Source organism: Meles meles, chromosome 6 (assembly GCF_922984935.1).
Source record: "Meles meles chromosome 6, mMelMel3.1 paternal haplotype, whole genome shotgun sequence".
Classification (NCBI taxonomy): Eukaryota; Metazoa; Chordata; class Mammalia; order Carnivora; family Mustelidae; genus Meles; species Meles meles.
In genome coordinates this window covers 53,339,583-53,411,290 of record NC_060071.1, presented here as the reverse complement: position 1 = coordinate 53,411,290, position 71,708 = coordinate 53,339,583, and the positions used below count along the sequence as shown (strand labels likewise).

The 71,708-nt window shown below is 43.1% G+C and overlaps 3 protein-coding genes and 1 pseudogene across 3 annotated transcripts; all 4 read right to left on the bottom strand.

The window, feature by feature from the left end:
• Positions 1 to 24,047: 24,047 nt before the first annotated feature.
• LOC123943535 (olfactory receptor 10G3) lies at positions 24,048 to 24,989 on the bottom strand. Its single transcript, XM_046007821.1, has one exon. It carries the CDS (start codon positions 24,987 to 24,989, stop codon positions 24,048 to 24,050), a length of 942 nt encoding a protein of 313 aa, XP_045863777.1.
• A 10,381-nt stretch (positions 24,990 to 35,370) lies between these two features.
• LOC123945264 lies at positions 35,371 to 35,493 on the bottom strand (annotated as a pseudogene).
• A 3,100-nt stretch (positions 35,494 to 38,593) lies between these two features.
• Positions 38,594 to 39,550, bottom strand: LOC123944609 (olfactory receptor 10G2-like). The gene has a single exon (XM_046009867.1). The coding sequence runs from the start codon at positions 39,548 to 39,550 to the stop codon at positions 38,594 to 38,596; it is 957 nt and encodes a 318-aa protein (XP_045865823.1).
• A 21,997-nt stretch (positions 39,551 to 61,547) lies between these two features.
• Positions 61,548 to 62,504, bottom strand: LOC123943534 (olfactory receptor 10G2). The gene has a single exon (XM_046007820.1). It carries the CDS (start codon positions 62,502 to 62,504, stop codon positions 61,548 to 61,550), a length of 957 nt encoding a protein of 318 aa, XP_045863776.1.
• Positions 62,505 to 71,708: the final 9,204 nt, after the last annotated feature.

The window sequence follows — 71,708 nt, the reverse complement described above, 5'->3', positions numbered from 1 at the left end:
GAACCCAGGTGCCCCTATTTTTTTTATTTTTTAGGGCTTGAACTCATTACCCTGAGATCAAGACCTGAGCTAAGAGTCGGACACTTAACTGACTGAGCCTCCCAGGCGCTCCAAAAGGCACATAACATTTCTCTTAATAACAATAATCATAATTTAAGTGCATTCTGTGTGCCGCACCCTTTACAGTCAAATGCTCTTCCCCTGAGCTATACCCCCTGTGTGCCACACCCTTTGAATACATAATCTTATTTAACCCTAAAAATAACTTTAAAAATTATTTATTTTAGAGAGAGAGACAGAGAAAGAGAGAATGTGTGTGTGAGAGCATGTGAAGAGGGGTAGAGGGAGAGGTAGAGAGAAGCCCCAGCAGACTCCCACTGAGCACGGAGCCAGAGGGGAGGATGGGCAGTTGATCCTATGACCCCAAGATAAAAACCTGAGCTGAAAGCAAGAGTCTGCCGCTTGCCTGACTTCGCCACCCAGGCACCCCAACCCTTAAAATAACTTTGTAAAAAAACGCATTATATAATTATCATCTCAGACATGCACACCATGCCATTTTACAAATGAAGAAACGGAGGCTTAGTTCATAATGTAGCTGATAAATGGGAGGTTGAAGTTTCCCCCAGCAATGCCTCATTGGCATTGCCTGTGTTTTGGTCACAATGACACTGATTTCTGCCTCTGTTAGAGATCTCACTTTTTCTTTTCTTTTTTTTTAAGATTTTATTTATTTGACAGAGAGATCACAAGTAGGCAGAGAGGCAGGCAGAGAGGGGGAAGCAGGCTCCTTGCTGAGCAGAGAGCTTGATGTGGGGCTTGATCCCAGGACCCTGAGATAATAACCTGGGCCAAAGGTATAGGCTCAACCCACTGAGCCACCCAGGCACCCCGAGATCTCACTTTCTGGCTGCAAACCTGGGGGATAACTTAAACGTCTTAATTTCTTTTTCTTCTTCTTCTTCTTTTTTTAAGATTTTATTTATTTATTTGACAGAGAGAGATCACACAAGTAGGCAGAGAGGCAGGCAGAGAGAGAGAGAAGGAAGCAGGCTCCCTGCTGAGCAGAGAACCCCATACAGGGCTCGATCCCAGGACCCTGAGACCATGTCCTGAGCCAAAGGCAGAGGCTTTACCCACTGAGCCACCCAGGTGCCCTTTCAATGTCTAACTTCTAAACAAAATTTCAAGACCTATAAGTAAATATCTACAACAAATTATGGTTCCCTTAACTCCATATACTACCACGTGTTCCTTGCCTTGCTAGCATTCAGGGAGTAAGGCAATAAAGAGTAAGAGAAAAGCACCCTTTGCAAAAACTGACTACATAAGAACACATCAGTAAACAATCTCTGGTCTTATTAGAAGATTTCCGCCAGGCCTCTTTCAGGTGGCAGTTGCCATCGTGTTTTAGGGGTGAAGGGAGGGAGTGAAGATCAAGGAGTGTTGTTCAGACTGAGGCTTGTCTGCTGTTCCTTTTCAGAGTTCATTCTGCAATGGATGCCAGGAATTTAAACATTCATAAGAGGAAGGATAGAATTTGTTCTTTTTACTCTCCTTCATTTCTCCATATTACCCATGTGAAATAGAGGAGAAATGGAGTTTGTGAAGAGGACAAGGTAGAGGAACATGAAAGGGAGGTTAGGGGGGAAGGGCCCTGAGACTAACAGTGGAAGGAGGCTAGGGCGGGGCTGGGGAAGACAGTGTGAGTGTCTGTGTTTTCCAGGGAGAAATTATAGGCACAATTTTCTAAAGTTCTGGAGATCCTGAGGTTGGTCATTTGAAAGAAAACCAACAAAGGGTGGAGGTCAGGTAAAAACAGTATGGCATGAGGGGAGCATGATGAGGAAAGCCAAATAACTATATAATCCCAGGCCATGAAGAAGGTAAACAAATCAGAGTGATGGGAAAGAAAGAGTTAAGTTGTAGAGGCAAGTGTTTAGAGAAATAAGCAGTAGGGATTGAAGTACATCAGACAAAGAGGTAATTGACAACCTATGATAGAAACATGGTGGTCAGAACCCTCAGGAAGAACCTTGAAGAAGAGCAACAAGTACACTCTCAAGGACTTTGGGGCCAAAGGGATCATCTCCAAATCTCTCATTTTTTAGATAAGGAAACTAAGACCAAGGGAGGTTAAATAGCTTTTCAAGAGGTTCTCCAGGCCAAGTCTTAGCTCAAAGAAGTCCACTTTCTGGGGCGCCTGGGTGGCTCAGTGGGTTAAAGCCTCTGCCTTCAGCTCAGGTCATGATCCCAGGGTCGTGGGATCCAGCCCCGCATGGGGCTCTCTGCTCCACGTGGAGCCTGCTTCCTCCTCTCTTTCTGCCTGCCTCTCTGCCTAGTTGTGATTTCTCTCTGTCAAATAAATAAATATAATCCTTAAAAACAAAACAAAACCAAAGTAGTGCACTTTCCACAGTGCCAGGGAGCCAGAGAAGAAAAGCGGCAAGAATGTGTGGGAAGCCAAACACAAGTGAAATGTTTAAGAGGTAGCTCTTGGGACACCTGGGTGCCTGGGTGGCTCCGTTCTTAGGCGGCTGCTTTTGGTTCAGATTCATAATCCCAAGATCTGAGTTGGAGTCCCGCATTGGGCTCCTTGCTCAGCGGGAAGCCTGCTTCTCTCTCTCCCTCTGCCTGCCACTCTGCCTGCTTGTGCGCTCTCTCTCTCTCTCTCTCTCTCTCTGTCAAATAAATAAATAAATAAATAAATAAATAAAATTTTAAAAATGATTTTATTTATTTATTTGACAGAGAGGTCACAAACAGGCAGAGAGGCAGGCAGAGGGGGGGGGGGGGAAGCAGGCTCCCTGCTGAGCCGAGAGCCCAATGCTGGGCTGAATCCCAGGACCCTGGGATCATGACCTGAGCTGAAGGCAGAGGCTTAATCCACTGAGCCACCCAGGTGCCCCATGGATCTTAAATTTAAAAGGGATTTCATGGTACCATAATGGTAATGACACTTTCTTGTTTGTTTTCCAAGAGTTTTACGTATGTAATGTGAGTCTGAGTTTGTTTCTTGAGGTTATTTTTAAGTATCTTGATGGGGGAGAGGGGTGTGTTCCTTCTTGCATTTCAAGACAAAAAGTCAGTACGGGAATTTCAAGCTGGCTGAATAAAGATAGAAAGCTTGGGTGGGGGCGCCTGGGTGGCTCAGTGGGTTGAGCCTCTGCCTTCAGCTCAGGTCATGATCTCAGGGTCCTGGGATTGAGCCCCGCATCAGGCTCTCTGCTCAGCAGGGAGCCCGCTTCCCTTCCTCTCTCTCTCTCTCTCTGCCTGCCTCTCTGCCTACGTGTGATCTCTGTATGTCAAATAAATAAATAAAATCTTAAAAAAAAAACAGCTGCATAACGATAAACTGGATAGTATTTGTTTTATTTACTAGGTACTTAGAACATAGTAGGTGCTTAAAAAGTATTTGTTGAATGTGAATAAATAAAGTCTACCAAGGGTAGATTTAAAGGATTTGTACTTAAGACATAATTACAAATCAATCAGACGCCATCAAAAATTTTCTCTGTACTTAAATTAGTCACTGAAGGATCCCTTCTCTGAGAATAGCCTACAAAGTGTGGAAGGATTATTATCTGACTTAAATAACTTAAAGTATGAAGTTATTGGAATGGAATTAGGTCCTAAAACTACCCAAGTTCCCACAAGAAATTTCTAAAGAAGAGGGAGAAATTAAAATCTATTTTTTAAAAGATTTAATTTATTTGACAGAGAGAGACAGTGAGAGAAGAAATACAGTAAGCGGGTGTTAGAGGGAGAAGCGGGCCTCCTGCTAGGCAGGGAACCAGACATGAGGCTGGGTCCCAGGACCCTGGGACCACAACCCAAGCCTAAGGCAGATGCTCAACGACTGAGCCACCCAGGCACCCCAAGATCTATCTTTTTTTAAAAGATTTTATTTGGGAATTAAATAAAAAAATAAATTAAAAAATTTATTTTTAAAAAATAAATTACAAAAAATAAATTTAAGATCCATTTAAAATAAGCGCAGTTAGGGAAGCTGGGTGGCTCAGCTGGTTAAGCGTCTACATTCTGCTGGGGTCATCAACTCAGGGAGGTCCTGGGACTGAGTCCCACACTGGGCTGTTTGCTCAGCTGGAAGCCTGCTTCTCCCTCTGGCTGCCACTCCCCCTGCTTGTGTGCTCTTGAGCATATGCTTACTCTCTCTCTGTCAAATAAATAAATTAAATCTTTAAAAATAAAATAAAAGCAGTTAGGGGTGCCTAAGTGGCTCAGTTGGTTAAGCGGCTGCCTTCAGGTCAGGCAGGTCATGATCCTGGACCCCAGGACTGAGCCCTTTGTGGGGCTCCCTGCTCAGTGGGGAATCTGCTTCTCCTCTCCCTTTGTTCTTCCCCCTACTTATGCTCACACACCCTGTGTCTCTTTCTCAAATAAATAAATAAAATCTTGGGGCCTCTGAGTGGCTTAGTGGGTTAAGCCTCTGCCTTCAGCTCAGGTCATGGTCTCAGAGTCCTGGGATCAAGCCCCACATCTGGCTCTCCTCGGCGGGGAGCCTGATTCCTCCTCTCTCTGCCTGCCTCTCTGCCTATTATGATCTCTCTCTGTCAAATAAATAAATAAAATCTTTAAAAATAAATAAATAAACAAAATCTTTTTAAAAAAGCACTTAAAATATATAATATAATTTTCACAACGAGAAGCACATATGAATTTTTTTAAGATTTAATTTTTAAGTAATCTCTATACCCAAAGTGGAACTCGAACATACAGCCCTGAAATCAAGAATCTTATGCTCTACTGTCTGATCAGGTCCCCCTCCATGAATTTAGTTTTAGCATTCTCTGATGCCCACTGGTTATCCACTCTCTGCTACCAGGGCATAATGTATGTAAACATACCTTCATGTCCTTTCTATCCTCCAGGAACTTATATTGAAAGCCTACTTCACACACACACAAAAAACCCTCAAAACCTAACACGACACACATTTCCAGTTTTATTGGAGAAATCGTTGCCATGGGTCCTAGTCAGTTTCTTCACTTCCTAGTTAAATCACCTTGCAAAATTGTCTTTACCTTCCTAGACCTCAGTTTCCTCATCTGCAATGATGACGTTAGACAAGACCATTTTGTCACCTAGCTATAACCTCTGTGCTTTATATGTGAATATCTACATCAATCAACAAACTGTGTCTATGGCAACAATTTCTACATACAGTTTTGCAATTAAAAAAAAAATCAGTGGGAGTTAGTTTCTAAAGCCATCACTTAGGATAAGCTCACATAGAGTCAAAGCTTAAAAATCCCCAAGGAAGACTGGTTTGAAAGATGATTTCTCTGGCTGAGTATCAAATGATGTAGGAGGCCTGCATTTAAGGGTTGGATAGAATAAAAAATATGCCCTTAAAAATATTTTTATTTATCTCTTTATTTCTCTATCTGTCTAAGTAATTTCTATGCCCAAACTGACGCTCGAACTCAACCCTGAGATCAAGGGTTGCATACTCTACTGACTGAGCCAGCTGGGTGTCCCTGCATTTTTTTTTTTTTAAGATTTATTTATTTATTTGAGGGAGAGAGAGAGCGTGTGAGAGTTGGCGCACCTGCACAAGCTTGCATGGTGTGGAGGGAAGGAGGAGTGGGGAGGGGCACAGCAGAGGAGGAAAGGGAGAGAGTGAATCTTTAGCTGACTCTCCATGGAGTGCAGAGCCCAACTCAGAGCTGGATCCCAGGACCCTGAGATCATGATTGAGCCGAAATCAAAAGTTGGACACCCAGCTGACTGAGCCACCCAGGTGCCCCCACTGTTATTGCCGCCTTTTTCTTCTTCCTCTTCTTCTTCTCCTCCTTCCCCTCTTTCTCCTCCTCCTCCTTCTCCTTCTCTTTCTTCTTCTTCTTCTTCTCCCTATCCCTCTCCTTCTCCTTTTCCTTCTCCTCCTTCTCCTTCTTCCTTCTTCTTTCTTCTCCTTCTTCTCCTTCCTCCTCTTCTTTTTTCCTCTAAGATTTATTTATTTGACACACAGAGAGAGAACATGAGCCAGGGGGAGAGGCAGAGGAAGAAGCAGACTCCTCACTGAGCAGGGAGCCTGACATGGGGCTCAATCCTGGAACCCTGTGATCATGAACTGAGCCAAAGGCAGCAGCCCAGGACTGAGCCACCCAGGTGCCCCATGTTTCTTTTTTTTAAATATGCACTTAAAAAAAAAAGATTTTATTTAGTTACTTTGAGAGGCAGAGAGCACTAGAGAGAGAGACAGAGAGCAAGCCTGAATGGTGGGCAGAGGCAGAGGGAGAAGCAGACTCCCCACTGAGCAGGTATCCCGATGTGGGGCTCGATCCCAGGATCCTGGGATCATGACCTGAGCCTAAGGCTTAACCAACTGAGCCACCCAGGTGCTCAGGTGCCCCTAATAAGCACTTTTAATATAGAATCATATTCATGATTATATTAAAAAGGGACAAGACACCTGAGGCTCACTCGGGCTCACTGAATGAAATGTCAGAGTTTTGACTGACTGCATTCTTTACATTGTTGTTTCTCCCTTTCTTTTGTAGACTTTGATGTAGTTATAATTGAATTTACATATTGAAATTTAATTTGGATTAAATTAGTTTAAAATATTAAAGTCCATCAACAGCCCTCAGACCTGCTGATCTCTGACCTCCAGGAGTAAGTCCAGTCAAAAACCAAAGCAGCTTACAGGTTTATGATTCTGCATCGCCAGATGGCAGAATCACCTCAGGATTTAAATCCAAGTCCAGACCAGAAAAATCCTCTCCTTCTTTTGGGATATAGGACCAAGCTAGGTCTTTAAATTAATCATACTCTCTACAAACATTTATCAAATGCATTTCACATTTCACTCACTGGGCATGCATTTAAGGGGCAAGTAGAATAAAAAAATACACTCTCTCAACACAGAATCATCCTCACGATGATATTAAAAGAGGTACAAGAGAACTAAGGTGCTGGGGTTACAAAGGTACCTAAGAAATGGACCCTACCTCTCCTTGAGAAAAGGGGCAATGTTAAACAAAAAAATGTTATAAAAAACATATGAAAAAAAACATATGAAAAAAAAAAAAAAGAAATATGTGAGAAGATCTTGTAGAAGCCTGCATAAAGTTCCATGGGAAGAAGAAGAGAGACTTGATTTGGACTGATTGTCCACAGGTGACAAATAACCCAACCTTCCATTCCTCCCTCCCTCTGTCTGTTCATCCACCCACCCATTAAACAAATGTCTGTGGTTAGTTACTACATCTAAGGCACTCTGCTAGAGATTCTAAATACAAAGAAAATAAAAACATATCCTTCTGGAAGGAGTGTAAACTTTGCATAGGAGATGAAACAGATACGCATGGAATGTTAAGTGTGTTTAGGGCCACTTCTTTGTGACAAGGCTACGTGGGGTCTCCACCTTGGATTCTCTCTAACAGTAATCTTGTGAGGCAGACGTAGTTATCCCCATTTTACCAGTTAGGAAATTGAAGTTTAGAGAGGTTCGTCATTTCCTAAGGGTCATGCAGTTGTGCACTATGGAACCGAGGCTCTAACACATTTATTTTATAACAAAGTCTGTCCTCTAAAGACTGGGGATTCTGTGTGACTTTTTGGGTTTAAATCATCTTCACCACCTATCAACTGCATGACTTTGGGCAGGTTAGTTAACTTCTCTGAGCCTCAGCATCCGAATATAAAAATGAGGTTAGGGGCGCCTGGGTGGCTCAATGGGTTAAAGCCTCTGCCTTCGGCTCAGGTCATGATCCCAGGGTCTTAGGATCGAGCCCCACATCGGGTTCTGCAGGGAGCCTGCTTCCTCCTCTCTCTCTGCCTGCCTCTCTGCCTAGTTGTGATTTCTCTCTGTCAAATAAATAAAATATTTTTAAAAATGAGGTTAATTGTATCTACTTAATAAGATTGGAGTGGAGAGCTAACAAAACTCAAGTGAAAGCATCTGTCCCACTGTCTGGCCAATCTTTCAAGCTCAGTACATCTGGTGGCTAATATTACGCTGTCCTATGTAGGCAGCAAGTGGTCAGTGCTATGGAGTTGGGGATCAAACGTGTACACACTCAGAAGAAGGAAAGGTCACTTGCAGTCGGAGAGTGCGAGGGTGAGTAGATTAAAACAGGATCAGGAAGAATTCAGTTGGAGTTTTCACAAAGAGATAAGACTTGAACACACTTAGACTCTAAAATTTCAAGTAGAAGTCTCTGTGAGGAAGGCAGTAAGGAGCTTCTTGGTACCTTTGGGAGGTGACAAGCAATAGAAATAAAAGCAAATAAATTAGATAATTACAGAAAGTGGTAATTAAACAGGGTAATGGGAGAGAAAGTGAGGAGGGAAGGTGGGGCTGGCAGGTCCCAGAAGAGCAGGGAAGACTTGATTAAATCTTTAGGTGGAAGGCTGTTCATATGTAGATTGGCTGCTACCTGTGAATGGCTACTGAATGTTGGCTCAAACTGACGGAAATGCAAATACTCTTAGAAAGGACTATTAGTAATGCAAATGTGAAACACCGGTGATGTAAGCAGAAAAACAACAAAACACCCTCATCGATCTTTGAATGAGTGGATCCTTGAAGGAAGACATTTACATCCTCACGATTTTGATGAGAGAAAAGACAATTTATTTTTCTTGTCCTTAATTTTTCTTCTTTCCAGCCAGAACTAAGATAGATTAGTTAAGGTTGTCTTATTTTTATTGCTCATTTATTTAGTCACCCCTTCAACATGTATATTCCCGAGAGCTTACTCTGCACCAGGCGCTATGCCCCATCTGGGGCATACTGCGTACAGTCTTTTCCAGAGTTCTCTTCTCTTGTTCCAGAGCTCCAGAACTTTGGGAACCAGACTCAAGAGAAGAAACCCAAGCAGGTTCTGACACATGACTGCAGACATGTTGTTGGGTCGAGGCGGGAGAGGACCTGGTAACATCCAGGGCTGGGAGTGTGCCCTGAGATAATCTGTTGGTGAGAAGACAAAGGACACTTGACTGAATTGGTTTTGAAAAGATATTAATGTCCCGAAATTTTATTTGAACTGAAACAGTTGTCTGCCTTTCCCATTCCTCTGAGCACCTCAATCTATGGCCTACCTCATCACTCCTCCTCTACCTGTCCTCAGCTTTTGCTGTCCAAATTTACCAAACAAATCTTCTCCTTCTTTCCATCCGTTCCAACTCCTGCTGTTTCTTCACAGCGCGTCTTTGGGCGCAGCCCCAAGCCTTGAGGGGCAGTCGACGGGTTCTGAGTTGCTGCTCAAACACAGATCCCCATGGAAACCAAAGGACTAAGAAAACAAAAAGAGAGGAAGAGGCAGCCACTGCCTGACCTTTTTGCTCACCCTCCAAATTCTTTTCGCTCTTGGGCATGAAGGCAGGTGCTTATTTGTATAAGTACTGGAACGAAAGAACCTGACCCCTCCCCCACACCCCAATTTCTTTAGAGCCGCTCTTCGCAGGGGTAATAACTGAAAAGCGGTAGTACATCTCCACCTGGTGGTAGAAGTGCCAAATTACCACCAAGAAGAGCGTCATGAGGGACAGCCTGCAATGCAGGCTAGTAAGCAGCTGCAACAGGAAGAGGCTGCAAAGATCTAACGCGCAGGCGCCACTCCTGGGACGCTGTTTGGCTGTGATGCATTTTGTACTTGCTTCTTTTCATATATATATAAAATATATAATATATATTACGTATAATATATATTTTAAATATTTTATTTATTTATTTGACAGAGAGAGATCACAAGTAGGCAGAGAGGCAGGGGCGGGGGGGGGGGGGGAGGCAGGCTCCCTGCTGATCAGAGAGCCGGATGCGGGTCTGGATTCCAGGACCCTGAGATCATGACCCAAACTGAAAGCAGAGGCTTAACCCACTGAGCCACCCAGGTGCCCCATCACATAGATTTTTAAAATAATTAAATATCATTTTCATGGTGATGACTCAGGGTGTTTTTGTTTTTGTTTTTGCATCCAGTCCAAATACGTATGTGAGGTCTAGTCTCCTGTCTCTGGACTCCATAGTAGATACTTCCTATTCGAATGTCTTGCCCCCACAAATTCACCATAATCATGGAGTGGGAAGGTGCTCTTCTTTTTCTTTCCTTCGCCTTCTAGAGGGTAGCCTTTGGCAGCTTACACCAGAGAAACCAGGTTTCTTCAACTGTCTCTTTCTTATATCCTCTCTAGTCCTTCCAGAGCAGTGATTCTTTCTGCGGTCGCTAGTGATAGCTCGCACCCTCCTTTCCCTGTAGGCGGTCACCTTCTCTTCCGGAGTTTCAAGGACATAGGGAAGGGCAGATCCATTGCTTTCCTCCTGCCTCTTGATTCCTTCAGCCTTTCCGAGACAATTATGCTGGAAGAACTGTGATGATCTTTTTTTTTTTCTTTTAAATATTTTTTTTTTAAAGATTTTATTTATTTATTTGACAGATAGAGATCACAAGTAGAGAGGCAGGCAGAGAGAGAGAGAGGAGGAAGCAGGCTCCCCGCCAAGGAGCCCGATGCGGGGCTCGATCCCGGACCCCTGGATCATGACCTGAGCGAAAGGCAGAGGTTTTAACCCACTGAGCCACCCAGGCGCCCCGAACTGTGATGATCTTAACTGGAAAATTAGGACAATTTCAGAAATAAATTATGTCGGAGAGATAAAAGTTGAACTCCTAGGTAGCCTGCGTTTTTCCTTTCACGGTGCAGAGAAAAGTACCTCAAGACTTGGATCTTCAAGGGTCTCCCCTCCATTCTTGACTTGCCAGTGGACTGAGCGAGGCTCCAGTTTCTGGAGTTTAAATTTTTCATTTTGGGGGGGGCACCTCGGTGGCTCAGTGGGTTAAAGCCTCTGCCTTCTGCTCAGGTCATGATCCCAGGGTCCTGATATGGAGCCCTACATCGGGCTCTGTTCAGCAGGGAGCCTGCTTCCTCCTCTCTCTCTCTGCCTGACTCTCTGCCTACTTGTGATCTCTGTCAAATAAATAAAATCTTAAAAAAAAATTTCTTTAAAATTATTTTTTATTTTTAAAGATTTTAAGTAATCTCTACACCCAAAGTTACAAACCCAAGATTGGGGCGCCTGGGTGGCTCAGTGGGTTAAAGCCTCTGCCTTCGGCTCAGGTCATGGTTCCAGGGTCCTGGGATGGAGCCTCACAGTTAGCCTCACAGCGAACCTCACATCGGACCTCACATCAGACCTCACATCGGACTTTCTGCTCAGCAGGGAGCCTGCTTCCCCCTCTCTCTCTTTGCCTCCCTCTGTCTACTTGTGATCTCTGTCTGTGAAATAAATAAAAATCTAGAAAAAAAAAAAGAAGAATGTTTACAACCCCAAGATCAAGAGTCACATGCTCCACCAATGGAGCCCACCAGGTGCCCCAACCTTCTGAGTTCTTTAAATCTAATTTTTCACCAGTGAGAGCTGTGGGCTTGCTGGTTCCTCCACCTTGACCTATTAAGTAAGCACATCTCTCAGGGTTTCTTATTTATTATTATTAAGTCAACATAGTCTGAATCCATACTGAATTCCACGGTTCCATACCAAACCCCGGTGAGTTTGCTCCTTGGTGAGTCATAGATACACCAGGTGGAGTTGTCACACAGAGTAAACCATTTGCAGCAAATAAGGAGATGACCAGGAATTACTTCCAAAGCAGTGAGACCCCGAGCAAGAGTGAACGGGATCCTTTTATTTAGGGTTGGAATGAATATTTAGATAAGGAAGCCCTGACATCATATGTAGAGGAGGGCACAAGGCCAGGCATGTGCCTTAAGGAAGGAAACATTCCTGTACATATACCGCATATTATGTAAATGAGGCTTATGCTCCTCTTGGGTGGAGATTTTAGTATTATAATGAGTTAAAGGTAGTTGTGGGTCATTCTAGGGGTCATTCCATTGTCTATCTGCATAGGCACAAATTTTGGGAGTTACACTCAAACTCGTCTAGGCAGTCTGGACTGGTTGGAGATCTTGCCGGTGTAGCTGTTATCACTTGGGTGGTTCCTCTTTCCTTCTGCCTGAGTTAAGAGATAAGCTGGAAAAGAAGAGCTTAAGGAAAAATGGGGGATACAGGCCCTGAGTACAGGCAAGTGGGCAATAAAGGTCAGGTCTTCGGGACCAGCTGGTGACCCTGCTTCCCTTTTAGCAAAGCTCTGGGTCTTATCTTGATTCAAGGAATATATGACGCCTTCTTACTCTTCTGGGAGGGCCTGGTGGCATTATAGAAATACCTTGTACCTTTAGTATCTGACTCTTAGTCACAGTGGGTGCCAGTCTGGACAAAAGTCTTGATTCAGAGTCTCTCTGATGGGAAGGGTGGGGATTGGTCTGAAAGAGTGGTTTGCCACCCACATATCAGCATAGCTAAGCCGCACCTGATTATTTTCTTCCATAAAATAGCTCTGGCCTCCAACCTTACCTCCCCTGTAGAAGGTGCTCTGGTTCTATTAATCAGGCTTTCCTTTCACATTTTCTTCATCTTCTTTTTCTTCTTCCTTCTTCAAGATTTTATTTGACAGAGAGAGAGAGAGAGACCACAAGAGAGGGAACATAAGCACAGGGAGTGGGAGAGGGAGAAGCAGGCTTCCCGCCAAGCAGGGACTCGATCCCAGGACCCTACGATCATGACCTGAGCCTCCCAGGCACCCCTACAAACTGTATCTTAAATGTCACTTGCATCATGTCAGTCCCTTGTCTGTCCCACATCTCTTAGTGGTTCTCAAATTGCTACTACAATAGTAGCATTCACTCATTCCTGAGCCCTCACGCTTACTAAATAGCCTTACTTCCCCCTGCCCATTCCTTCCTCTGCACAATTTGGCCAGGCTCCTCCTGGTCCCACATTCCCTCCCAACTCTCTCTCCTCATGTCCCTCCTGACTCCTCCAGACTCTATGAAAAGCTGCAATATCTTTAGTATTCTGGCCACAATATAACATGGAACATCTTCTGCTGTTCTTTGCAATGTATATAGTTTTTTAAAATTATTTTTTAAAGATTTTATTTATTTATTTGATAGAGATCACAGGTAGGCAAAGAGGCAGGCAGAGAGAGGTGGGTGGGAAGCAGGCTCCCTGTGAGCAGAGAGCCCAACGTGGGGCTCGATCCCAAAACCCTGAGATCATGACCTGAGCCGAAGGCAGAGGCTACCCACTGAGCCACCCAGGTGCCCCTGTAATGTATATAGTTTTGGCTCTCTAACTAGTCGTTCAAGTCAGAGGGGAGGTCAAGGCTTCTCTGCACCTTCTATGGTGCCAAGACACTGTAAGTTCTCAATTAACACTTTGCCCATTAGACTTTCTATGTGTAGGCAAGTCCCCCCTGACCTTGTCTTTTACCGTATCAGCACAACACATTGCTATATGAAGGATTATACCACTTACTATAGTTTCCTTCTTTTATTTTTAAAAGATTTTATTTATTTACTTATTTGGCAGAGAGAGAGAGAGAGAGCTCACAAGCAGGCAGAGAGGCAGGCAGAGAGAGAGGGGGGGAAGCAGGCTCCCCACTGAGCAGAGAGCCTGATGCGGGGCTTGATCCCAGGACCCTGAGACCATGACTTGAGCCAAAGGCAGAGGCTTAACCCACTGAGGCACTTAGGCCCCCCCCTTTTTTTTTTCTCAAAGATTTTATGTATTTGATAGAGACAGACTGAGAGAGGGGAGTGCCAGCAGGGGGCAGAGGGAGAGGGAGAATAGTCCCATGGGCTTCCATCCTAGGACCCTGAGCTGAAGGCAAAACTTAACTGACTGAGCCACCCAGGTGCCCCTATAGTTTACCTTTTATCAAGGTGGACCCCATACCTGTTTCTTGGGCTGCATTGGGAGATCCTTGGGCATAGAAACCACCCTGCATTTGTTTTGCACTGTTCATAGCATTTTGCAGAGGGCTATAGTAAGAAGCTGCAGCTTAACACCTGTCCTCCCCCCAGCATGAGTATTTTATATGATGGAGGGAAAACAAGCCACCTATTTTTTAAGTAGTCTCCGCACTCAAGGTGGCTTAAATTCACTACCCCGAGATCAAGAAGAGTGCATGCTCTACTGACTGAGCCAATCAGGCACCTCTGAAGTCTTGGAGATCTTGTCTTTTCAAAAACTGAGGCAATGAGAGATTAAGTAACTTGCCTAAAGTCACACAGGTGACCAGTGGCAGAACTGAGATTTGAATCCTAGCAGTCCTAGAATCCTCCCAATCTGCTCTTAACTAGTTCCCTACACTTGTCTTTTAAAAAGGTAGGTTGGGGTGCCCAGCTTGCTCAGTTGGTGGAGCATGTGACTCTTGATTTTGGGACTGTAAATTCGAGTCCCATGTTGGTTGTAGAGATTATTTAAGAATGAAATCTTTTTTTTTTTAAAGATTTTATTTATTTATTTGACAGACAGAGATCACAGGTAGGCAGAGAAGCAGGCAGAGAGAGAGAGGGAGGAGCAGTCTCCCTGCTGAGCAGAGAGCCCGATGCGGGGCTCCATCCCAGGAATCTGAGATCATGACCTGAGCCGAAGGCAGAGGCTTAACCCACTGAGCCACCCAGGCGCCCCAAGAATGAAATCTTTAGGGGCACTAGGTGGCTGAGTCAGTTAAGTGTCTGCCTTCAGCTCAGGATGTGATCCCCCGGTCCTGGGGTCAAGCCCCGAGTCGGGGGCAGGGGGGAGGGGTCCCTGCTCAGTGGGGAGCCAGCTTTTCCCTCTCTCTCTCTCTATGCTCTCCCTGTCTCACTCTCAAATAAATAAACTCTTCAGAAAAAAATAAATAAAAAGTACATTTGTTTAAAAAAATTCAAACGTCTAAACTAATTTTTTTTAGAAAGTACTAATATCTGAAGATATATGCTTTTGGATATTTATTTCAGCTTTGTTCTTAGTGGCAAAAACTCAAAACAATCTAAATATCCACCAAACAATGAATGATTAAATAAATTATGGAAACCCATTCTGAAGAATATTGTGCAGCTATTCAGAAAAAATGAGTTGGATCCATATGTATTGACCAGAAGGAGTGTAGATCATATATTGTAATGTGGAGAAAGGGAAAGAAATTGTAGAATAATGTATATAGTCTGATTCCAAACTTGAAAAGGAGAAAAATCTATACGTGCTTATTGGTATTTCTATATATTTCTGTAAACATAAAGGCTACAAGCCTTTAACATAGTTATCTCAGGCGATGAGATTAGAGGGGATTTAATTTACTTAAAAAAAAAAACACCCTCTTGTATTTTTAAACATGTTACAAAAAGCACGTACTACTTTTTTTTTAAAAGATTTTTAAAAAAATTTATTTAACAGAGAGCGATCACAAGTAGGCAGAGAGGCAGGCAGAGAGAGAGAGATGGAAGCAGGTTCCCCGCCGAGCAGAGAGCCCGATGTGGGGCTCGATCCCAGGACGCTGAGATCATGACCTGAGCTGAAGGTAGAGGCTTAACCCTCTGAGCCACCCAGGCACCCCTAAAGATTTTAATTTTAAGTAAGCTCTATGCCTAATGTGGGGATTGAACCCTTAGCCCCGAGATCATAAGTCACATGCTCTACAGACTGAGACAGTCAGGCACCAAGCATGTTCTATTTTTGTAATTTAATATGCACAAATGTGAGAGATATTGAGAAAAGAAAAATAAAAGTAAAATTAGAAGGTGAATATTTTCATGAGTGTGAAACAAAGGATGCTTGGCAGGGGTAAAGAAGGGCAAATAAGTTATACAGAGAAAGAATAATCTGGTTGCTTGGGTGGCTTGGTTGGCTAAGTGTCTGACTTCGGCTTGGGTCATGATCCCAGGGTTCTGGAATTGAGCCCTGCATCTGCCGGCTTTTCCCCCTGCTTGTGCTTTCTCTCTCTCTGATAAATAAGTAATAAAATCTTTTTTTAAAAAAGATTTTATTTATTTATTTGATAGACAGAGATTGCAACTAGTCAGAGAGGCAGGCAGGGAGAGAGAGGAGGAAGCAGGCTCCCCGCTGAGCAGAGAGCCCAATGTGGGGCTTGATCCCAGAATCCTGGGATCATGACCTGAGCTGAAGGCAGAGGCTTTAACCCACTGAGCCACCCAGGCGCCCCTAAGTAATAAAATCTTAAAAAAAAAAAAAAAAAACAGAGAGAAAGAATAATCAAATAAAAACAAATGATCCTGGGTGGCTCAGTCAGTTAAACGTCTGCCTCTGGCTCAGGTCATGATCCCTGGGTCCTGGGATTTAGTCCCACGTTGGGCTCCCCCCTCAGCAGGGAGTCTGCTTCTCCCTTTCCCTCTAACTTCCGCACCTCTTGTACTCTTTTTCTCTCAAATAAATAAATAAAATCTTTATTTAAAAAAATTCTTTTTAAATATTTAATTTATTTATTTGAGAGGGAGACAGTGAGAGAAAGCATGAGAGGGGAGAAGGTCAGAGGGAGAAGCAGACTCCCTGTGGAGCTGAGAGTCCCCTGTGGGACTCGATCCCAGGACTCCAGGATCATGACCTGAGCCGAAGGCAGGTGCTCAACCAACTGAGCCACCCAGGTGCCCCATTTAAAAAAAAAATTTTAAAGACTTATTTATTTATTTGAGAGAGAGAGTGCAAAGGGAGCAAGCGAGAGAGAGAAAGAGAGAGCACAAGCCAGGGAGAGGGGCAGAGGAAGAGGGAGAAGCAGGCCCCCTACTGAGCCAGAAGCCAGGTGCAGGGCTCCATTCCAGGACATTGGATCATGACCTGGGCCAAAGGCAGATGCTTAATGGACCAAGTCACCTAGACACTCCAAGAAAGTTTTATTTTATTTTTTATTTTTTAAAATATTTTTAAAATTTATTTGTCAGAGAGAGAGAGAGATTGAGAGAGTGAGCACAAGCAGAGGGAGCCACAGGCAGAGGGAGAAGCAGACTCCCCACCAAGCAGGGAGCCTAATGTGAGACTTGATGCCAGACCCTGGGGTCATGACCTGAGCCAAAGGCAGACACTCAACTGACTGAGCCACCCAAGAGCCCCTATTTATTTTTTTATTTTTTAAGTAATCGCCATACCCAATGTGGGGCTTGAACTTACAACCCTAAGACCAGGGTCACAGGTTCTACAGACTGAGCCAGCCAGGCACTCCTGGCATCAGAGTTTTAGTTTAGCAACACTGGATGCCAGATGGCAACTGAAACCAGGTCTTCAAAGACAGACAGCAGTGATTTTCAGCTTAGAATTCCATACTCATCCAAATATTTACTTAAATGCAAGGATAGAATAAAGACACCTCTTCTTCTTCTTCTTTTTTTTTTTCCCCGAAGTAAGCTCAATACCCAATGTGGGGCTTGAACTCACCATCCTAAGATCAAGAGTTCCTGGCTCTACCAATAGAGCCAGCCAGGTGCTCCATGGACAATTTTACATAGAGGCCCCTTTTAAGCAACCAGGCTTGCATACTGGAATGTAGAAAGGGCCACTGAGACCCCCCTGGCTGAATACAGACAGGCCCAACAGGCACCCGCCTCAAAATCTCCAGACCCCCTTACTGACCAATGGGCTACTTACAACCAGGCACAGTTACCAAACAAGGGAAAATTCCATACATCAAATCCTCCTCACCTTCCCCTCTTTAAAAACAGCCCCACCCACTACCCCTCCTCTGCTGTCCTCCCTGCAGTTCCCTTGAAATGTATGCAATAAACCACCTTTTTGGTCTGCCTCAGGTGAATTCTTTCATCTCCCAGGCCATTGGCTTCCATCTGATCATGGCCCCACATTTGGGGGTCCCCATCCTATCAGGAGAGACACCACATTAAGACACCACATTTTAGATGTTAGGATTCAGGAATTTTACAATATATATACTGTTTCTTGGAAAGTTATTGTAAGACCCATTCTGTAAAAATGAAACATGAAAAACAAAAAAGATTAAGACACAGAATTCAGGTAACAGGGGATCCAATCCATAAGAAAGATGCAGGAGGAGAGCTGTGACAGACCATGAGAGCAACCAGCATAGCCTGAGATGCAGGACAGGGACTCAAAGGGAGTTCTCTAGGGGAAAAAGAGAATTCCTTAGGATAGATGGAATGATTAAGAGTTTGTCAAAACTTGAGGATAAAGGAATGGAGAGCATTCCTCCCAGCAGCTCAAAGTCTCTGCTTCTGGGTCAAAAACGTCAAAATGAAAGCGCACCACGGGCTGCTTGCTAACCATGCTCAGAAAACAAGAAAGATAACCAACTAAAATGTGTAGTCATACATTCTTAACTGGCTATATGAACAATATTTACACAGTCATAATGTAATACTCTTTAGGTAAATGCTTTTTAATGGTTTTCTATATTTGGAATCACCATAGACAGAGTAACAGAGGTCTACGGAAGGTTAGGGAATAGACTATAAATATTATCAATTTGACAAGTTAAGAAGTACAGATGGCAGAATTTGGGATGCATAAGGTAAAGAGAAGTGGAGGGAAGGGCAGGGTTTCTGTCTCCTTTTATAAAGTGAAGGGGCAAAAGATCTAACTATATTCATTGACTAATTCAACAAGTACTTATTGAATGTCTGCTATGTTCCATACACTTTTTAGTTTTTTAAATCTCAAAGCCCAACGTGGGGCTTGAACTCAAGACTGAGATCAAGAGTGGCTCTACTGATGGAGCCAGCCAGGGGCCCCTCTGGGCACTCTTCTTAGTGCTAGTGATTCAGTGGTGAACAAAACAGACACGTATCTTTGCCTATTTACAAGGCAATGATGGAAGAGTTACACTGACAGCTCTAGTCTCCTGTGGACAATGGATGGTAGATTGGTAAACCGGGCATCCCCAAATTGCAGAATGGAGTACATCCCACACAGGGCAGTCATGGAGGTGCCACAGGGATCTCCCTTCTAGAAAGAATAAGCTAGGCTCCTGAATTCAGCTTAGGTCATGACCTCAGGGTCACAAGATTGAGCCCCCTGTTGGGTTCTGTGCTCAGCGAGGAGCTGCTTGGGATTCTCTCCTTCTGCCCCTACCCCTTTTTCTCTCATTCTTCCTCTCTCTAAAAATAAATAATATATTTTTGAAAGATTTTATTTATTTATTTGACAGGGAGAGAGATCACAAGTAGGCAGAGAGGCAGGCAGAGAGAGAGGGAGAAGCAGGCTTCCCACTGGGCAGAGAGCCCGATGCAGGACTTGATTCCAGCACCCTGAGATCATGACTTGAGCCAAAGGCAGAGATTTAACACAGTGAGCCACCCTGGCGCCCCCTAAAAATAAATAATATTTAAAAATATGCTAATATATACCCCTCCCAGTGAGAAAATAAACCTTCCCTCCTCAGAAAAGGAAAGAGGACATTGAGGTTTCTATATGGCCAGGTATTTTAATTCAGATTCTGCAGGAAGTAGACTCTAAGATAGAATCAGAACAGCGGCCCATGGGGCGCCTGGGTGGCTCAGAGGTTAAGCCTCTGTCTTCAGCTCAGGTCATGGTCTCAGGGTCCTGGGATTGAGCCTGACATCAGGCTCTCTTCTCAGCGGGGAGCCTGCTTCCCCCTTTTTCTCTCTGCCTGCCTCTCTGCGTACTTGTGATCTCTGTCCTTCAAATAAATAAATAAAATCTTAAAAAAAAAGAAAGAAAGAGAGATTTGAAGCATGAGAAGGATTCCAGGTGAGAGAGAGTCTGCTTTTGGCATTAACCATGGCAGGGGCCCCTTGACAAGGTATTTGGGTAGCCTCTTGAAGCTGAGGGTGCCCACTAGCTAACAGCCCACAAGGGAACCGAGACCCAAGTCCCGTCATGGCAAGCAACTGAATTCTGCCACAGCCCTGTGAGCCTGGAAGGGAACCCTGACCTCCAGATGAGAATGCAGCGCAAGGACACCTGGGTTTCAGCCTGGTGAGATCCTGAACGGAGAACAAAGTCAGGCAGTACTTGAGCTGTGGACCTCCCAAACTGTGAGCTAATAAATGGGCTTCCTTTGAAGTTGTTGAGTTTGTGATCCCTTGCTCTGCAGCGATCAAAAACTAACATGTTGGGGCGCCTGGGTGGCTCAGTGGATTAAGCCGCTGCCTTCGGCTCAGGTCATGATCTCAGGGTCCTGGGATCGAGCCCTACATCGGGCTCTCTGCTCCGTGGGGAGCCTGCTTCCTCCTCTCTCTCTGCCTACTTGTGATCTCTCTCTGTCAAATAAATAAATAAAATCTTAAAAAAAAAAAAAAAAACTAACATGTTGCCTATCATAGCAGATTAAGTGCAAACTTACGTAGTTTCCAAGGTTTTCCATGGTCTGACCCTTGCCTGTTCCAGGGCTGTGACCGTGTACTCTCTTCCCAAGCACTACTCTTCAGTGACATCCCCTTTCCTTTCAAACATGCCAAACTCCTTTCCACCCCAGAGCCTTGAATTGTACTAGCCTTTCCCTCTACTTGGAAAACTTTTCCCTGAGATTTTCAAAGCTATGGTTTTCAAATATCTTTTTTTTTTCAAATAATCTTTTATTAGGAACATTTCCAAGCATACATGAGTAATGGGAGTAGCAGAATGAAACCCTATGTTCAGCCAGCTTCGATGAACATATGGCCTATCTTTTTCATCTATAGTCCTCCTCACTATTCTCCCAATCTGGGCATTATTATCTTTTTATTTTTCACATACACCATTTCCCAGCTTAACCATTTTTAAGCGTACAGTTCAGTAGTGTTAGGTATATTCACACTATTGGGCAATCATCTCCAAAACTCCTTTCATCCTGCAATGCTGAAACTCTACACCTATTAAATAACTCCCCACTCTCCCTTCTCCCCAGCCTCTGGCAACCACCATTCTTCCTTCTGCCTCTATGACTTTGACAGGTCTAGGTATTCATACAAGTGGACTCATACAGTATTTGTCTTTTGGGGACTGGCTTATTTCACCTAGCAGAATATCTTAAAGATTCATCCATGTTGTAACATAGGTCGGAATTCTCCTATTTATTTATTTATTTTAAGATTTTATTTATTTGTTTGAGAGAGAGAGAGCACAAGCAGGCAGAGGGGCAGTGGGAGAGGGAGAAATAGATTCACTGTTGAGTAGGAACCTGATGCAGGACTTGGATCCCAGGACCCTGGGATCATGACCAGAGCTGAAGGCAGACGTTTAGCTCACTGAGCCACCCAGGCATCCCATAATTCCCTTCTTTTTAAAGGCAGTATAATATTCTACTATATGTTTATATCACGTTTTGCTTATCCATTCATCCATCAGTGGACATTTAGAAAGAAAAATGGACCCTTGGGTTGCTTTCATCTTTTGGCTATTGAAAACACTGCTGCAAATGAGACCCTGCTTTCAGTTCTTTGGGGTGTGTACTCAGAAATGGCATTGCTGAATCAGTTGGTAATTCCACTTTTAATTTTTTTTAGGAACCACCATACTGTTCTCCATAGCACTTGCACCATTGTTCATTCTTTTTTTTTTTTTTAAAGATTTAATTTATTTACTTGACAGGGAGATAGAAAAAGCACAAGTAGGCAGAGTGGCAGGCAGAGGGAGAGGGAGAGGGAGAGAGAGAAGCAGGCTCTCCACCTGGCAGGAAGCCCAATGCAGGGCTCAGTCCCAGGGACCTGGGATCATGACCTGAGCTGAAGGCAGTTGCTTAACTGACTGAGCCCAGGCACCCTTCGTTTTTACTGATTTTTTTAAAAAATCTTTTATTTATTTATTTGTGTGAGAGAGAGAGAGCACAAGCAGGGGGAGGAGCAGGCAGAGGGAGAGGCAAGCAGAGGAAGAAGCAGGCTCTCCACTGAACAAGAAGCCCAATGTGGGGCTGGATCCCAGGACCCTGAAATCATGACCTGAGCCAAAGACAGAGGCTTAACCCACTGAGCCACCCAGGTGCCCCCTACAGTGATTTTTTAAAAAATATTTTATTTATTTGAGAGAGAGAGAGAGCGCACTTGCAGAAATGGTGGGTAGGGGCAGAGGGAAAGGGAGAAGCAGGCTCCCTCCTTAAGGAGCCGTACTTGGGACTTGATCCTAGACCCTGGGATCATGACCTGAGCCGAAGGCAGACACTTAACCTACTGCGCCCAGGCTGTAGAGACTTGAAACTGACACTAGCCTTTTCTGCAAGCTCCTGCCCTGGGTACAAGCCTCAGAGTCATAGGCAAATGTAAATTCCTGATATGTCTTCCCCAATAGCCCTTGTGATCAACAGTCTCCCCTGCCTCCTAGAACCTTACCCTCCTATAAGCTTTAGATAAATAAGACTCTTCTGAGATTTACTAAAATCCTGCTCTTTAGGTTTGCAAATATTTGTCTTGGAATCATTCCATTTTGATGTGTATTTTTATTATATCCTTACAGATCATTAAAAAAAATTATTTATTTGGGAGAGAGAAACAGATAGTGAGAGCAAACATAAGCAAGGAAGACAGGGAGAAGCAGGCTCCCCACCAAGCAGGGAACCTGACATGGGGCTTGATCCCAGGTTCTTGGGATCATGACCTGAGCTGAAGGCAGATGCTCAACCGACTGAGCCACCCAGGAATCCCACTTACAGATCATTTTAATATTGTTTGGTTATTGCTAAGACAACAGGTATGATAGCACTGTGTTAAGCACCTGGGAAAATAGAAATGAGATGTACAGTAGCCCTTGGAAATAGTTTTGGTTTATGAGATATAGATTTAAGTTTATTTTTGTAATTCATGGTTTAACCATTTTATTTATTAAATATTTTGAAAGATTAAGATATTTCATAAGTAATGTTCCAGTTTAAGGGAGTTCGTATCCAATACATTGTTTTCTGAACAAAATGTTGAGAAATTTTGTCAGTCAGCTTCATTCAAGGGTAAATGGTTAGTTTTTTATCTCTAATTAGGTGACCTTGAGTCCTTTGGAAATGAACATTTACAGGACCAAACTACTGACTCTCTGCTGTGCCCAAGAGACTTTGCTTTCTAGACATGATTTCATCACATAGGTAAAGCAACCATCCAACATGAAAAGCTGGAGAATGAGGCAGAATCTTAACAGGATAAGATTGGAGGTGCTAAGGGGTTGAAACAAGAGATAATGCACAAAATTTGCCCACATTGATTAGGCCCTGGCTGACTTAATGAAAGCTTGTAAAACTCACAAATTTAAATTGATATGAAATACTAATTAGGACACATTATTCTGGTGCCCTGATTTATTGCCTTATGTTTTTTCTTTTTTTAAAGATTTATTCATTTTATTTTATTTATTTATTTTTAAAAATTTTATTTATTTATTTGACAGATGGAGATCACAAGTAGGCAGGGAGGTAGGCAGAGAGAGAGGGAGAAGCAGGCTCCCTGCTGAGCAGATAGTGCGATGCATGTGCACGAGTCAGGGGAGGAGCAGAGGGAGAGAACCTTCAAGCAGGCTCAACGCTGAGCACAGAGCCATGCGGGTCTCCATCTCAGGACACATGAGACCATGAGAAACCAACAGGCAGACGCCCACAGACTGAGCCTCTCCCAGGCCTCCCACCTTATTTTCTTCTACTGGGAAATTCTATATTGAACTTTACTTTTAGGCTTGGGGGAATTTATTACTGAGACATTTGAAAAGACTTTATTGCCTTTTTGGGGGGAAGGATTGTTTAATTTGGTTAGCTTGTGAAAGCACCAGTTTAAGAGAAGTGTTATTTTTTCAGCAGGCAAGGTAGAGTATGCACTTGAGTTCCCCTTCACATCCCATAATGACTTCAGGAAGTCCCCAGAGCAAGGCCTGTCAACATGTACACAGCAGGGCAGCTGTAATTTCTCATCAAACACTAGCTCCTGACGTATATATCCAGCTGGAACAGAACAGAGCAATGTTCTCCCATCAAAAGCTCTACAGTCCATCTTATGCTTGTCCAATGTAAACCTGGAAGCTGAAAAGCCCATGAGGTGCTTTTGTCCTAGTAATCCTCTGGGTGCCTAAGTGTGCCACCTCCTGCTATCTTCTGGGTGACTGTGGTCTCCCTTTCTGTTGTTGGAGCAGCTGAGAGTTGTTTATCTGAAGGAGACACCAAGGAATTGCTAGAAAGCAGTATTTCACTTAAAACTGTGTTTGATCTTATTTTATGGCTATTATGTGGCTACATAAAAGAGAAAAACAGGAAGAAAAAATAAAAACCTCGCTGAAATCTAAGCATTAGAATAAACGGTAGACACTTTCAAACGTTGCTCTTCATCCCAGGGGCTCCTATCATTCTCTTCAGGGCCAGCTTTACGTCTTGGTTCCGCAGTGTGTAGATGAGGGGGTTGAGGAAAGGGGTGATGGCTGTGGGAAATAAGGCAGCTGCCCCATCCAGGGGGCTATTGGTTTCAGGCCGCAGGTAGATGAAGGCACAGGGCACATAGTAGATGGTGACCACGGTTACATGGGCTCCACAGGTCGAAAAGGCCCGGCGCCGCCCATCAGTTGTACGGATTCTCAGGATGGCCTGAGCGATCTGTACATAGGAGAGGAGGATCAGGAAGAAGCAAGTAGCAACCACCACACCAATGTCCACAAAGGTCACCTGCTTGTTGACTGTTGTGTCAGCACAGGCTAGCCTCAAAACCGCAGGGATGTCACAGAAGAAATAATCCACCTGGTTGGGCCCACAGTAGGGCAGGCGGAAGGTCAAGGTGGCCTGGATAGCCCCATGGATGGAGCCAGCCACCCAAGCTCCAGCCACGAGGATGGTGCCTAACCTCCCATTCATGAGCACGGGGTAGCGCAGGGGCTGGCATATTGCCAGGTACCTGTCGTAGGCCATCAAGGTGTAGAGGAAGCACTGGGTGCTGCCCAGGAAGTGATAGAAATACAGCTGAGCCACACAGCAACCAAATGGGATGGGTTTAATCCCTAAAGTGAAGTTCATCATGAGGCGAGGGACAATGATGGTAGAGATGCCCATGTCAATGATGGAGAGAACACCCAGAAAGATGTACATGGGACGGGCATGGAGCTGCGGGTCCACTGAGACAACGACTAGAATAAGCAGGTTTCCCAGCTGAGTCAGGATGTAGGTTAGCAAAAAGAACACAAACAGCAATGTCCTTAGCCTGAGAGGGTAGGGAATTCCTGTGAGAATGAACTCAGTCAACAAAGTGCTGTTGACTCTTTCCATCCTCTGTAGAGATCTTACCTAGAGAATAGACAAAACAAGAGTTAGCACAGAAGTGAGAGGGAAGTGAGGAAGGACTGGGGAAATAGATTGTAAAACCAGGGACAATGGCAGAGTTTTTCTCTTTTTTAAAAAAAGAGTTTATTTATTTATTTGACAGAGAGAGAGATCACAAGTAGGCAGAGAGGCAGGCAGAGAGAGAGGGGGGAAGCAGGCTCCCTGCTGAGCAGGCAGCCCGATGCGGGGCTGGATCCCTGAGATCATGACCTGAGCTGAAGGGAGAGGCTCAACCCACTGAGCCACCCAGGCACCCCTAGAGTTTTTTTTCTTATGTGGAGAGAAGACAAATAAGCAGAAGTATGCTCTATGGCGGGAGTTGGCCTGTTTAGTAAATAAAGTTTTATTGGAACACAGCCATGCTCATTTACTTATGTATTGTCTGTAGCTGCTTTGACGCTAGGACGGCAGAGTTGAGTGTGGGGTTTGGCCTGCAAAGCCTAAAATATTTACTCTCTGGGACTTTACAGAAAAAAGTTTGCTCCTAGGAGTTTGCACCAGGAACACTTTTGATAAAGACTAAGGGTTTACTGGAAAGGAGTTGTGTGGAAAATATTAGATGCTCCACCAGTTCAGAAACCTCCAGAAACCACTGGCTTGTTCTTATCTCTGCCAGGACATAAACTTACACAGAATGGGGAGTATGCAAAAAGGAAATGACAAAATTCTTGGTCTCCTTTTGTAGTGGAGGGAATGGAATAGAATTTTGCTTAAATGGCTGGCTGTATGTGACAGGTCTTGATGCTACGCAAGTCCACTGTCTAAGTTCCTTGCAATTAAAAGAAGGGGGCGGCGGTGGCTCAGTCAATTGAGCATCTGACTCTTTGTTTCAGCTCAGGTCATGATCTCACGGTCATGAGATCAAGCCCCATATCAGGCTCTGCCCTCTGTGTGGAGCCTGCTTGAGGTTCTCTCTCTCCCTCCTTCTCCCTCTGTCCTTCCCCTTGCTCGTGTGTGCTTTCCCTCTCCCTAAAATAAATACACTTTTAAAAATAAATAATTAAGGGAAAAGAATGCTCATGAGGCTGTAAGCATATAGGTAAAGTTATTGTTGGTACTTGCTGCTATGTATTCCAGTATCTTTGCATGTAATAATGTAGCCTTGGGACATGGTAAAGGAAGAGAGGAGAAAAGGAAGCAAAGAGGGATGCCTGTAGTGAGATGTCAGAGATGAGAGAAAAAGCAAGGATAATGGAAAGGAGCAGAAATGGCTAAAGTAGGGCTCTCAGTGTGGAGGAGTTATTTTAAGTTTTTGGTCCAACCTCTTTTTTTTTTTAAGATTTTATTTATTTGACAGAGAGAGATCACAAGTAAGGCAGAGAAGCAGGCAGAGAGAGAGGAGGAAGCAGGCTCCCTGCTGAGCAGACGGCCCGATGTGGGGCTGGATCCCAGGACCCTGAGATCATGACCTGAGCCGAAGGCAGAGGCTTAACCCACTGAACCACCCAGGTGCCCCTTGGTCCAACCTCTTGATTGGCATTTCACCACCTGCAGACAAAGTTTGATTAATGAGCTTTTAAAACTCCCCTTAGTTTTTTGATCCCCCAATATCTAAGCTCATGGCTTAAGGTACAATGTCAAAGACACTGAGATGGATAGATTGATTTTGCTCTGGAATGATTCCTGTCCACTCAGAAGGAAGAGAGTGAGATTAATAGAGAAGTCAAGAGTTCTCTGCTCAATGATTCCTTCCAGCTTCACTCCTGTGCTCTTGCTCAAATGAATGTGAAGAGTAGGGAAGCAGCAACCTTGAGTAAGATATCATGGATAGATGGTCCTGCTGCTGGCTGGAAACCCTAAATGTGAATATTGTAATGGAACTGGGTCATCAGCTTGCCTCTTGGTTCTGAGAATGTTTCACAGCTCCAACGGGTTTTCATTTCCTTATTGAGGTTGTGAGGATGGGGAATGAAACTCTGGACCCAATTCGGGAAAATTTACCAATGGGTAGTTCTACTCAATCCTTAAACACTTAACTTTAAAACTGCCGTATCCATGCCAAGAGCTTAGCTCTTATTATTTAACTATCTCTTATAGCACTTTAAGCTATAGCACTTTAAGAAGCAGCTTAAATAGCTTTATAGCACTTTAAGAAGGCAGCAGTAAATCCTTTCACCTATGTTGTGGTTTTGTTTTTTCCCCCAAGTGAATGGAATAGCAGTTTTGATTTTAAAAAAAAAATTTTTTTTTTTAGTTGCAGGAAATCAGTGATGGTTGACCTTCAGAAAGTTGACCACGGAGCTCTTCTGGATGCCAGGGCTACAGACACAACGTCTTCACCTCCCAGCTTCAGAAACTAGCACGTTTAAGCTGCCATACAAGTTCCTTGAGACATTCGTAACTCCTCAATAGCAGTCCTGGCCTGAGTGAGCTTAGGTGGTTTCTCCGGCGGTTCTCATGGGATGCTATAGTTTTCTGGGGTCACAGAGGTCTGATGTTAAACTCTAAGGATTTAGAAGCCTGATTTGATCAGGTCTCCCTAGAGGAATCAGGCTCTGGGAAACCAATTCACATTATTCAATACCTGAGAGAATGACATGTAAACCAAACAACCAATTTGTTAATTTACAGTGGGAGATCTCATTCCCATGACTGAAATAGTGTGTTTACTACCCAGGGCAATCACTTACTAATATTAAGGTCTCTGGAAATCAAATTAAGAATCAGATGCATATTTCTAAATTTTGAATCAGAGCAAAGGAAATGTGATAGGACACAATTGATTTAGGTTGTGATATGTATCAATGAATTATGCCTGATAAGTTACACAGCACATTCACCTAGGGAGATTCTTTTTTTTTTCCTTTTTCTTTTTTTAGAACTTTTTTTAAAAAGATTTAATTATTGGGCGCCTGGGTGGCTCAGTGGGTTAAAGCCTCTGCCTTCGGCTCAGGTCATGATCCCAGGGTCCTGGGATCGAGCCCCACATCAGGCTCTCTGCTCCGCAGGGAGCCTGCTTCCTCCTCTCTCTCTGCCTGCCTCTCTGCCTAGTTGTGATTTCTCTCTGTCAAATAAATAAAAAATATTTAAAAAAAAAAAAAAAGATTTAATTATTTATTTGACAGGCAGAGATCACAAGTAGGCAGAGAGGCAGGCAGAGAGGGAGGTGGGGGAAGCAGGCTCCCTGCTGAGCAGAGAGCCCAATGCCGGGCTCGATCCCAGGATCCTGGAATCATGACCTGAACCGAAGGCAGAGGCTTTAACCCACTGAACCATCCAGGTGCCCCCATCTAGGAGGATTCTTTAATCTTTTCTTCAGATACAATATTTTTTTTCTTCTGGCAAGTAGTGGAGCTATATTGACCATGTTTTACTCTTTTTCTTGCTGAGTTTAATTTCCCTAATCATTTTTCCTTATTTGTTTTCCCTACTGTTTCCCTGTTTGTAATAGGGAATGTTCTCTGAATCAGTCTCTAGGAACTATTATTTTCTTTGGGGGAAATTTGCTGTAGATAGGGAATTCCAGTCCACATGGAATGTGCTGATTCTTGTTGCATTCAATTAGAGAGAATAGTATTTCCTAATCTTGCCCTTAGATTTTAGATCCATCTTTTTTGTTCCTCCATTTTTTTTTTTTAAAGTAAGCTCTACATCCAATGTGGGGCTTAAACTCCTGACCCTGAGATCAAGAATTGCATGCCCTACTGACTGAGCAAGCCAGGTGCCTTGGTCCATTTTAATGGGAGCAATGAGCGATGGGATGCAGTTTTATTTGTATTACTGTCCTTATTAGGTGTGATTCCAGTTGCAGTTAAGTTTTCCTCTGTTTTTTAAATAAGTTTTTCCACATTTAATAAGTTTTTCCTCATTTAGCTATAAAGGTTAATAGGATGACTTCCTTTTTGCCTCTGATGTGTTATGACCATCTTCCTTGTGGTACTGCCATTATCCTAGGTCTCCAAGTGTGAAGCTTGGTATTCACTGGATGAACTTCTACTTACTTGGAGTCATTAATAACCCAGATATAGCTCTGACATACAGTAAATCCTCTTAATAAAAAAAGTGCAGAGAAAAAGAAGAATGTGGCACAAAGAGAAAGGAACAGGACACTGATGAAAACTTCATGGACTAGGGTGATAGGAACTCACAGAACGATGACATGTTACATTTATGTATATTCTCATGATCGTTAGAAGAGTTAAATGACAGAGGAGTCCCACAGCTGTATAGTGCTAAAGTAAGGACCCCAGGTCCTTTGGTTTTATGGTTTCCAGTTCAGTAGTATTCACATTTTACTTAACAAATAAGCCAAAATGATTGAGTAAATCATGTTATTTCAGGACGCTAAATCATTAGATGTTTTCAGAACTCATTGGCATTATTAATCCCCAGTGTCCTGAGGCCATAGCTTTGTCTGTGATCTGAAAAACAATTTTAAGAGTTTGATGGTTCATTCTATCAAAGATTCCAAATTGGTGTTGCTGCTGCATTTTTAAACCTAGATGTAAAATTAAGTGCAAGTTCTAAAATCAAACAAGAGTCAATATTTGTTACTATGAACTGTGAAGTAGACCATCTCCTTTCCTTGTCAGGCATTCTAGCACACTGAGCCTTTCTTTGGGAAGTAGACCATTGCCTGGGGGCATAGTATTTTTATTTTACAGAGATTTAGAGTGTGAAGGTGTTTATGCAATATGTTTTTGAATTGTGATAGGACAGTAAATATAAAAAGTCTACTAGTATAAGCATGTTTAAAAAAGATGTGGGAATCATTCGTGGATCACAAAAGGTTTATATACACCTATAAAGCTGATCTTTAAAAATTATTTTAGTGACTGATTTGAGCAGGGGATCAGGTACTTTTCTAATGAGGCCAAGGGCACATTGACACTTTGACCCCATTTTGGAAGATGATTTTTGCTTAATTCTGGTCCCAAATACATATTTAACTCCAGTCACCTATCTCTCAAATAGCCATGAAGTAAATATAAACATACAAACAAAAAAAGGTTTTGTTTTTGTTTTTGTTTTTTTAAATACAATTAACTCAGTAGACTCTCTTTTAATTTATAAAAAGCATCTCAGAGGCACCTGGGTGGCTCAGCTGGTTAAATGTCTGACTTCAGCTCAGGTCATAATCTCAGGGTCCTGGGATCGAGCCCTGTGTTGGGCTCCCTGTTCAGCAGGGAATCTGTTTCTGCCCTCTGCCCATGGCACTGCCCCCCACTCAAGTTCTCTCTCTCTCAAATAAATAAATAAAATCTTTTTTTTAAAAAAGCATCTCAAATACTTAGAAAACTTAGATGATCTATTGCCATTTTCTGAATTTTCTAATAAGAAATGTAAATTGGAAAATGATCTAGAGGAATAATATTAGAATGAATATATACATATGCAATGAGATGAGAAAAATTTGAATTACTAAGTCTGAGAAATGAGATAAAACATTTCTATTAACATGTAAAACCCTTGTTAGAGCAATGAATTTGACATGTCTAACATATTCACTAACATAGAAAGGAGATTACAATTTTACTCCTATCCATTCGGTCTTATTGGGGGGAAGGGAGCTGATAAGGAACAAATAGCAAGGAGCAGGTATGAAACCACCACAGAACTCCAGATAGTCTTACCTTTTCTGGTTGGTATGCAATCTAGACAGTGAATGAACCTCTGAAGAAAGGTGGCTTTGGATAAATATGTAACCAATAAAAGTCTTGTGGAAATAAGGTTATCTTGATATAAAGTAGCTAAATGGTAGCTGCATAGTCTTAACAGAGTAGTAAAGAAAATTTCTGTAAGAGCAGGAAAAAAATCTATTGAATAGACAAGGAAAGACATTGAGAGCTGAAGTGACTGAGAGGGAAGAAACCCTTTGCACAGTGTAGGATCCAACATTTATCTGTATCTGAAACTTACTCTGTGTTCATCAATATTTGGAAGTATCTTCCTCTTATCTTCCTCTCTCTTCGGCTCTTCTTCACATCAGTGATCAAATCCTGTGGGTGATGATTGATTCTGGAAAATGGGACAGGACAATGGCAAGTGTTACTTGGGGGAGAGAGAATCCCCTTTATCTGCAGGTGTCAGTATCCACAGAAAACCCTCTTTCAGTCTGAGAGAAGGATATAAGTCTGTTCCTAGAGAGATTTCAATGGTTTTGGATTCCACAGGGCCAGCAGTAGTTGTTGTGAAGTGCTCATGGCAGGAGACCTAATTAGGCAGTTCTGGCTGGGTCAAAATGGAGGACCAAATTACTGAAAGTTGATTTATTTGTTTGTTTATTTGTTAACATCCTCCTCCAATTGTCTTATGCTGGGGGAAGAGTTGTGACCCCCTGGTGAGGGTAACTGCTAAAGTTGGTCTCTCTTGTGCTCTGTTACTTCTTTTATTTTCCCCAGAGTTGATTAGGGTATGTGAGACCTGTAGCTGGGGGAATATTGTAATGGGACCCCTGTGAGGAGACAAGACCAAAATCTTGGTTTGTTTCCTGGGATACTTAATTTTTAGCTTTTTCCGATTTTGTAACATCAGCTGGGACAAAATCTGTGGGGCTCATAATGCTTGTGGATGATTTCATGTCTGTGATTTCTTTTCTCTTCCAAAAGAGAAATTTTAGGAAAAAACCAAACCAAAACAAAACAAAAACCCCAAAAAACTATGTGGTTGTTGCTAGTTACGGATGTCTTCTTATTGGCACATTCACGTGTTCTGAAGCTTATCTTGCTTTGGAACAATAAAAAATAAGGAAATAGAGGACTTAAACAACAATAAACCAATTAGACCTAATAGACTATACAGAATATTCTACCCCAAAGCAGAATACACATTCTTCTCAAGTGCACATGGGACAGTTTTCAGGATAGACCATATATTAGGCCACAGATTAAGTCTCAATGTATTTGAAAAAGATAGACACTGCACAAAATATGTTTTCTGATCATAATGAGATAGTTGGAAGTTAGTAAAAGGAAAACTGTAAACTAGAAAATTCACAAAATTGTTGAAATTAAACAACACACTTTTTTTTTCTTTAAGCAAACTCTATGCCTAATGTGGGGTTTGAACTTAGGACTCTGAGATCAAGAGTCGTATGCTCTACCAACTGACCCAGCCAGGTACCCCCAAAAAATACACTTAAAAAAGAAGATTTTATTTATTTATTTATTGTAGAGAGAAAAAGAGAGAGATCCCGGGAGGGACAAAGGGAGAGGAAGAGAAATGCAAGCAGACTTCCTGCTGAGCATGGAGTCAGATGCTGGGAGATCATGATCTGATCCAAAAATCAAGATTTGGACCCTTAACTGACTCAGTCACCCAGGTGCCCCAAACAATAATTTTTTTTTTAGATTTTATTCATTTATTTGACAGAGAGAGACAGCAAGAGAGGGAACACCAGCAGGGGGAGAGGGAGAAGCAGGCTCCCTGCAGAGCAGGGAGCCCAACGCAGGGCTCAAAAAAATCCCAGGACCCTGGCATCATGACCTGAGCCGAAGGCAGAGGCTTTAACCCACTGAGCCACCCAGGTGCCCCTACACAATACACTTTTAAACAGCGAATGGACCAAAGAAGAAATCTCAAAGGAAATTAGAAAATAAAGATGAATGAAAATATGACATACTCAAACTTATGGGATACAGTGAATGTAGTGCTAAGGGGAAACTTAGAACTATAAATGTCTACATTAAAAACCAAGAAATACAGGTGCCTGGGTGGTTTAGTCATTAAGCATCTGCATTCCGCTCAGGTCATGCTCCCAGGGTCTTGGGATCGAGCCCCTCATCCTGCTCACTGCTCCGCGGGAAGCCTGCCTCTCTCTCTGCTGCTCCCTCTGCTTGTGTTCCCCCTCTCGCTGTGTCTCTGTCAAATAAATAAATACAATCTTAAAGAAAAAACCCCCCAAACCAAACCAAACAACAAAAAACCCCAAGAAACATCTTAGAGTGCCTAGCTGGCACAGTTGATAGACCATGTGACTCTGGATCTCAGGGTTGTGAGTTGGAGCCTTGTGTTGGGTGCAGAGATTACTTAAAAAAGAAACACACACACACATACACACATCACAAATCAAATCAAACCAAAAATGAGAAAAATCTCAATTAACAATTTACTGGGACATCTAGCTGGCTCAATAGGTAGAGCATGCAACTTTTTTTAAAAAAGATTTTTTTATTTATTTGTCAGAGAGAGAAAGAGAGAGCACAAGCAGAGGGAACAGCTGGTAGAGAGAGGAGGAAGCAGGCTCCCTACTGAGCAAGGAGCCAGATGTGAGACTCGATCCCAGGACCCTGGGATCATGACCTGAGCCAAAAGCAGACGTTTAACCAGCTGAGCCACCCAGGCCTCCCAAGCATGCAACTCTTGATCTTGTGAACTCCTGAGTTCAAGGCCCATGTTTGGTTTAGAGAGCACTTAAAGAAAACTTTAAAAAAATTCTTAAAAAATTATGAAAACAACTTACCTTTATAAAAAAATCTAGAAAAAGAAAACTAAATACAAAATTAGCAGATGGGAATAATAAAAAATTAGAATGCAAATAAATGAAATAGAGAATAGAAAAACAATAGAGAATATCAATGAAAAGAAAAGGATCAAAGAAATTGATAAAGCTTTACATAAATGCACTAAGAAACAAAGATGGACTTAAAGCACTAAAAATCAGTGAAGAAAGTGGGGATATTACTATCACTTTTATAGAAATAAAAAGGATAAGAGAGTACTATGAACAACTGTATACCAAAAAATTGGATAACCTAGATAAAGTGAACAAATTCCTAGCAATACGAAACCTCCCAAGACTAAATTGTGAAGAAACAGAGTCTGAAAAGACCTATAAAAAATTAAATAAGCAATAAAAAACCTCCCAACAAAGAAAAGCCTTGGTCCTGATGCTTCACTGGTAAATTCTACCAAACAGTTAGAGAAGTACTAATACCAATCCTCAAACCTTTCCAAAAATTGAAGAGGAGTGAACAGTAACTCATTCTATGAGGCCAGCATTACCTTGATCTCAAAGCCATAAAAACACTACAAGAAAACTACAAACCAATGTCCTTTATGAACACTGATGCAAAAATCTTCAATAAAATATTAGCAGCAGAATTCAGCAGCGTATTAAAAGGATTGTATACCAAGACCAAATATAATTTATTCTTAGAATGTAAGAATGGTTCAACATATGAAAATTAATGTATGTTACATCAAGAAAATGAAGGGAAAAAACACATGATCATCTCAATAGATGCAGAAAAAGCATTTGATGAAATTCAATACTTTTTCTTGATTAAAAACACTTAAACTGGAAATAGAAAAACAACCACCTCATCATAATAAAAGCCATATATGAAAAACCTATAGCAAATATCCTATTCAATGGTGAAAAGTTGAAAACATATCCTCGAGGATCAGTAACAAAGCAAGGACCAGGAACAAGGCTTGTTTTCACCACTCTTATTCAACAAAGTACTCGAAGTTCTAGCCAGGGCAATTAGTCAAAAAAAGAGAAATAAATGGCATCAAAATTGGAAAGGAATAAGTAAAATGATCTGTTTGCTGATATGATTTTTAATATTTAAAACCCTTAAGATTATACACACACAAACACAAATGAATTCAGCAAAGTAGCAGGATACAGAGTCAACACATAAAAATCAGCTGTATTTCTATACATAATGCACAATCTGAAAAAGAAATTACAAAAATGATTTCATTTATAATAACATCAAAAAGAATACATATTGGGGCACCTGGGTGGCTGAGTCATTCAGCGTCTGCCTTCGGCTCAGGTCATGATCCAGGGGTGCTGGGATCGAGCCCCGTATAGGGCTTCCTGCTTAGTGGGAAGCCTGCTTCTCCCTCTCCTGCTTCGCCTGCTTGTGGTACCTCTCTCGCTGTCTCTCTCTGCTAAATAAATAAATAAATAAATAAGATATTAAAAAAAAAAGAATACATATTTAGGAATTAAAACTTAACCAAGGAGGTGAGAGGTTTGAGAACTGCAAAACATTGTCTAAAAAACTGAAGAATTTTAAAGAAATTTAATTAAATTTCACAAATAAATGGATACACACCTGATATTCATAGATTGACAGATTTATTTATTTACTTATTTTAAAAGATTTTATTCATTTATTTGACAGATAGAGATCACAAGTAGGCAGAGAGGCAGGCAGAGAGAGAGGAAGAAGCAGGCTCCCTGCTGAGCAGAGAGCCCGATGTGGGTATTGATTCCATGACCCTGGGATCATGACCTGAGCCAAAGGCAGAGACTTTAACTCACTGAGCCACCCAGGTGCCCCAGATTGGCATATTTAATATCATTAAAATGTCAATACTTAAAAAAAGTCAATACTGCTCAAAGTGACCTACAGACTCAATGTAATCCCTCTCAAAATCCTAAACGACAATTTTTTTTTTTGCAGAACTAGAAAAACTCATCTTAAAATTCAATTAGCAATAATCGCGCCTCGGATAAACCTCATTGGCTACGATACTGCCACTGCGCAAAGCTTCATCTTAAAATTCATATGGAATCTCCAGGATCCCTGAAGAGTCAAAGCAATCTTGAAAAATGTTAGAAGGTGAAGGATGGTCGGTAAAATATCCTCCAGCTGAGAAGTCACTTTAAGACTGAAAAATGGGGGCGCCTGGGTGGCTCAGCGGGTTAAAGCCTCTGCCTTCAGCTCAGGTCATGATCCCGGGGTCCTGGGATCGAGCCCCGCATCGGGCTCTCTGCTTGGCTGGGAGCCTGCTTCCTCCTCTCTCTCTGCCTGCCTCTCTGCCTACTTGTAATTTCTACCTGTCAAATAAATAAATCTTTAAAAAAAAAAAGACTGAAAAATGAAGTAAGTCACTTCTTTCCATTTACAAAGGATTTTATTCAGAGTAACTTACTGACAGGACGTGGAGGGGAGGGAATCCATAGGGTTGGACGAACCAGGTAGTACATGGTCATTCTCCACTTTCATCTTCCACTGCTATTCTCTACCCAAGCCAGAACTTAATCCCATTTTTTAAAGAGATTTTATTTATTTATTTGACAGACAGTGACATAAGTAGGCAGAGAGGCAGGCAGAGAGAGAGGAAGGGAAGCAGGCTCCCTGCTTCACAGAAAGCCCAATGCTGGGCTCGATCCCAGGACCCTGGGATCATGACCCGAGCCGAAGACAGAGACTTTAACCCACTGAGCCACCCAGGGACCTCCTTAATCCCATTTTTATGGAGAGGGGCATGGGAGTAAGGTCACAGGGTAGTTATCCAAAGTGGAACCATCTGTGTGCTTGAGGATCTCTATTACTTATCTAAAGTGGGGTCTTCTGTGCATCAGTTGTCTCCACTAATTACCTAAAGTGGAGCCTTCTCTGTGCCACTTTAGGAATGCTCAGAGCAAACCTTCCGGGATTCTGGTGAGGGCATATATTAACCTCCATGGGGCTTGGAATCTGTAGCCTGGAGAGAGGTCATTGAGCAAGCATGAAAAATATAGAATCACTGTTGTCAGCATTCCTACAAAAAAGAATGAAGCTGGAAGATTCACATATTCTGATTTTAAAACTTACGACAATGCTACAGTAATCAGAAGTGTGTTTTTAGCGGGCACCTGGGTGGCTCAGTGGGTTATAAGCCTCTGCCTTCCGCTCAGGTCATGATCCCAGGATCCTGGGATCGAGCCCCACATCGGGCTCTCTGATCCGCAGGGAGCCTGCTTCCTCCTCTCTCTCTGCCTGCCTCTCTGCCTAGTTGTGATTTCTCTCTGTCAAATAAATAAAATATTAAAAAAAAAAGAAGTGTGTTTTTGGCATAGAGATACACAGACCAATGAAACAGAATAAAGATCCCAGAAATAAACCCTTGAAGATGTAGTCACATGAATTTTTTAAAAAAATTATTTATTTATTTGACAGAGAGAGACACAGTGTGAGAGGGAACACAAGCCGGGGGAGTGGGAAAGGGAGAAGCAGGCTTCCACTAAGCAGGGAGCCCGATGTGGGGCTTGATCCCAGGATCCTGGGATCATGATCTGAGCTGAGGGCTGATGTCTAAAAACTGAGCCACTCAGGTGCCCCTAGTCTCAGGATTTTTTGACAAGGGTACTGAGACCATTCACTGGCGGAAATGACAGTCTTTTCAACAAGTGGTGCTGGGAAAACTGGATTTTTATGGACACATAAAAAAATGAAGTTGTACCCTTACCTAACACCATATGCATGAATTAACTCATCAAAGATCTAACTGTAGTGACCTAAACCAATTCAAGTCTTGGGAGAAAACTTAGAACAAAAACTTCACAATATTGGCTTTGGCAATGATTTTTTGGTTATGACACAGGTAGCAAAAGAAACATAGACAAGTTCGACTTCATGGAAATTAAAAACGTGCATTAAAAAACACTATTAACAGAATAAAAAGGCAATCCATAGAATGAGAGAAAATATCTGCAAATTATATATCTGATAAACAATCAATATCCAGAACTCCTAAATCTCATCAACAACAAAAAATGAAAAATCTTATTCAAATATGGGCAATAGACCCAAATGGACATTTCTCTAAAGAAGACCTACAAGCACATGAAAGGATGCTCAACATTACTTGTCATTCAGAAATGCAAACCAAAGGTACAATGAGGTGCCAATTCAGACCCATTGGGATGGCTGTTATTAAAAACAAAACAAAACAGGAAACAAGTCTTGGTGATGCTGTGGAGAAAAGGGAAGCCTTATCCATTCTTGCTGGGAATGTAAGATGCTGCAGCCATTGTCCTTCATTTTCCTGAAAGAGCTTTTCACACTTGCTCTTATATTTTAAGTGAGTCCTGTCTTCCCAGCTTTTTTCAAGTATTTTCTTGTTCTTCCTATAAGACGACAACAGGTCACAGTGGGTAAGTCGAGGTCATTTCATATCACACTGGCCTGGTCAGAGGGACATTGTGTGAGTAACTGTCCCACTGAATGACTGACCAGGTGGCTTCCAGGTCTTTGACTATTTGACATTATGATAACTGGCCAAACGTTTTACTGGATACTTCGGACAATTTAGATGTAGTTCAGAAGTCTTTTCTGGTGCTGTTTTAGCTTAAAAAAATCACTGATTGAGTGAATTATTAATAAGGATGAGGTAAAGATGCTGTAATAAAGTAATCCAATTACAAATCAGTGCTTTAAAGAATTAGAGGTTTGTTTTCCTCTCACTTAAAATTCTGAAGTGAATGTTCCCGATTGGAAGGTTACTCATCTCCTTGATAGGAGCAAAGCAATCCCAAATGCCTAGAGGCTTTGGGAAAACATGAGTGAGGCCATGGATGAAGGGTGATGGGGCAGCATTATCCTGGTTTCCCCCAAATTTTCCTGGAATAATCCCCCTCCTCCTCAGTAGAGTATTTATTTCTCATATTCATTGTTTGTGTAGAATGTGCTTTATCCTGAGAGGTGGGTCAGAAAATTAAAAAACAATTCTGGCCAAGTTATTGAGGTTAAATATAGCACTAGAAGCTTCTTCGTAGAATTACATTCAGTCCAGCTTAAGCCAACATCTATTTTGGAACGTTTGTCACAAACAACAGCTGAAAGGTGTGGTAGCAGCCGTGAAGCAGGTAGTCCCTGAGCCTGTAGTTACTTCTTTTCACTGGCGGCCCCTCGACCTGCTGTTATTCTCTTCAGAGCAGACTTCACCTCCTGGTTCCTCAGGGTATAGATGAGGGGGTTCAGAAACGGAGTGACAACAGTGTAAAACACGGCCACTGCTCCATCCAGTGGACTCTTGGAGCCTGGCCTAAGGTAGATGAAGATACAGGGCACATAGTAGACAGTGACCACGGTTAGGTGGGAGCCACAGGTGGAAAAGGCTCGGCGCCGCCCATCGGCAGTGCGAATCTTCAGGATGGCATGGACTATGTTGGCATAGGAGAGCAGAATTAACATGAAGCAACTGGCTGCCACCACCCCAATGTCCACAAAGGTCACGAGCTCATTGATGGTTGTGTCAGCACAGGCTAGTCTCAAAACCACAGGGATGTCACAGAAAAAATAATCCACCTGGTTGGGCCCACAGTAGGGCAGGCGGAAGGTCAAGGTGGCCTGGATAGATCCATGGATGGAGCCAGCCACCCAAGCTCCAGCCACGAGGATGGTGCATAACCTCCCATTCATGAGCACGGGGTAGCGCAGGGGCTGGCATATTGCCAGGTACCTGTCGTAGGCCATCAAGGTGTAGAGGAAGCACTGGGTGCTGCCCAGGAAGTGAAAAAAATACAGCTGAGCCACACAGCCCCCAAAGGGGATTGCCTTGCTGGCGGGAGTAAAGCTTAGAAAAACTCGGGGGACGATGACCGAGGAGAGCCACATGTCCAGGAATGAGAGCACGGCTAGAAGAATGTACATGGGCCGAGCATGGAGCTTTGGGTCAGTCCACACGGTGAGCAGAATGAGCAGGTTCCCCAGCTGAGTCAGGACGTAAATGATGAAGAAGACCAGGAAGAGGAGGGTCCTCAGACTCGGGGGATGAGGTAAGCCCAGGAGGATGAAGTCTGTCACCACTGTGTCCAGGGATGTATTTTTGGTCTCTCCCATGTTTTTCTGTAGTCTGCTAAGATGAATGGTGAAGTCAGACAAAGGAAATACACATAGGAGGTGGTGAGAGAATGCTTCCCTTTAGGAGGGAAACAGAGAACAGAGAGCTTCTCTATTTAATTTAAATTTTTTTATTTTTTGAAAGATCTTAATTATTTGAGAGAGAGAGAGAGAGAGAGAGAGAGCACAAGCAGGCAAGGGAGAAGCAGGTTCCCTGCTGAGCAGGGAGGCGGATGCAGGGCTTCATTCCAGGACTCTAAGATTGTGACCTGAGCCAAAGGCAGACACTTAACTGACTGAGCCATCCAAGCACCCCAAGAAATTCTATATTTTAAAGTGGAAAGCATTTGCCATCAGTCGTCTGGGTTTGCTCTGCAAGACTAGCGCTCAGAGGCTGGTTAGTCTCTAGGTGTCCTGAAATGCTCCTCCTTCTTCTTTTTTTCCTTTTTAAAAAAGATTTATTTATTTATGAGAGAATGAGAGAGAGAGAGAGAGAATGAGCTGGGGGAGAGACAGAGGGAGAAGGAGAAGAGAGAGAGAATCTCAAGCTGACTCCCAGCTGAGCATGGAACCTGACAAGTGTCTCCATCTATGACCTGGGATCATTACCTAAGCGGAAATCAACAGTCAGACACTTAATCAACTGAACCACCACGGTGCCCCTTGAAATTATCCTTCAGTGGGAGACACTATTACAAGTATTGGAAGGCCAAGGCACAAGGCTGTGTCTGAATAATAGTGCTTACGATGGGTCTGTACCATACAGAATAGGATTCTGGTGGCATGGAGCAGAGTAGAACAATTACTCCATAATTACTACCCCTATTCTTGGTCTCTGACTTCTCCTCAGAATATCTCCTGCCTGGATCTACAAGTCCATTTGAGGTCTGGCCTCACATATTTTTTGTAAAGATTTATTTATTTATTTAAGAGGGAGGAGGGAAGGAGAGAATCTTAAGTAGATTCCAGGCTGAATGCTGAGCCTGACATGGGGTTTGATCCCACAATCCTGAAATCATGATCTGAGCCGAAATCAGGTGGATGCTTAACTGACTGAACCGCCCAGGAGCCTGTAGCCCTTACATATTTCTAGAGTCTTCGTTCCTTTAGTTCCCTTGGAGAACCAAGGACCTACTGGACCCACTCCTCCTGGAAAATACTGATTCATCTTAACATGGTCTCACTGCTCAGAAGGCAATTGGCTGTCATCTCCTTTGGGAAGAATTTTTCTCCCTTAGAAGACAATCTTCTGGGAGATCAGAGTTTATATTATAAATGGTGATTGCAGGGCAGTATGATGAGAACGATTTGCCTAAATGCTCACTGGTTTCTTCTACTAGATTATGAGCTCTTTCAGAGCAAAGACCAAATCTGTTCTGTTCTTTTACTGTATCTGCAGTACTTGCCACAGTGTTTGGTAACAGGAAGATAATAAATACATAGGGGCGCCTGGGTGGCTCAGTCGTTAAGTGTCTGCCTTTGGCTCAGGTCATGATCCCAAGGTCTTGGGATCGAGTCCCCATTGGGCTCCCTGCTCGTTGGAAAGCCTGCTTCTCCCTTTCCCAGTCCCCCTGCTTGTGTTCCCTCTCTCGCTGTGTCTCTGTCTGCCAAATAAATCAATGAAATTTTTAAAAATATATAATTAATAAATATTTGTTGGCTGATTGGCTGGTTGAATAGCCTTTGCCAACTCTGCTTTGTCGTGTATCCCATCTCCCTGTGTGATCACATCTCTTGTGCCTTATGTCACACAGTCAAGACTGTAGGATGAGGGATTGGCCACATGCTTCAGCAATGTGAGTCTGTCCCCAATGTAAATAAAGTCAAAGGCGTCATCCATGTTTTCTTTATGCTCTAGAATGTTATTTAACTGTATTGATTGACCTAACCAGTTTATTGGTTCTGGTGATTTGGATTAAAATAGGTTGATTATTATAGGATTTGACTTTTAGTGTGTTGTTATTTGAAGACCTTATTTGACCTCCAACAAATAAGATTCTTTTTTTTTTAAGATTTTATTTATTTATTTGACAGAAAGAGACATAGCAAGAGCAGGAACACAAGCAGGGGGAGTGGGAGAAGGAGAAGCAGGCTTCCCACTGAGCAGGGAACCCGATGCAGGCTTGATCCCAGGACCCTGAGATCATGACCTGAGTGGAAGGCAGATGCTTAACAACTGAGCCACCCAGGGGCCCCACCATTAGTTTTTGATGTAGTGTTCAACAATTCCTTAGTTTCATATAGCATTCAGTGCTCATGGTGAGCACATGGTGGCTAACTCGATATGGTTTCCAAAATTTCTTGTTTTAAATAGCATTTGCTATGGTTAAGGCCACCTTATAAAATAGTCGCAAATTTTTTTTTGATGTGGTTTTCAATTTATTGCATTTTTTATCCTTATGAGTGCTCAAACTTTCCCATCTTTGTCAATGGAAACCTGTTCATATTGACTCCCAAGTTCTTTAGACACAACCCTGGTAATCCCAGCATCTTCCTTGTCGTCTAAGACAAGATTTTCAAGTTTGTCTTGTGTATTCCCTTGTTCTATACCTGAAATCAGCCCTTTCCCCAAAAGAGTCCTTATTCTTTTCAACAGGAAATAGCATTTGGAGACCAGAGTGCTGGATTGGTTAATGCATTTAGGCCTATTCAGTGGACAGAGCTAGGTAGTTATTTTTTTTTTAAGATTTTATTTATTTATTTGACACACAGAGATCACAAGTTGGCAGAGAGGCAGGCAGAGAGAGAGGAGGAAGCAGGCTCCCTGCTGAGCAGAGAGCCTGGAATCCCAGGACCCTGGGATCATGACCTGAGCGGAAGGCAGAGGCTTTAACTCAGTGAGCCACCTAGGTGCCCCTAGGTAGCTATTTTTAATGGAATATTTTATATACACCAAAATGTATACAATACATAATCAGTTTAATCTTTGAGCATTTCCATATGTACCAGCTGACAGCCCTTCTGAATTTTGTGTTTGTCATTCGCTTGTTTATGCAACATTAAATAATGTATTTCTAATCTTTATATAAATGTAATCATACTTTTTTAAAAAGATTTTGTTTATTTATTTGACAGAGAGAGAGATCACAAATAGGCAGGGAGGCAGGCAGAGAGAGAGGAGGAAGCAGGCTCTCCTCAGACCAAAGAGCCTGATGTGGGGCTCGATCCCAGGACCCTGACATCATGACCTGAGCCGAAGGCAGAGGCTTTAACCCACTGAGCCACCCAGGCGCCCCTCATACTTTTTTTCTATGCCTCTTTCCCCCATCAACATCATCAAAATGATTTACCCACATTGAAGAAATCACTTTCATTACTCTATACTATTATATTCCATTAGTGCAGCACGATTTATTTTCTTATTTTCCTAAGGATGCAAATTGGGGCATTTCCAGTCATTTGGCCCAGTGAACAAAGCAGTTATGACCATCTTATATAGGAGTCTCTTGGAGCAACAGTTGCGATTTAATATCAAAAGTATACAATTAAGGGGTGCCTGGGTGGCTCAGTGGGTCAAAGCCTCTGCCTTCAGCTCAGGTCATGATCCCGGGGTCCTGGAATCGAGCCCCACATCGGGCTCTCTGCTCAGCATGGAGCCCACTTCCCTTCCTCTCTCTCTCTCTGCCTGCCTCTCTGCCTACTTGTGATCTCTGTCTGTCAAATAAATAAATAAAATCTTTAAAAAATAATCAAATAAAATAATTTTAAAAAGTATACAATTAAATTAAGAAGCTAGTGATATCACTGATATAATCAATATTTAAAATAGCAAATATTAGGTACAGGGGCTTTGGCCTGGAAATTCAAGGAAGAGGTTTGTAGGGATAGAAGAAGGTGGCATGCAGACAGCAAGGTCAGGGAGGGTGAGATCCTCTTTACAGGGTCAGATAGAAGTCATCTTCCTTTAGAGGGTCAGATAGAAGTCATAGATTGCTGGACTCCCCTTCACTAGGAGGCAAACTCACTTTGAGCCCTTTGTAGGCAGCGCCTCTTTTACTTGTAAAAAAAAAAAAATCAGATTATTCCAGAGGTTTGGCCTCTCTCTGGTATGTCTACACTGAACTGGGGTTTTGTATAGGGCAACTTAGAGTTGAGGGCTTCTCCACGTCGAACAGATGTGCATCACGAACGCCGAGGCAGAGGAATAACCCAGCACTGAGTTGTTCACCCTTGTTTGCCTTTAGGACCAGACTCAGACCATGAGGCAGCCTGGGCAGAGGCAGAGCATGGAGAATGAACAGAGTCTGTGCGCAGTGAGGAGACGGAACCCATATTTTATTCTAATTGTCCCATCAGTGTCCATGCACTATAAATGAGGAAAAAAAAAGGTTTTGTGTTTAAGAAAAAGTATGAAATGTGGCACCCAGGTGGCTCAGTCAGTTGATCATCGACTCTTGATTTCTGCTCAGGTCACGTTCCCGGGGTCCTGGGATGGAGACCTGGGTTGGGCTTCCTGCTAAGCAGGGAGTCTGCTTCAAGATTTTCTCTCTTCCTCTGTCTCTCCCTCCTCCCCCACATGCTCTTTCTGTAGAATAAATAAATAAATCTTAAAAAGAAAAGAAAAGAAAGGAAGAGAAAAGGAAAGAAAAGGTCTGAAATGGAAGGCTTTCCAGCCTTGAAGTAAATGGACTCCTCTCACCCCTGGGAAAAGAAGGGTTAAAACCCCCTCTGTTGGCTCAGTTAACACTGAATTTGTTACAGCATTTATATTGTATTTTAAAAAATATTTATTTATTTGACAGAGAGAGACACAGTGAGAGAGGGAACACAAGCAGGGGGATTGGGAGAGGGAGAAGCAGGCTACCCGCTGAGCAGGGAGAGGGATTCAGGGCTCGATCCCAGGACCCTGGGATCATGACCTGAGCTGAAGGCAGGTGCTTAAGCACTGAGCCACCCAGGAACCTAGTATTTATATTGCCTCCTTACCTCCCTCAAAACACAAAACAAAAAGACAAGATAAATGTTTAAAACTCTTTTTCTTAATTCAGAGAAGATAGTTCTCGAATTTGGAGAAAGGCTGACTTAATTCAAAATTCATATGCTAAATATATTAACTTTGTGAATAAGGAAGAAGGTGGGGAAAGACAGACTACGTACAGTTTTTGACAGAGTTACTGAAACTTTTAATTTGTGGAAATTAAGTCTTTGCTCCTATTGTGAATTGACCTCCTATTAGGACTGCTTCCCTTGCTGGACTCACGTGAACACAGCAGCCAAATGGTGGAGAAGCTGGCTTTTCTCAGGCGCGATGTCGGAGCACATGAGGAAAGTGTTCTTCAGAGCATCCCCCGGGCTTGTGGTTATAGGTAACCAGGTCTCTGCTTTAGAATGGAATTAAAATCTTCCAGGGGGAAAGAAACATTGACTATGCTAATAGCCTATGAGATCCTCTGCCCTTGGAGGCTCTTTTTAGATTGAGACTTCTTAAGTGCCTTGAATTTTCCATCAGTTACACTTTGAGCTAGATCTTCTTTGATTGAGTTTTTTTTTTTTTTTTAACACTATCAAGAGATTTGTAGAGAACTACTTACCTCTTGGGAGCTCTACACTGAGACATTTCCCCTGTGAGAACTACAGTCCCCGAGAGCCTCATTATTATTATTATTATTTTTAAAGATAGGCGTTATATTTTCTTTCTTCCTTCTTCTTCTTCTTCTTTTTTTTTTTTTTAAAGATTTTATTCTTTCATTTAACAGAGAAAGACACATCAAGAGAGAGAACACAAGCAGAGGGAGCTGGAGAAGGAGAAGAAGGCTTCCCACTGAGCAGGAGGCCAGATGCAGGGCTCGATCCCAGGACTCTGGGATCATGACCAGAGCTGAAGGCAGATCCTTAACAACTGAGTCGCCCAGGTGCCCCTTATTTTTTTGTTTTGACAGCAAGCAGGAATCACTTCTACATTTAGAAAGTGAACTGCGAAGAACAACATGATCTCTTTGGGGGACCTCCAATTTCTGTGATTCCTTTCTTTGAAGTGTTAGGATCCTGGGATCCAGCCCACATTGGGCTCCCTGATCAGCGGGGAGTCTGCTTCTCCCTCTCCCTCTGCCTCTCTCCCCAGCTTGTATCACTTGCTCTTTCTCTCTTTCAAATAAATAAATAAAATCTTAAAAAAAAAAAATTCTTGTGTTCTTTGGCCACATGGTGCTGCTGGGGTGGAGAGGGTTTTTTGTCATCTCTGCTCCAGGGCCATGGGGAGGTTCCCTCCACTTGGACACCACCTATTAGCAAGCAGGTGTAGAAGAAGAAGTCTTTCTCCTCTCACCTTTATGGCCGGGCCACCACAGCTCTGGCTGCCATTGCCACAGCTCCCCAGTGACCTAGTTCTTTTGGTCAACCCATATAAGTGTAACCCTCGTCCAACACGACTGAGTTTGAAGTGTCTCCACTCTCAGCCCCACACTGTTCCTAGAAACTTCCTTTCTCCTCATTCTGAATCCAGCCCAGATGGTGGTGGTAGGACTTTGCATCTCTTTCATCCAAAGTTGATTCTCCTTTTCGATTCTAGCATGACGAATATTTCCTTTGGGAGAACACAGCTTTACCACATAAAACATAGAATTGCATATTATATATACTGTATCTGACAAGTTCCTTTCAAGCCAAGATCCCTTGATGATTACCCAGCATTCATTATCTTAACTTCACTTCTTTTTTTGGTTTTGTTTTTTCAACTTTTTTTTTTTAATTTTATTTGACAGACAGAGAGAGAGAGAGATCACAAGTAGGCAGAGAGGCAGGCAGAGAGGAGGAAGCAGGCTCCCTGCGGAGCGGAGAGCCCAACGTGGGGCTCGATTCCAGGACCCTGAGATCATGACCTGAGCTGAAGGCAGCGACGTAATCCACTGAGCCACCCAGGCGCCCCTTAACTTCACTTCTTAAATTAGGTGCATTAGGATTTCTGCTCCTCTTCCTTTCCCATAAAATCTTGGTTTTCAAGATTGGTGACAATAAATACACAGATATTTATTTGGGGCAAAAAACTGATTAGGCATATTACATCCTCAAGAAGTTTATATTATGGTGGGAAGGATATATCAACTGTAGGTTAACGTGAGACCACACAAAAGGTTGTATTGAAGTTTACTGGATGGTTCAAGTGGGGCCAGGAGAATTTCACTGGGTGGGTAACACTCAAGGCTGCTCCTTGAAAGGGGAGTATGCATTAGAGGGACGTTTCAGCCGAGGAAGAAGTTTGAGCAAAGGGTGGAGACCTGAAGCAGCCGGGCATGAATGGGGAAAGAAAAGTGATGAACACCTGCAGCACAGGCTGTAAATAGAGTTCAAGTGAGAGATGGTTGGGATCCTACACGATGGAATAGTCTGGCCTTCCTTTGTATGGGCTGGGCAGCCATTGATGTCTTCAAATAGGAGAGCGTCATGGTCAAGTTGAAATCGTAGGATGATGACCACTGTGGCATCTGTTTAAAGAGTCAGTTGGAAGAGGGATAGACCATGGTGGACAACACTGATATTCTGCCCAGAATCCTTCTTATCTCTTGCCGCTGTTTCTGTGAGCCCCCTTCCATAGGTATGCTCAGATCTCAGTGCTCCCCAGCTTTTCACTCTTCTTGAGGTAGTGGTGGGAGGAACCTCTTTGCCTGTAGAGGTAGCAAGTCAAAAGGGCCCGAGTCTCATTGTGAGCCCCTGGTCAGTTCCAGCAGGGAGCGAGATGCTTTGCATATCTGTAGACAGAGAAAACACACAGAGATTCCAATACAAGCTCCAAATGGGGAGCCGCCAGGACAGATGCTCCAAATTGCAGGGGTGTATTTGCAATCAAGATGCTTCTCCTCTTGCTTTCTCCTCCTTCTGACTCTCCTCACCACTCAATTCAGCAGAGATCTAGATGGACAGTAGCACGGCTTTATTTGGTAATGGTTAATCATATTTTGATCAATGTTTGGAAAGAACCCAGTTTCCAGTAGAGGGACAGAGCCTCATAAGGAATTTTGCTGCTAGCCGAGTTTTACATGATGCCCATTGTAAAAGGAGACAACGGAAGAGGATTAGATGCTTTTAAAGCCTTCTTTTAGGGGAGCCTGGGTGTCTCAGTTGGTTAAGCACCTGACTCTTGGTTTTGGCTCAGGTCAGGATCTCAGAGTCCTGGGATCGATTGGGTTTCCCATTGAGTGGGAAGTCTGCTTTCCCTCTCCTTCTTCCCCTCCACCTCCCCGGCTCATGTCTTATCTCTCTCTCAAATAAATAAATGAATCTTAAAAAAAGAAAGCTTTCTTTTGATTCTAAATTTCTATGGTTTTGGTAGGGAAAAACACAATTAACTGTTTGGGGGTATATGCGAGAATAGGTGTGTAAGTAAAATATCATTGCTTTATGGTGCTGTTGGGTCCCCAATGTTGGGTCCCCCCAAAATGGGTCTGTGATTAAAGGAGCGAGACTGATACAAAGCGAAGGTCAAGCAAAGCTTTATTTCGTGCCAAGCATCAAGAATCAAAACGATGGTCAAACAGACCGGTCGGAGCCGCCCCTCACAGAGAGGACGACCTCTTTCTGTTTCACAGACTAGCTTTTATAGAGCAAAGGCCATGTGGTTGGGCCTGGCCACGCACAGGTGGCCAATGAAGTTGTAACACACAGAGAAAGCTGCACAGTCAGGCTAGGTGGCCAATTGAATTACAATTTACCCTAGTAGACATTTGAACCAGCCTATCACATTGGTCAGAATTGGCATCCAAAAGGTGCCCAGAGGGTGGGGCCCATACTCCTTGGTAGCTAGGAGACAGTATGCGCCCCTACTGATTGAATGTCTCCACCTGACCTGACCCACCCTTGTATTTGGGCTTTGGTACCTGGGACTGGTTTCTGGGACTTGTTTTTTTTTTTTTTTTTAATTTTTAAAAAATTTTTATTTATTTCTTATTTTTTATAAACATATAATGTATTTTTATCCCCTGGGGTACAGGAATGTGAATCGCCAGGTTTACATACTTCACAGCACTCACCATAGCACATACCCTCCCCAATGTCCATAATCCCACTCCTCCTCTCCCAATCCCCCTCCCCCCAGCAACCCTCAGTTTGTTTTGTGAGATTAAGAGTCACTTATGGTTTGTCTCCCTCCCAATCCCATTTTGTTTCATTTATTCTTCTCCTACCCCGCTAAGCCCCCATGTTGCCTCTTCACGTCCTCATATCAGGGAGATCATATGATAGTTGTCTTTCTCCAATTGACTTATTTCACTAAGCATGATACCCTCTAGTTCCATCCACGTCGTCGCACATGGCAAGATTTCATGGCTTTTGATGGCTGCATAGTATTCCATTGTGTATATATACCACTTCTTCTTTATCCATTCATCTGTTGATGGACCTCTAGGTTCTTTCCATAGTTTGGCTATTGTAGACATTGCTGCTATAAACATTCGGGTGCACGTGCCCCTTCGGATCACTACGTTTGTATCTTTAGGATAAATACCCAGTAGTGCAATTGCTGGGTCATAGGGTAGTTCTATTTTCAACATTTTGAGGAACCTCCATGCTGTTTTCCAGCTGGCTGCACCAGCTTGCATTCTGGGACTTGTTTTTAAGTAAGTTCCACTGGGGGGAGGGGGCAGAGTCAATTTAAGTTTTACAACCAAATGGCAGTTCAACCGGGGTGGGGCCGTTCTGGCTGAATAGGCCCTTAGAGTGTCATAAGATGACAGTATTATATCTACTAGCTAGGTGTTATATTCCACTCACACGCAGTAAGTAGAAATTAATTCTTCCAGAGTGTTGACAAGAAATACAAATTGCCGGGCGCCTGGGTGACTCAGTGGGTTAAAGCCTCTGCCTTGGCTCAGGTCATGATCCCGGGGTCCTGGGATCAAGCCTCACATCAGGCTCTCTGCTCAGCAGGGAGCCTGCTTCCTCCTCTCTCTCTCTGCCTACTTGTAATCTCTGTCTTTCAAATAAATAAATAAAATCTTAAAAAAAAAAAGAAATCCTGACTTCATAAAAAAAAAAGAAAGAAATACACATTGCCTTTAACTTTTTCTTTTGCTTCCAGCTTGTTTATTTTCATCTTTATCTCAGCTGTATGGAGTTTATTTCAATTTTCTCATCACTGACACTAACAATTTGTTCCCCCTCTTCTACCAGTTTTACCAGACATGGGAAAGATGCACAAACATGCTGTTCAGATGAAGTCAAGTAAGGTGAGGAGGCAGCAACCCCGACACTTTGGCTATCTGTCTACTGCTGCGAAAAAGTCGGCTGTTGTTCAAGAGACTGAATTCAGTGTACACAAGGAATTTTAATGAATTCTTATCATGTCAAGGAAAGCCTGGAGTCAACCTGGACTCAGCAGTAGCTTCAACAGTGTTGATTCTATAGGCCATCCATGAGGGAAGATGATTCTGAATCTGCATAACAAAATGAGCAGTGAAGATTCAAAATTCCTGGTCAGAGAGGAGATTTCAAAAACAAAACTGAGTTCATGCCAGGACTCAATGCATAGCTTTATTCCGCCCCCCCCCCCCCCCCCCGCCAATACGTTGATCTCGAGTGTAGTGAAATTCTCTATCAACATTTATTTATTTATAAAAAGATTTTATTTCTTTATTTGACAGAGAGAGATCACAAGTAGGCAGAGAGGCAGGCAGAGAGAGGAAGGGAGGCAGGCTCCCCGCAGAGCAGAGAGCCTGATGCGGGTCTCCATCCCAGGACCCTGAGATTATGACCTGAGCCAAAGGCAGAAGCTTTAACCCACTGAGCCACCCAGGCGCCCCTCAACATTGCTTTAAATAAAATTTAAAAATAATAGCTTTATTGAGGTTAAGTCAAACACATTTCACCTGGGGCATCTGGCTGGCTCAGTCAGTGGAGCATGCAACTCTTGATCTCGGGGATGTACGTTTGAACCCCATGTTGAATGTAGAGATAAAATAAATAAATAAATAAATAAATAAATAAATAAATAAATAAATAAAATCTTTTAAAAAGGGACCTCTGGGTGGCTCAGTGGGTTAGGCCTCTGCCTTTGGCTCAGGTCATGGTCTCAGAGTCCTGGGATTGAACCCCGTATCAGGCTCTCTGCTCATCGGGGAGCCTGCTTCCCCACCCCCTTCTCTGCCTACCTCTCTTTCTACTTGTGATCTCTTTCTCTGTCAAATAAATAAATAAAATCTTTAAAAAAAATCTTAAAAAAAATACATCCCAACCCCTGATAACCATAATCTACTTTCTGTCTCTATGGATTTGCCTCTTATGAACATTTCATATAAATGGATCATGTAATATGTGGCCTTTTGTGTCTGGCTTCTTTTAGTTAATATAATGTTTTCAAATTTCATCCATGTTGTAGCACGGACCAGAATTTCCTTCCTTTTTGTGGCTGCTTCTATTCCATTTTTTATGGGTATACTGTAATTTGTTTATCCATTTATCAGTTGGACATTTTGGTTTTTATACTATTTGGCTGTTTACATAATGCTGCCGTGACCGTGTACACGTTTTTGTGTGCACATATGGTTTTATTATTTTTTAATTTTTGGAATGTATGTAGGAGTGAAATTCCTGGGTCATATGCTCTATGTTTTTTTTTTTTAAATGTCCGTTTTCTTTTTTTAAATATTTTATTTATTTATTTGACAGAGAGAGAGATCACAAGTAGGCAGAGAGGCAGGCCGAGAGAGAGGAGGAAGCAGGCTCCCTGCGGAGCAGAGAGCCCGATGCGGGGCTCGATCCCAGGACCCTGAGATCATGACCTGAGCGGAAGGCAGTGGCTTAATCCACTGAGCCACCCAGGCGCCCCCATATGCTCTATGTTGAACATCTGGAGGAACTGCAAGACTTCTCAGTGGCTGCACCATTTCACATTCCCACCGACAGTGTATGAGGGTTCCGATTTCCCCACATCTTCAACAACACTTGTTATTGTCCATCTTTTTAAAAATTTTAAAACTTTTTCTTATTTTTTAAAAGATTTTATTTATTTGAGAGAGAGACAAGGAGAGAGACAGAGAACATGAGCTGGGGTAGGGACAGAGGGAGAAACAGACTTCCTGCTGAGCAAGGAGCCTGAGGTGGGGCTCCTTCTCATGACCCTGAGATCATGACTTGAAATGAAATTAAGAGCCATTTGCTTAACTGACTCCACCACTCAGGCACCCCATCTATCTTTTTTTATTGTAGCTGCCTTTGATAGTAAATGGTATTAATGAGAAATCAATAGGTGTGGAAAAATATCGCATCAGAGGAATTTTTTTTTTGAAGATTTTATTCATTTATTTGACAGAGAGAGAGAGAGCGAGCTAGAGAGGGAGCACAAGCAGGGGGAGTGGGAGATGGAGAAGGCGGCTTCCCGCAGAGCAGGGAGCCCTATGCAGGGCTTCATCCCAGGATGTTGGGAGCACATCCTGATTAGGAGGCAGACATTTAATGATTGATCCACCCAGTGCCCTGAGATCACAGGAAATTTCTTTCTGGAACATCTTATGAATGGGTGAGTTATGGGTGGGGTTTTTCCTTTTCTCATTTTCTTCCTCTCTTCTTTCCGCTATCTCATCTGTTTCCTATATCTCTTTTCTTTCCTTTCAGTTCTCTCTTTTTACTTTTTATGGTTTTATTATTATTATTTTTTAATTTGTTTGTTTGGGGTGCTTGGGTAGCTCATTGGGTTAAAGCCTCTGCCTTCAGCTCGGGTCATGATCCCAGGGTCCTGGGATAGAGCCCCACATCAGGCTCTCTGCTCGGCAGGGAGCCTGCTTCCCCTTCTCTCTCTCTGCCTTCTTGTGATCTCTCTTTCTCTCTGTGAAATAAATAAATAAAATCCTTAAAAAGAATTTGTTTTTAGTAATCTCTACTTACAATGTTGGGATTGAGTTCATGACCCCAAGATCAAGAGTCACACAGACTTCTGACTGAGCTGGCCACGTGTCTCTCAGTTCTCTCTTTTAAACTGAATAATGTAATCTGTTAATTTTTACAGTGAGCAATAGAGGTGTGCAGGAAAAACAATCCCCTCCACTCACCACGGCAGCTCCTAACATAACCAATGTTAGTAGTTCACTGTGTGCACTCCCACACTTTTAATATCATATATATATGAACATATGTATCACAAATACATGTATATAATACATGTACTGACAAAGATAAGACCATTTAATGCCCAACACTCTGCAAATTGCTTTTGATTATTATTATTATTTTTTTAAAAAGAGTGGGAGAAGGGGGAAGAGCATAGGGAGAGGGAGAGAATGGTTTTTCTTTTGGGTTAAGATTTATTTATTTATTTATTTTAGAGAGAGAGAGAGCACAAATGAGAGGGGCAAAAGGAGAGGGGGAGATAATCCCAAGTAGACTCTGTGCTGAGTGTGGAGCTCCATCTCACATTGAGATCACAACCTGGGTGGAAATCAACAGTCGCATCCTTAACTGACTAAGCCACCTGGGCACCCTGCTTTTGAAATTTTTCTTTTTAAGATTTTATTCATTTATTTGACAGAGCAAGAGAGCACATGCAAGGAGAACAGTAGAGGGAGAGGGAGAGGCAGGCTCCCCACTGAGCAGGGACCCCCCCCCCCCCAATGTGGGGCTGGATCCCAGGACCCTGGGATCATGACCTGAGCCAAAGACAGATGCTTAACAACTGAGTCACCCAGGGGCCCCTGCTTTGAATTTTTTTGAAGATAATTTCTATATTAGTTGTTGCAAATATATTTAAAGCATAGCCAAATTCCCTTCTCTTTTCAACTATCAAAACATATGCCACACACAGATGCATATTCACACACTCTACCTCCGATGATTCTTTATTTTGTTGTATTGAGCAAAAGGGAAATTGTTAACAATGTCAAACTGACCGTTTCCTCCTTTCCCCTATGTTATTCTTCCCATTTGTCCTCTCTGTTCTTTACACACAATTCTATTGTTCAGAGTTCACAGAACCTCTTGGACTAAAACCTGTGGATTCCTCAGTAGAAAATGTTCCCACCAAGACACTGCCTTTTTTTTTTTTTTTTTTAAGATTTTATTTATTTGACAGAGATCACAAGTAGGCAGAGTCAGGCAGAGAGAGAGGGAGGGAAGAGGCTCCCTGCTGAGCAGAGAGCCCGATGGGGGGCTCAGTCCCAGGACCCTGAGATCATGACCTGAGCCAAGGCAGAGGCTTTAACCTACTGAGCCACCCAGGCGCCCCCAAGACACTGCTTTTAAGGGATGCCTCAACTGCTCTTGTGGGAGCTGAAAGGCAGGGGTCAAGGAAGGAGCCCTCTCTGGCCTTTTGCATACAGATAGGTCTCTCCTCCCTCCCCACCCAGGGAGGGCATGGGCCTTCTGCCAGCTCCAGGGGCTCAGGCACCCGGGGGCGCAGTGCCTGGCTGGGGGTGTCCTGTAGCAGATGTGGGGAGTGTTCCTTCTTTCTGTTTCCCTACAGTGGGAGGTAAGTGTGAAGTCGCTAGCAAACACTGCAGGCACTTCTCAAAATAGTTTTCTTACAGCTAAATGATGGAAACTTTTGGTCTTTGTAACGACAGAGTCTTTTCTGGTGCGTGTTTTCCTGACGTGGTGCTAATTGTCCCCACATTACCAACACGACCCCTCCCACCGCTGCTACCGCTCCTCCTACCCCTGCTGCTACTCCAGCACCACTTCTTTGTCTCTGAGGAGCTCCTCCTTGAAAATAATGACGGGGCTTCCGGGAGTGCTGCCCTGGTCAGGGTCTGTGTCTTCTTGCAGGCTCCGCGGGGCAAGGCGTTGAGCAGCCCACCAGGTGAGGCGAGGGAAGCAGGTGGACTGCACACGTGCCAGACATCGGTCCCGCGGGCTGGGCTGGCACTGCCCCCGTGCTGCTGTCTTACCGTGTTGGAGATGGCTGGGGGAGGAGAGGTGGTTTTTCTTCATCCCCTAGTCTTCTCTGATGCATCCAGTTACCTCCTCCTGATGGACCTGAGGGTGTCAGGCTCTGCCTCTGACCTGCGTGCTGCGACACAGAGGTGGCTCTGGGGCATCTTGGCTGTAGCTAAATTCAGAGGCCACCGTGGCATGAGAAGTTGTATTTCCTGAGGTTGTGCCTGCTTACACCTCTAATTTTAAACGCTGGAATAATGTAGTAGAGGACTCGACAGTAAATCCTGGTATTTCCAAACCACTGACTGCTCTCTCTTTTTCTTTCTTCTGCTTTCCCTCCTCCTTCTGCTTATTTGTACTTCCAATATCCTATGGCCCTAAGAGTTGAAGACAGAATTTGCTTTTGGGGAAGCTCCTTATTCAGAGGAAAGATCCCTTGGTGAGTACTTTTGTTTATGCAAAATAGTAAGTTGTATACTCATTCATATATCCTCAGGAGGCTCTGATTTTTGTGAAGTAAATGCAACTGCCTTAGCTTGAGATATTAATATTATTCTTTAAAAAAAAGATTTTAATTGTTTATTTGACACAGAGAGAAAGATCACAAGTAGGCAGAGAGGCAGGCAGAGAGAGAGGGGGAAGCAGGCTCCCTGCTGAGCAGAGAGCCCATGTGAGGCTTGATCCCAGGACCCCAAGATCATGAACTGAGCTGAAAGCAGACACCTAATGACTGAACCACCCAGGCGCCCAATATTATAGTTAATTCTTTAAAATATGTCCTCATTTTTGTGTTTCTCTGAGGCATTATTTTGATATGATTTACCTTTTAGTGGATTTACCCAGCAAGTTGGAGAATGCAAGGTCTGTGGATCTAGGGAGTGAAGAGAAGATCAAGGAGAACTCCCCTCTGTAGAAAGGAAGAGTGAGGTCATGCAGCGATGTGCAGGGTGGGTGGGAAGGAGACAAACAGCAGGAAAGGCCCATGAAAGTATTTAATGATGGATGATGGGCACAAACAGTAAAATCTGATGCCCGGTTTAAAGATTTTCTTGTTTCAGATTGTAACTCTTGTATGCTATCCCAAAGTATTTCATGTTTATTCAACTCTTCAACATTATATATATAATGTTGAAGAATTGAATACACACACACACACACACACACACACACACACACACACACACACTTTAAAGAGGGAAATGCAGGATTTCTTTCTCATATGGGAGTTCCTCCTTCTCTACATTTTAGGGGATATATCTATTTCTGTATATTTTTCTCCTTAGCTTTGCATGTTTAAGGTTTTTTATCAGTTAATTTTGAGTTACTCCTTTTGGGATACACAGAATAAGAAGGACTTAGTGGTAAGGACTATGAAATAAAGGTAAAATGGATGATTTTAACTCAACAAATATTTTATTGAGTACCTAATACACACTAGACTTCCTTTCGCTTGCTGTGGTGCACTCGTGAATAAAAGATTCCTGGTCTAGTGAAGACAGAGAAAGAGTATACCTTTTAGAAAACATGTCTTTGAAAGTATGGGGGAAATAAACTTGACCCTCAGAACTGGATTTCATTGCCTTTTAGAGGAAGAAATGTGAGATGTATGGAAGCAAAGCAATTCTGGTATCATGTGCTTGTTATAAGTTTGACATATAAATTAGTCATGAGTTGAGTAAGGCTATAAAACATTGGATGATTACAAAACTACAAGTTATCCAAAAAATCTCAGTCTTTCAAATTACTCAAATGTATCTACGTTCACAGTGAGATTCCAACACTAAAATCAAAGGACACTGAACATTTAGATACAACATCTTGCACTGAAGTACATGACTTTTAACATGTCTATTTTTCATTACTCAGCCATCAAAAAGGATGAAGTCTTACCATTTACATCGATGTGGTTGGAGCTGGAGGGTATTATGCTGAGTGAAGTAAGTCAATCAGAGATAGACAATTATCATATGGTTTCACTCAAATGAGGAATATAAGAAATAGCCCAAAGGGAAAACTGAATGGGAAGAAATCAGAGAAGGAGAAAAACTATGAGCCTCTAGCTACAGGAAACAAACTGAAGGTTGCTGGCGGGAGTTGGATAGGTGGATGGGGTAACTGGGTGACAGGCATTAAGGAGGACATGTGAAGTGATGAGCACTGGGTGTTATATGCAACTGATGAACTATTGAACTCTACATCTGAAACTAATGATGTACTATATGTTGGCTAATTGAATTTAAGTAAAAAACAAATATGTTATTCATAAAAATGAAAAAATAAAGATTTAGATGCCTCATTGAAACTCTGAGGGAGATAGCGTCAAAAAGCTTCTAGCAAATACTGAATGGTAAATGGAAATGAATATTTAAGATTCAAAGACACGAAAGTTACTGTAAGGGCCTACTTAATCAGAGGGAGCCATTTTGTTGTTTATGCGGTAAACTTAGATTGACCCTATGCAGTAAACTTAGATTGACCCTGCCCCTCCCAGAGGAACTTACTTGCAAAGCCCAGATGCAAGGGCGGATCAGGCCAGGTAGAGACATCCAATCAGTGGGGCACGCATATACCTACTAGGGTGAATTGTAATTCAATTGTAATTCAACTGGCCGCCCGTGTGTGACCTAACATGACTGTGCAGTGTTCTCTGTGTAATTGCAGTCTCATTGGCCACCTGCGTACAGCCCAGCTAAACTACCTCTATAAAAGTTAGTCTGTGAGGCTGGGAGGGGTCGCCTCTTTGCAAGAGATGGCCCTGACCGGTCAGTTTGATTCTCCGTGCTTGGCGCGAAATAAAGCTTTGCTTGACCTTCACTTTGTATCAGTCTCGCTCCTTTGATTACGGACCTTAACAGTTACTGATACTCCCTTTACTCAGTATGCTATTTTTGTATTTAGTGACTATGAGGAATACCTATAAGGACATATGTTCAGTACTTCTGACCTTGTTTCCATACCTAGTTTCCTCTAAAAGTCTGAAGTTTCTGAACCACACATTTTCCTACCACGGAGATTTTCAAGAAGGAAGATCACTTCTCTTTTCAACTTCATATCTTCGTCTTTGGTAGGATTTCTGTCCTCTATTTGACCTAACAATGTCTTCCATTTCCAGCTGGAAGAAAGTTGGGTGTTAGAGGTTGGAGCAAGCCATTTCCAGACGGTAGGAACCAAGCTACTTAAAATTACAGTAGTCCCTCCTTAACCATAACTTCACTTTTTGCAGTTTCAGTTACCTGCTGTCAACTGTAGTCCAGGAGCAGCTGATCCTCCTTCTGACTCCTCGTCCGAAGATCAATAGTAGCCTAATGCTATGTCACAAAGTCCATATTATTCCTCTCACTTCATGTCATCATGTAGGCCTTGATCACCTCATGTCATCACAAAAAGGAACGTGAGTACAGGGCAGTAAGGTGTTTTGAGAAAGAGACCACATTCACATAACTTTTAAAAGAATATATTATTATAATCGCTCTATCTTATTTTTCATTATTGTTGTTAGTCTCTTACTGTGCCTAATTTATAAATTAAATGTCTGCATAAGAAAAACAGAATGTCTAGAGTTTGGTGCTATCTGTGGTTTCAGGCATCAACTGGGAGTCTTGGAATGGTCTCCCCAGCAGATAAGAGGAAGACATTGTACTGTGGGTCAAGCTGGGAACTCAGCTCAGCTGTCACATTCAAAGAGCAGTACTTATGTACGAACTTGGGAGTCAGATAATTCCAAGTTCAAACCCTGGCTCCACAGGGTATTCTGATAAAATCTCACAGTCTAAAAGAAACATGTTCTTGGGGTGCCTGGGTGGCTCAGTCAATTAAACATCAACTTCAACTCAGGTCATGATCTTGGGGTGCTGGCATGGAGCCCCACTTTGGGCTCCATGTTCAATGGAGAGTTTGCTTCTCCCTCTCCTGCTCCCCACTGCTCAAGGGCTCTCTCTCTCTGTCTCTCTCTCTCAAATAGATAAAATCTTTTATTCCCCCTTGAAGATTTTATTTATTGATTTGACACAGAAAGACACAGTGAGAGAGGGAACACAAGCAGGGGAGTGGGAGAGGGAGAAGCAGGCTCCCTGCTGAGCAGAGAGCCCGATGTGGGGCCCGATTCCAGGACTCTGGGATCATGACCTGAGCCAAAGGCAGATGCTTAACAACTGAGCCACCCAGGTGCCCCACAAATAAAATCTTAAAAAAAGAATAAAAGAAGTATGTTCTCAGCGTGGGAAGGAATTTGGAATGCATCCATTGTGAGTATCTTCCATGATGTTTTTGGAGTGAAGCTTCTGAAGCTCTGACTTTCAAGTGTCTCTTGGCCTTGTTTTCTTGAGTACTTAAAGATGGACCAAACTTCATTATCCTTTGACTTGGAACCTTTGGGGCTCTCTATACTCCTTGTTGAGCAAGACGCAAAATCCTCTCATCCAGTTATTTTTTAGTCCTCTTGTCTTTGGAGTTTCCAGAACCACATTGTTACTCAGATGTCTAGAGCATGTTCTCATGGTGGCAGTTAATCTCTCTTTAGTTTTGATTCCTAATGAAAAGAAACCTCATCTCCGGGATGACCTGTTTACCATTACAGGGAACCTAGTGTACATGGAGCTATCTACAGGTGTGTTATTACTCCGAAGGAAAAGGACATGCAAGACTTATATGAACCTTTCTTTTCTGGCTCTCCTAGTTGTTCCCTCTTTAGTCCCTTCTGGCCTAGGGATGGTAAATAGTGTTTGAGTTGGGTTGAGTATTACTAAGCCCCAGGTTAGTCAGTTTTTCCTTGTGGTTCCTCTACTCCAATATCTTTGTAACTAGTCCCTATGCAAAGAAACCCTCCTCAAATTATCCTGTTTTCAGTGAGCCATCCATTTCCTTTTGGGGAATCAGTACCATCCGTTCAAATGTCTTAAGAGTTTTTTGCATGTGTTCTCATGGTACAGTCAACAAAGGTCAGTTGGAAGAACCATAAAGGCCAAGATCTTCATTAAGCATAGTTTTACAAATGAATAAACAGAAAAAAGCAGAATCAGACTATAAATACAGAGAACAAACTGGTGCTTGCCCAAGGGAAGAGGAGTGGGGGGATGGGCAACATGGGGGAAGGGGAGTGGGAGATACAGGCTTCCAGTTATGGAATGAGTAAGTCAGGAGAATGAAATGCACAGAATAAGGAATATAGCCAATGACACTGAAATAGTGTATGCTGACAGATGGTAGCTCCACTCGCATAATCTACAGACTTATTGAAACTAATGTAACGCTGTGTGTCAACTACACTCAAAAAATTAAAAAAAAAACACATACAAAGAGGTTAATTAAAAAAAGCAGTTTTAAAATTTGGAGGGTATAGTTTCACACTCTTCTGAAAGAAGTTCTTAAAAGTTGTTAAGAGGATTTGACGATATGAATTGGATGGGGATGTGTTCTAGGGAGATGGGAAAGCTTATACAAGAGTGGCAGGCAAGCCTTGGGCATGCTCAAGGCATGCAATAAATCAGTGAGGATGGGAGAGGGAAGAGAGGACAGATACAGTAGGTTGGGTTCCGATTTTTTGGACTTTGAATGCCAGATTAAGGAACCAGCCTTTATTTTACATTCATTAGAGAGTACGATAAATTCTACATAATTTTGACTGTGGTGTGGTTGAGGAGGAAGAGGACAAAAAGCTAGTCAGGAAATCAAGAGAGATATTCTAAAAGTGGAGGGGACAGAATTGGTGTCTTAGTGTTGGGTCCCCCAATAATGGGTGCATGATTAAAGGAGCAAGACTGATACAAAGTGAAGGTCAAGCAAAACTTTATTTCGCGCCAAGCGTCGAGAATCAAACTGACTGGCCAGGGCCACGCCTCTTACAGAGAGCGCCTCACAGACTAACTTTTATAGAGCAAAGGCCATGTGGTTGGGCCTGGCCACACACAGGTTGTGAATGAGATTGTAACACACAGAGGAAGCTGCACAGTCATGCTAGGTCACACATAAGTGACCAATTGAATTACAATTTACCCTATAGTAGACATTTGAACCAGCCTATCACCTTGGTCAGAATTGGAGCCCAAAAGGCGGGGTCCACACTTCTTGGTAGCCAGGGAGACCATACGCGTGCTTTACTGATTGGATGTCTCCACCTGACCCGACTCATCCCCGCATTCTGGCTGTTATCTCTACCTGACCTGACCCACCCTTGTATTTGGGCTTTGTTACCTGGGACTGGTTTCCTGGACTTGCTTTTAAATAAGTTCCCCTGGGGGGGGGCAGGGTCAATTTAAGTTTTCCTGCATAAACAACAAAATGGCTGTTCAACCGAGGTGGGGCTGCTCTGGCTAAATGGGCCCTTACATTAGCACATGGAGAGAGTGAGAAAAAGGAAAGACACACAAATGATTCAGTATTTTCAAGTTTAAGTGCTTGGTAATGTTAATGCCATGCATAAGCAAAGAAACAAAGAAGTTGTAGAAGTCTAAGGTGGAGGGGTAAAGAGAATGTCATTTTTGTTTCCTTTCAGATTTTCTGGCATAACATAATTCTGAAGTTGCTGACACATTCTCATCCTTTTGAACGTTTAATAAGGCATTTTCATATCTCACAAAGTAGTCAGAGGGGTAGAAGTAATGTACACACTTGTTCCTTTTTTTTTAAACATTTTATTTTTATTTATTTATTTTGAAAAAGATTTTTATTTATTTGACAGACAGAGATCACAAGTAGGCAGAGAGGCAGGCAGAGAGAGGGGGAAGCAGGCTCCCCACTGAGCAGAGAGCCTGATGCGGGGCTCGATCCCAGGACCCTGAGATCATGACCTGAGCCGAAGGCAGTGGCTTTAACCCACTGAGCCACCCAGGTGCCCCCTCTTTTTTTTCTTTTAAAGATTTTATTTATTTATTTGAGAGAGAGAGAATGAGCAGGGGAGAGGGTGGGGCTGCAGGAGAGGGAGAAGAAGGTTCCACTGAGCAGGGAACCTATATAGTCTTGGGTTCCATCCCAGGACTCTGGGATCTTGACCTGAGACTAAGGCAGATGCTTAACTGACTGAGCCAGCCAGACAACCTATACATTTATTTCTAAACAAATAATATCAGGGGCACCTGGCAGGCTCTGTAAGTGGAGCATGTGACTCTTGATCTCTGGGTTGTGAGTTCAAGCCCCATGTTGGGTGTAGAGTACTTAAAAATGAGATGCGTGGTAGCAACCATGAAGCAGGTAGTCCCTGAGCCTGTAGTTACTTCTTTTCTCTGGCGGCCCCTCGACCTGCTGTTATTCTCTTCAGAGCAGACTTCACCTCCTGGTTCCTCAGGGTATAGATGAGGGGGTTCAGAAACGGAGTGACAACAGTGTAAAACACGGCCACTGCTCCATCCAGGGGACTCTTGGAGCCAGCCCTGAGATAGATGAAGATACAGGGCACATAGTAGACAGTGACCACGGTTAGGTGGGAGCCACAGGTGGAAAAGGCTCGGCGCCGCCCATCGGCAGTGCGAATCTTCAGGATGGCATGGACTATGTTGGCATAGGAGAGCAGAATTAACATGAAGCAACTGGCTGCCACCACCCCAATGTCCACAAAGGTCACGAGCTCATTGATGGTTGTGTCAGCACAGGCCAGTCTCAATACTGCAGGGATGTCACAGATAAAGTAATCCACCTGGTTGGGCCCACAGTAGGGCAGGCGGAAGGTCAAGGTGGCCTGGATAGATCCATGGATGGAGCCAGCCACCCAAGCTCCAGCCACGAGGATGGTGCATAACCTCCCATTCATGAGCACGGGGTAGCGCAGGGGCTGGCATATTGCCAGGTACCTGTCGTAGGCCATCAAGGTGTAGAGGAAGCACTGGGTGCTGCCCAGGAAGTGAAAAAAATACAGCTGAGCCACACAGCCCCCAAAGGGGATTGCCTTGCTGGCGGGAGTAAAATCCAATATTAGCCGAGGGACGATGACCGAGGAGAGCCACATGTCCAGGAATGAGAGCACGGCTAGAAGAATGTACATGGGCCGAGCATGGAGCTTTGGGTCAGCCCACACGGTGAGCAGAATGAGCAGGTTCCCCAGCTGAGTCAGGACGTAAATGATGAAGAAGACCAGGAAGAGGAGGGTCCTCAGACTCGGGGGATGAGGTAAGCCCAAGAGGATGAAGTCTGTCACCACCGTGTCCAGGGATGTATTTTTGGTCTCTCCCATGTTTTTCTGTAGTCTGCTAAGATGAATGGTGAAGTCAGACAAAGGAAATACATATAGGAGGTGGTGAGAGAATGCTTCCCTTTAGGAGGGAAACAGAGAACAGAGAGCTTCTCTATTTAATTTAAATTTTTTTATTTTTTGAAAGATCTTAATTATTTGAGAGAGAGAGAGAGAGAGAGAGCACAAGCAGGCAAGGGAGAAGCAGGTTCCCTGCTGAGCAGGGAGGCGGATGCAGGGCTTCATTCCAGGACTCTAAGATTGTGACCTGAGCCAAAGGCAGACACTTAACTGACTGAGCCATCCAAGCACCCCAAGAAATTCTATATTTTAAAGTGGAAAGCATTTGCCATCAGTCGTCTGGGTTTGCTCTGCAAGACTAGCGCTCAGAGGCTGGTTAGTCTCTAGGTGTCCTGAAATGCTCCTCCTTCTTCTTTTTTTCCTTTTTAAAAAAGATTTATTTATTTATGAGAGAATGAGAGAGAGAGAGAGAGAATGAGCTAGGGGGAGAGACAGAGGGAGAAGGAGAAGAGAGAGAGAATCTCAAGCTGACTCCCAGCTGAGCATGGAACCTGACAAGTGTCTCCATCTATGACCTGGGATCATTACCTAAGCGGAAATCAACAGTCAGACACTTAATCAACTGAACCACCACGGTGCCCCTTGAAATTATCCTTCAGTGGGAGACACTATTACAAGTATTGGAAGGCCAAGGCACAAGGCTGTGTCTGAATAATAGTGCTTACGATGGGTCTGTACCATACAGAATAGGATTCTGGTGGCATGGAGCAGAGTAGAACAATTACTCCATAATTACTACCCCTATTCTTGGTCTCTGACTTCTCCTCAGAATATCTCCTGCCTGGATCTACAAGTCCATTTGAGGTCTGGCCTCACATATTTTTTGTAAAGATTTATTTATTTATTTAAGAGGGAGGAGGGAAGGAGAGAATCTTAAGTAGATTCCAGGCTGAATGCTGAGCCTGACATGGGGTTTGATCCCACAATCCTGAAATCATGATCTGAGCCGAAATCAGGTGGATGCTTAACTGACTGAACCGCCCAGGAGCCTGTAGCCCTTACATATTTCTAGAGTCTTCGTTCCTTTAGTTCCCTTGGAGAACCAAGGACCTACTGGACCCACTCCTCCTGGAAAATACTGATTCATCTTAACATGGTCTCACTGCTCAGAAGGCAATTGGCTGTCATCTCCTTTGGGAAGAATTTTTCTCCCTTAGAAGACAATCTTCTGGGAGATCAGAGTTTATATTATAAATGGTGATTGCAGTGCAGTATGATGAGAACGATTTGCCTAAATGCTCACTGGTTTCTTCTACTAGATTATGAGCTCTTTCAGAGCAAAGACCAAATCTGTTCTGTTCTTTTACTGTATCTGCAGTACTTGCCACAGTGTTTGGTAACAGGAAGATAATAAATACATAGGGGCGCCTGGGTGGCTCAGTCGTTAAGTGTCTGCCTTTGGCTCAGGTCATGATCCCAAGGTCTTGGGATCGAGTCCCCATTGGGCTCCCTGCTCGTTGGAAAGCCTGCTTCTCCCTTTCCCAGTCCCCCTGCTTGTGTTCCCTCTCTCGCTGTGTCTCTGTCTGCCAAATAAATCAATGAAATTTTTAAAAATATATAATTAATAAATATTTGTTGGCTGATTGGCTGGTTGAATAGCCTTTGCCAACTCTGCTTTGTCATGTATCCCATCTCCCTGTGTGATCACATCTCTTGTGCCTTATGTCACACAGTCAAGACTGTAGGATGAGGGATTGGCCACATGCTTCAGCAATGTGAGTCTGTCCCCAATGTAAATAAAGTCAAAGGCATCATCCATGTTTTCTTTATGCTCTAGAATGTTATTTAACTGTATTGGTTGACCTAGCCAGTTTATTAGTTCTGGTGATTTGGATTAAATAGGTTGATTATTATAGGATTTGACTTTTAGTGTGTTGTTATTTGAAGACCTTATTTGACCTCCAACAAATAAGATTCTTTTTTTTTTTTAAGATTTTATTTATTTATTTGACAGAAAGAGACATAGCAAGAGCAGGAACACAAGCAGGGGGAGTGGGAGAAGGAGAAGCAGGCTTCCCACTGAGCAGGGAACCCAATGCAGGCTTGATCCCAGGACCCTGGGCTTGATCCCAGGACCCTGAGATCATGACCTGAGTGGAAGGCAGATGCTTAACAACTGAGCCACCCAGGGGCCCCACCATTAGTTTTTGATGTAGTGTTCAACAATTCCTTAGTTTCATATAGCATTCAGTGCTCATGGTGAGCACATGGTGGCTAACTCGATATGGTTTCCAAAATTTCTTGTTTTAAATAGCATTTGCTATGGTTAAGGCCACCTTATAAAATAGTCGCAAATTTTTTTTTGATGTGGTTTTCAATTTATTGCATTTTTTATCCTTATGAGTGCTCAAACTTTCCCATCTTTGTCAATGGAAACCTGTTCATATTGACTCCCAAGTTCTTTAGACACAACCCTGGTAATCCCAGCATCTTCCTTGTCGTCTAAGACAAGATTTTCAAGTTTGTCTTGTGTATTCCCTTGTTCTATACCTGAAATCAGCCCTTTCCCCAAAAGAGTCCTTATTCTTTTCAATAGGAAATAGCATTTGGAGACCAGAGTGCTGGATTGGTTAATGCATTTAGGCCTATTCAGTGGACAGAGCTAGGTAGTTATTTTTTTTTTAAGATTTTATTTATTTATTTGACACACAGAGATCACAAGTTGGCAGAGAGGCAGGCAGAGAGAGAGGAGGAAGCAGGCTCCCTGCTGAGCAGAGAGCCTGGAATCCCAGGACCCTGGGATCATGACCTGAGCGGAAGGCAGAGGCTTTAACCCAGTGAGCCACCTAGGTGCCCCTAGGTAGCTATTTTTAATGGAATATTTTATATACACCAAAATGTATACAATACATAATCAGTTTAATCTTTGAGCATTTCCATATGTACCAGCTGACAGCCCTTCTGAATTGTTTGTCATTCGCTTGTTTATGCAACATTAAATAATGTATTTCTAATCTTTATATAAATGTAATCATACTTTTTTTTTAAAGATTTTGTTTATTTATTTGACAGAGAGAGAGATCACAAATAGGCAGGGAGGCAGGCAGAGAGAGAGGAGGAAGCAGGCTCTCCTCAGACCAAAGAGCCTGATGTGGGGCTCGATCCCAGGACCCTGACATCATGACCTGAGCCGAAGGCAGAGGCTTTAACCCACTGAGCCACCCAGGCGCCCCTCATACTTTTTTTCTATGCCTCTTTCCCCCATCAACATCATCAAAATGATTTACCCACATTGAAGAAATCACTTTCATTACTCTATACTATTATATTCCATTAGTGCAGCACGATTTATTTTCTTATTTTCCTAAGGATGCAAATTGGGGCATTTCCAGTCATTTGGCCCAGTGAACAAAGCAGTTATGACCATCTTATATAGGAGTCTCTTGGGGCAACAGTTGCAATTTAATATCAAAAGTATACAATTAAGGGGTACCTGGGTGGCTCAGTGGGTCAAAGCCTCTGCCTTCAGCTCAGGTCATGATCCCGGGGTCCTGGAATCGAGCCCCACATCGGGCTCTCTGCTCAGCATGGAGCCCGCTTCCTTTCTTCTCTCTCTCTCTGCCTGCCTCTCTGCCTACTTGTGATCTCTGTCTGTCAAATAAATAAATAAAATCTTTAAAAAATAATCAAAATAATTTTAAAAAGTATACAATTAAATTAAGAAGCTAGTGATATCACTGATATAATCAATATTTAAAATAGCAAATATTAGGTACAGGGGCTTTGGCCTGGAAATTCAAGGAAGAGGTTTGTAGGGATAGAAGAAGGTGGCATGAAGACAGCAAGGTCAGGGAGGGTGAGATCCTCTTTACAGGGTCAGATAGAAGTCATCTTCCTTTAGAGGGTCAGATAGAAGTCATAGATTGCTGGACTCCCCTTCACTAAGAGGCAAACTCACTTTGAGCCCTTTGTAGGCAGCGCCTCTTTTACTTGTAAAAAAAAAAAAAAAATCAGATATTCCAGAGGTTTGGCCTCTCTCTGGTATGTCTACACTGAACTGGGGTTTTGTATAGGGCAACTTAGAGTTGAGGGCTTCTCCACGTCGAACAGATGTGCATCACGAACGCCGAGGCAGAGGAATAACCCAGCATTGAGTTGTTCACCCTTGTTTGCCTTTAGGACCAGACTCAGACCATGAGGCAGCCTGGGCAGAGGCAGAGCATGGAGAATGAACAGAGTCTGTGCGCAGTGAGGAGACGGAACCCATATTTTATTCTAATTGTCCCATCAGTGTCCATGCACTATAAATGAGGAAAAAAAAAGGTTTTGTGTTTAAGAAAAAGTATGAAATGTGGCACCCAGGTGGCTCAGTCAGTTGATCATCGACTCTTGATTTCTGCTCAGGTCACGTTCCCGGGGTCCTGGGATGGAGACCTGGGTTGGGCTTCCTGCTAAGCAGGGAGTCTGCTTCAAGATTTTCTCTCTTCCTCTGTCTCTCCCTCCTCCCCCACATGCTCTTTCTGTAGAATAAATAAATAAATCTTAAAAAGAAAAGAAAAGAAAGGAAGAGAAAAGGAAAGAAAAGGTCTGAAATGGAAGGCTTTCCAGCCTTGAAGTAAATGGACTCCTCTCACCCCTGGGAAAAGAAGGGTTAAAACCCCCTCTGTTGGCTCAGTTAACACTGAATTTGTTACAGCATTTATATTGTATTTTAAAAAATATTTATTTATTTGACAGAGAGAGACACAGTGAGAGAGGGAACACAAGCAGGGGGATTGGGAGAGGGAGAAGCAGGCTACCCGCTGAGCAGGGAGAGGGATTCAGGGCTCGATCCCAGGACCCTGGGATCATGACCTGAGCTGAAGGCAGGTGCTTAAGCACTAAGCCACCCAGGAACCTAGTATTTATATTGCCTCCTTACCTCCCTCAAAACACAAAACAAAAAGACAAGATAAATGTTTAAAACTCTTTTTCTTAATTCAGAGAAGATAGTTCTCGAATTTGGAGAAAGGCTGACTTAATTCAAAATTCATATGCTAAATATATTAACTTTGTGAATAAGGAAGAAGGTGGGGAAAGACAGACTACGTACAGTTTTTGACAGAGTTACTGAAACTTTTAATTTGTGGAAATTAAGTCTTTGCTCCTATTGTGAATTGACCTCCTATTAGGACTGCTTCCCTTGCTGGACTCACGTGAACACAGCAGCCAAATGGTGGAGAAGCTGGCTTTTCTCAGGCGCGATGTCGGAGCACATGAGGAAAGTGTTCTTCAGAGCATCCCCCGGGCTTGTGGTTATAGGTAACCAGGTCTCTGCTTTAGAATGGAATTAAAATCTTCCAGGGGGAAAGAAACATTGACTATGCTAATAGCCTATGAGATCCTCTGCCCTTGGAGGCTCTTTTTAGATTGAGACTTCTTAAGTGCCTTGAATTTTCCATCAGTTACACTTTGAGCTAGATCTTCTTTGATTGAGTTTTTTTTTTTTTTAACACTATCAAGAGATTTGTAGAGAACTACTTACCTCTTGGGAGCTCTACACTGAGACATTTCCCCTGTGAGAACTACAGTCCCCGAGAGCCTCATTATTATTATTATTATTTTTAAAGATAGGCGTTATATTTTCTTTCTTCCTTCTTCTTCTTCTTCTTCTTTTTTTTTTAAAGATTTTATTCTTTCATTTAACAGAGAAAGACACATCAAGAGAGAGAACACAAGCAGAGGGAGCTGGAGAAGGAGAAGCAGGCTTCCCACTGAGCAGGAGGCCAGATGCAGGGCTCGATCCCAGGACTCTGGGATCATGACCGGAGCTGAAGGCAGATCCTTAACAACTGAGTCGCCCAGGTGCCCCTTATTTTTTTGTTTTGACAGCAAGCAGGAATCACTTCTACATTTAGAAAGTGAACTGTGAAGAACAACATGATCTCTTTGGGGGACCTCCAATTTCTGTGATTCCTTTCTTTGAAGTGTTAGGATCCTGGGATCCAGCCCACATTGGGCTCCCTGATCAGCGGGGAGTCTGCTTCTCCCTCTCCCTCTGCCTCTCTCCCCAGCTTGTATCACTTGCTCTTTCTCTCTTTCAAATAAATAAATAAAATATTAAAAAAAAAAAAAGTCTTGTGTTCTTTGGCCACATGGTGCTGCTGGGGTGGAGAGGGTTTTTTGTCATCTCTGCTCCAGGGCCATGGGGAGGTTCCCTCCACTTGGACACCACCTATTAGCAAGCAGGTGTAGAAGAAGAAGTCTTTCTCCTCTCACCTTTATGGCCGGGCCACCATAGCTCTGGCTGCCATTGCCACAGCTCCCCAGTGACCTAGTTCTTTTGGTCAACCCATATAAGTGTAACCCTCGTCCAACACGACTGAGTTTGAAGTGTCTCCACTCTCAGCCCCACACTGTTCCTAGAAACTTCCTTTCTCCTCATTCTGAATCCAGCCCAGATGGTGGTGGTAGGACTTTGCATCTCTTTCATCCAAAGTTGATTCTCCTTTTCGATTCTAGCATGACGAATATTTCCTTTGGGAGAACACAGCTTTACCACATAAAACATAGAATTGTATATTATATATACTGTATCTGACAAGTTCCTTTCAAGCCAAGATCCCTTGATGATTACCCAGCATTCATTATCTTAACTTCACTTCTTTTTTTTGTTTTGTTTTTTCAACTTTTTTTTTTTTAATTTTATTTGACAGACAGAGAGAGAGAGAGATCACAAGTAGGCAGAGAGGCAGGCAGAGAGGAGGAAGCAGGCTCCCTGCGGAGCAGAGAGCCCGATGTGGGGCTCGATTCCAGGACCCTGTGATCATGACCTGAGCTGAAGGCAGCGACGTAATCCACTGAGCCACCCAGGCGCCCCTTAACTTCACTTCTTAAATTAGGTGCATTAGGATTTCTGCTCCTCTTCCTTTCCCATAAAATCTTGGTTTTCAAGATTGGTGACAATAAATACACAGATATTTATTTGGGGCAAAAAACTGATTAGGCATATTACATCCTCAAGAAGTTTATATTATGGTGGGAAGGATATATCAACTGTAGGTTAACGTGAGACCACACAAAAGGTTGTATTGAAGTTTACTGGATGGTTCAAGTGGGGCCAGGAGAATTTCACTGGGTGGGTAACACTCAAGGCTGCTCCTTGAAAGGGGAGTATGCATTAGAGGGACGTTTCAGCCGAGGAAGAAGTTTGAGCAAAGGGTGGAGACCTGAAGCAGCCGGGCATGAATGGGGAAAGAAAAGTGATGAACACCTGCAGCACAGGCTGTAAATAGAGTTCAAGTGAGAGATGGTTGGGATCCTACACGATGGAATAGTCTGGCCTTCCTTTGTATGGGCTGGGCAGCCATTGATGTCTTCAAATAGGAGAGCGTCATGGTCAAGTTGAAATCGTAGGATGATGACCACTGTGGCATCTGTTTAAAGAGTCAGTTGGAAGAGGGATAGACCATGGTGGACAACACTGATATTCTGCCCAGAATCCTTCTTATCTCTTGCCGCTGTTTCTGTGAGCCCCCTTCCATAGGTATGCTCAGATCTCAGTGCTCCCCAGCTTTTCACTCTTCTTGAGGTAGTGGTGGGAGGAACCTCTTTGCCTGTAGAGGTAGCAAGTCAAAAGGGCCCGAGTCTCATTGTGAGCCCCTGGTCAGTTCCAGCAGGGAGCGAGATGCTTTGCATATCTGTAGACAGAGAAAACACACAGAGATTCCAATACAAGCTCCAAATGGGGAGCCGCCAGGACAGATGCTCCAAATTGCAGGGGTGTATTTGCAATCAAGATGCTTCTCCTCTTGCTTTCTCCTCCTTCTGACTCTCCTCACCACTCAATTCAGCAGAGATCTAGATGGACAGTAGCACGGCTTTATTTGGTAATGGTTAATCATATTTTGATCAATGTTTGGAAAGAACCCAGTTTCCAGTAGAGGGACAGAGCCTCATAAGGAATTTTGCTGCTAGCCGAGTTTTACATGATGCCCATTGTAAAAGGAGACAACGGAAGAGGATTAGATGCTTTTAAAGCCTTCTTTTAGGGGAGCCTGGGTGTCTCAGTTGGTTAAGCACCTGACTCTTGGTTTTGGCTCAGGTCAGGATCTCAGAGTCCTGGGATCGATTGGGTTTCCCATTGAGTGGGAAGTCTGCTTTCCCTCTCCTTCTTCCCCTCCAATCCCCGGCTCATGTCTTATCTCTCTCTCAAATAAATAAATGAATCTTAAAAAAAGAAAGCTTTCTTTTGATTCTAAATTTCTATGGTTTTGGTAGGGAAAAACACAATTAACTGTTTGGGGGTATATGCGAGAATAGGTGTGTAAGTAAAATATCATTGCTTTACGGTGCTGTTGGGTCCCCAATGTTGGGTCCCCCCAAAATGGGTCTGTGATTAAAGGAGCGAGACTGATACAAAGCGAAGGTCAAGCAAAGCTTTATTTCGTGCCAAGCATCAAGAATCAAAACGATGGTCAAACAGACCGGTCGGAGCCGCCCCTCACAGAGAGGACGACCTCTTTCTGTTTCACAGACTAGCTTTTATAGAGCAAAGGCCATGTGGTTGGGCCTGGCCACGCACAGGTGGCCAATGAAGTTGTAACACACAGAGAAAGCTGCACAGTCAGGCTAGGTGGCCAATTGAATTACAATTTACCCTAGTAGACATTTGAACCAGCCTATCACATTGGTCAGAATTGGCATCCAAAAGGTGCCCAGAGGGTGGGGCCCATACTCCTTGGTAGCTAGGAGACAGTATGCGCCCCTACTGATTGAATGTCTCCACCTGACCTGACCCACCCTTGTATTTGGGCTTTGGTACCTGGGGCTGGTTTCTGGGACTTGTTTTTTTTTTTTTTTTTTTTAATTTTTAAAAAATTTTTATTTATTTCTTATTTTTTATAAACATATAATGTATTTTTATCCCCTGGGGTACAGGAATGTGAATCGCCAGGTTTACATACTTCACAGCACTCACCATAGCACAAACCCTCCCCAATGTCCATAATCCCACTCCTCCTCTCCCAATCCCCCTCCCCCCAGCAGCCCTCAGTTTGTTTTGTGAGATTAAGAGTCACTTAGGGTTTTTCTCCCTCCCAATCCTGTTTTGTTTCATTTATTCTTCTCCTACCCCCTTAACCCCCCCATGTTGCCTCTTCACGTCCTCATATCAGGGAGATCATATGATAGTTGTCTTTCTCCGAT

Coding starts and splice junctions, on each gene's coding strand:
- LOC123943535 (XM_046007821.1), bottom strand. CDS start 24,989: ATGGAAAGAGTCAACAGCACTTTGTTGACTGAGTTCATTCTCACAGGA.
- LOC123944609 (XM_046009867.1), bottom strand. CDS start 39,550: ATGGGAGAGACCAAAAATACATCCCTGGACACAGTGGTGACAGACTTC.
- LOC123943534 (XM_046007820.1), bottom strand. CDS start 62,504: ATGGGAGAGACCAAAAATACATCCCTGGACACGGTGGTGACAGACTTC.